The sequence below is a fragment of the Gastrolobium bilobum genome, unplaced genomic scaffold, assembly GCF_033153095.1.
Source record: "Gastrolobium bilobum isolate Gb01-03AN ecotype WA unplaced genomic scaffold, APGP_CSIRO_Gbil_v1 utg3533, whole genome shotgun sequence".
Lineage (NCBI taxonomy): Eukaryota > Viridiplantae > Streptophyta > Magnoliopsida > Fabales > Fabaceae > Gastrolobium > Gastrolobium bilobum.
The window spans coordinates 16,086-88,174 of record NW_026898215.1 but is presented as its reverse complement, the minus strand read 5'-3'; the positions used below and the strand labels follow the sequence as shown (position 1 = coordinate 88,174).

Sequence of the window (72,089 nt, the reverse complement as noted above, 5' to 3'; positions counted from 1 at the left end):
AGTTTTCAAGCACTAGTTCGCTAACAACGATTTAGTTGGACAACAAATATTGAGATGAAGAGAAGTGAAATTAAAAATAATTAATAACATGAAAATTAAAATTCAAAATTAGAAAGCAATTGAAAAGATGATTGATTAAAGATTTAAAACAAGCGTAGTTAGAGTTTCGACTTCCCCCAATCTCCTCTATATTCTATGAATTAAACTGTCAAGAATCCTTTCTTAATATACCCTAAATCTATGTGATCTTAAAAGAACTCTAGTTCCCCGATCATTTCCCAAGAAAACCTGCATTAAGATTAAGAATTTAAAGATTGCCCAATTGCCCTATGCCTATCCCTAGATTACAAGGATTATGATAAATTTACCAAGTTAGGGTTCAGGCACCAACATCCCTATTGTCATACAATTCCCCAAAATCAATCTATAAGGAGCAAACTCAAAGAAAGCATTAAAGACAGATAAATTTATTCAAAAATAAAAAGAAAAGAGTTCGGAGACAATTTAATTCAAAACATACGATTCTATTGGGTTCAATCTACCCCTAATTACATAAAAATCTAGCATAGCATACTGAATTCAAAAGCAATAATAAAGAAAAGAGAACCCCAAGCCTCCATTGGTGTGTGTTGACTTGGTTCCTCAGTGCTCCAACGCTCCGCAACAGGATTCCTCCTCCAGGTCTCTGTGTAATTCTCTGGATTGGTGAATTCGTTTATTCCATTGACCCTAAGCTTCCTATTTATAACCTTTGAAGCCATATCTTTTAATTCTTCGTCAAGTCTCCCCATGAATCTCTATCAATTTCCAATCAAATCTTGATTTGTTTCTTTTTTTATTTAAGATCTTGCAGATTGGGCTTCAAATCTTTGTTATGGTTCCTTTATCACTTCTTAGCACCAAATCTTGTTACTGGACACTAATGATATTGGGCTCAATAAAGCCAAGCCCATTGTAACTTAACTGTTTTATTTAGTTGCCTAGTTAGTTACGTTCAGTTTCAGTTAGTTAGATGGTAGTTTTAGAATCAGTAGTATAAAACACTTTATCTTGCATGTATTCATTAATTTTCAGTTTATGAAATATTCAGATTCTTCATTTCTTCATCTTCTCTCTTCTTTGGTTCTTGCATGGTGATTCTAGTATCATAAGATGGTATCAGATTTCACTTCTTCCTCTTCTTTCTGTTCGCTTCTCTGATCTTCTGCTTCCTTTCTTGATTTTCTTTCCTTCTTTTTGGATTCATACTCATGGCAATTCCAACCAATGTTCTTCCGGATTTCTATACAAATCCTGGAAATCCATTTTTCTTGCATCCAAGTGAAAATACAGGTTTGGTGCTTGTTTCACCTCCTCTTGATGAGAGGAATTATCATTCTTGGTCCAGATCTATGACCATGGCTCTTCTGAGCAAAAACAAATTAGGTTTTGTGGATGGCACTATTATTCCACCTCCAGAGCATGATCCCTCTTTCTCTGCATGGCAGCGCTGCAACATGATTGTTTTATCATGGATTCACCGTTCAATTAACAGTTCTATTGCAAAATCCATTCTTTGGATTGATCGAGCCAATGATGCTTGGTCTGATCTACGCTGAAGGTTTTCTCATTCAGATATCTTTCGCATTTCTGATTTACAAGAAGAAATGTACCGCATGCACCAAGGTGATAGGTCAGTAACTGATTACTTCACTCAAATGAAAATCATGTGGGATGAGCTTGACAATCTCAAACCACTGCCTATGTGTCGATGTGTTAATCCTTGTGTGTGTGAAGGTTATGCCTTGATGAGAACCTACAGAGACCGTGATCAAATTGTTAGGTTTCTCAAAGGCCTTAATGAGCAGTATGCTCATGTTCGTTCCCAGGTTATGATGATGGATCCCTTTCCTAGCTTGATTCGTGTGTTTTCTCTGGTAGTTCAACGAGAACGACAAATGCATTGTGGATTGTTAATTGATGACAATGGTGAAACTAAAGCTTTTAACAGCTTCTCTGATAGCCAACATCGACCTTATTTTGGTAGAGGCAGGGGTCATAACACAACTCCTGCATATCTCAGTAAGGGTCGTGGTCCACCTAAGGTTTGCACTTACTGTGGCAAACCCCATCACACCATTGATACTTGTTACTAGAAGCATGGCTTTCCTCCAGGATTTAAGTCCAGGGGTCCAAATCCAATGGCTCATTTTGCCTCTCAAGAAAATATTGACACTACTGAAGGAATTGACAATCAAGAAGGAATGATGACTATCTCCAATGAGGAATATCAGAATTTGATTCAAGGCTTGCATCTAGGCACTTCTACTGAAGCTACTCCACTTAGCTCCACCAATTTGGTCCATACCACTGCTTTAAATGCCAACACTGCTCCTATGTCAGGTACACTTTCTTCTAGGTGGCTCCTTGACACAGGAGCCACTGACCATATCAGTTGTTCACCTTCTCATTTTTCCAATCTTTTCAAAATCAACCCTGTTTCAATAACTCTGCCTGATGGTTCACACACCACAGCTAATTTTGCTGGTACAGTTATTCTGTCTCCCACTTTGACTTTACTTGATGTCTTATTTGTTCCTTCTTTTCATGTCAATTTAGTATCTGTTACTAAATTACTTTATATTATTCCTTGTTATCTAATTTTTCGTGCCTCTTATTGTCTCATTAAACAGATGCATACCAATGTGATGATTGGTTCAGCTGATCAAACTGATGGGTTATATGTGATGAAGTCTTCAAGTCCTTCTACTGTTAAAAACAATAATACTGACAGCAAGCCACATACTTCTGTTTTTCATGTATCTGATCATTCTGTTAATAATACTGATGCCTCCATGTTATGGCATCTTAGGCTAGGACATGTATCCACTCATACTTTGAAACATATGGCAATAAAGTTCCCTTTCATTTCTGTTAAAGACATTTCTCCTTGTGATGCTTGTCACTTTGCAAAACAGCACAAACTACCTTACCTTATTAGCACTACCAAAACTTCTTCTGTTTTTCAACTAATTCATGTTGATATTTTGGGACCTTATTCCATCCCCTCTATTCATGGTCATAGATATTTCCTCACCATTGTTGAGGATTTTTCCCGTTTTACATGGGCTATGTTACTTAAATCCAAAGCTGATGCAAGACAGTCACTGCAACATTTCATTTTAATGGTCCAAACTCAGTTTAACTTAACTGTAAAATGCATTCGATCCGATAATGGTGCTGAATTTGCTATGACTCCTTTTTACCATGAGAAGGGTATACTTCTCCAAAAGACTTGTGTGGAGAATCCCCAACAAAATGGTGTTGTTGAGAGGAAACACCAACACATATTGAATGTAGCTCGAGCTATTATTTTTCAGTCCAAATTACCTCTTCCTTTCTGGTCTTATGCAATCACACACGCCATTCACATTATCAACAGAACCACTACTCCTTTACTGAACAACCTCACTCTATATGACATTCTTTTCAATTAGTCTCCTACCTTACTTCATCTTAAGGTTTTTGGTTGTTTAGCCTATGCATCTACTCTTTTGTCTCATAGAACAAAATTTTCTCCAAGGGCTCATAAAACAGTATTCTTAGGTTATCAAGATGGGGTTAAAGGGTACATCTTTTTGGATTTAAACACCAGAAAAATATTCTTTTCCCGAAATGTCACATTTTTTGAAAATCAATTTCCTTTTGTTGTTCACCAACCACCTATACATCCACCCCCTGTATCTCCCTTTCCTCATAACCCTGATTCTGCTTTCTTACCATTTCCACCCATTCCATCATCTGCCATACCTGACAACCTTGTTCCACCTAACACCACCTCTTTGCCATCATCCCTTCTTCCAGATCATCCACCCCAACCCTTGCCTGCTCCCACACGCAGGTCCAATCGATTGAGTAGACAGCCTTCTTACTTGCATGACTATCACTGTAACTTATCAGCTACATCACCAGATCCATCTCACTCAGGTATTCTCTCCTCTTTAATTCCTCATCCCCTTTCTTCTGTTTTATCCTATGCCAATTTCTCTACTACATACAAAAATTTCTGTTGTAATATCACCACACACATAAAACCAAAGACTTATCTCCAGGCTTCCAAGCATGACTGTTGGCGTAGAGCAATGCAAGCAGAAATCTCAGCTCTTGAGCATAATAACACATGGAGCCTTGTGTCCCTTCCTCCTGGCAAACACACCATTGGGTGTAAGTGGGTGTTTAAGATCAAATTCCATGCTGATGGTTCCATTGAGAGACATAAGGCTCGCCTTGTAGCAAAAGGTTACACACAAACTGAGGGATTGGACTACCTTGACACATTCAGTCCAGTGGCTAAGCTCACCACTGTCCGAATGCTCATCTCCCTAGCTTCTTCCAAACACTGGTTTTTGGAACAGCTTGATGTCAACAATGCTTTCCTCCATGGGGATTTGCATGAGGAAGTCTACATGGCTTTGCCACAAGGTATTCCTTCTTCAGATTCTTCATTGGTTTGCAAGCTTCACAAGTCCTTATATGGCCTCAAACAAGCAAGTAGGCAATGGTACTCAAAACTTTCCACTGCATTACTGTCTCTCGGTTATCTTCAGTCCCAAGCTGACTTTTCTCTTTTCACCAAGAAAAATGACACTTCCTTCACAGCATTACTTATCTACGTTGATGACATCATACTTGCTGGTGATGACATGGCAGAAATCACGAAAGTTAAGTCCTTTCTTGATATGAAGTTTAAGATAAAGGATTTGGGACAACTCATATTTTTCTTGGGTTTAGAAGTATCTCGATCCTCTTCAGGTATTATTCTAAATCAAAGAAAATATGCTTTGGAATTGCTCTCTGACTCTGGCTTATTAGCTTGCAAAGCTGTTAACACTCCCACGGATTCCTCACTACGTCTTCGTCGTGACTTGGGACAACTCTTGCCTGATGCATCTGGGTATCGTAGGCTTATTGGGCGTTTGTTGTATCTTACAACAACACGTCCTGACATTAGTTTCAGTGTTCATCAACTCAGTCAATACCTATCTGCTCCAACTGATATTCACCTGGAAGCTGCTCATCGTGTTCTTAAATACCTCAAGGCCTCACCAGCTCAAGGTCTCTTCTTCCCTGCAGATTCCTCACTTCAGCTCAGTGGGTTTTCTGATGCAGATTGGGCTTGTTGCCTTGACACTCGTCGTTCGGTCACAGGCTTTTGTGTTTTTCTGGGTTCTTCTCTCATATCTTGGAGATCGAAGAAACAGACAACTGTTTCTCGCTCATCTACCGAAGCCGAGTATCGGGCTCTGGCTGCAATCACGTGTGAAATTCAGTGGCTGTCCTTTCTTCTTCAAGATTTTTGCATTCCACGAGAGAAGCCAATACCAGTGTTCTGTGACAACAACTCAGCTATTTATCTTTCTCACAATCCTGTTTTTCATTAACGTTCAAAACACATTGAACTTGATTGTCATATCACCCGTGAGAAGATTCAATCTGGGCTCCTGCATCTTCTTCCAATTTCAACTACTGATCAGATCGCTGACATCTTCACCAAGGCTTTACTGCCATCTCCATTTAACATGCTTCATGCCAAGCTTGGTCTTCGGGACATTCATCAACCCGTCCAAGCTTGTGGGGGGGGGGGGGTGTTACTGGACACTAATGATATTGGGCTCAATAAAGCCAAGCCCATTGTAACTTAACTGTTTTATTTAGTTGCCTAGTTAGTTACGTTCAGTTTCAGTTAGTTAGATGGTAGTTTTAGAATCAGTAGTATAAAACACTTTATCTTGCTTGTATTCATTAATTTTCAGTTTATGAAATATTCAGATTCTTCATTTCTTCATCTTCTTTCTTCTTTGGTTCTTGCATGATGATTCTAGTATCATAAGAAATCTTGTGGATTTACCTTCAAAATGTGCAAGATATCAAAACATTAGCTCAATTTTCAAATCTTTATGATTTTATCATATAACACCTTGATTCCATGCAATCTACCATATAATTCTTGTAGAATTTAGCATAAAAATATTGTAAACCAAAGGTTTATCAGTTCCATGCAAAAAGCTCATGTCTTCAAGAATAGAGGAAGGTGGCAGCCATGGGGATCAACCTTGGGGGTCAGAAAACTGACATAGGGCTTTGTGCAAATGGCTATTTATATAAGTGTGCCCACTAATCAACAGTATTTGTTCTAATAGCTCCACTAATTATTTTTCTACCAAACTTTATATTCTGAATCTAGATATTTTTCTAGGAATTATCATATTTTTATTATAATTTTTCGAAACACTTCACCATTATGCGTTTTATACATAGCCGGTATTAGTCCTGACATCACTTTTTATTATTTTTGTCCCAAACTTGATATCCTTGACCTAGATATTTTTCTAGGAATATTTGTATTTTTATTATACTTTTTCAGAATACTTCACTGGTACGTATTTATACGGTGAAGCAGAACCTATAACACATCGCAATTCTAAATCAAGTATTAAAATATTAAATGAGAATTAAAGGGAATGATTAGTGAAAATCTTGAAAATAAGGCCAAAATACAAAGAAAGGGCAAAACGATAATTAGCCAACACGCAACCCTAGGAAGATAAAAATTGAGTAGAATGTCTCAGATGATAAAATTAACCCTGGAAATGGATTCAGAACGAAAAATTGAGTAGTTAGGCAAGTTTCAGAAAATTCAGTGAATAATGTTTTTACCGGTAAAAATATTGCGATACAGTTGCACCGTAAAGCGTGCCAATTGAGTTTTTATATAAATAGCTGAAAGCTTTTTGACCTTTTTCCCCTTCATTAATTAATTAATAACCATTTTGTCCCTTATCCAAAACTATCTACCAATCTGCCCCTCTTTAATCGATTAACTTGAAGATTTAATCGATTAAATGGTCAAAACTAGCAAAAATGGTTGACTTGAAGAATTTCTCCACACGGTAATCGATTACCATGTACTGGGTAATCGATTACTCCATATGGTAATCGATTACCATTCAGAGGGTAATCGATTACCACACGGACAGAACACGAAGATTGCATATTTTTTTGCATAATTCGCGACTTCCATGGCTTCCAAGGGTCCAAGGTCCAATTTTTTATCAAACAGAAGTTCAAACCACATGATTAAACATAGATATACCATATTTTACATGAATCGTTAACATTTCCTCATTTCACTTCACAAAACAAGTCATTTTCAAGAAAATACAAGGGGAATGGGTTATAGTTACCTCTGCTCCCTAGAGTGTAATAATAGTTCACACACTCAAATCAAGTGGACAGTCCCTCCTTTTATGCAAACATAAGATCAAACTCTCAAGACATTATTTTTCTCCCACAAAACTCAAGCTTTACAAGGAATGATGATGGTTCAATGGCATAGGAATAGAGAAATATGGAGAAAGGTAGCTTCTTGGCTAGGTTTAATGCAAAATGCTCAAGTCTTCATGAAGAATGGGAGGTGGCAGCGATGAAGATCAGCCTTGGGGTCGGAAAACTAACCTAGGGCTTTGTGTCATTAGGTATATATAGGTGCACTCTCTTAAACTAACAATATTAATTTAATTAGTTTTGCTCATCGTTTAACTCTAAAATTTTATATTCTTAACCTAGACATTTTTCTAGGAATTATCATAGTTTTACATTAATTTTTTGATACACTTCATCGATACGCATTTATACATACCCGGTATTAGTTCTGACATCATTGCTTATTATTTTTACCCCAAGCTTCACTGATATGCATTTATATTGCGAAGCAGAACCGGTATCTGCACTTTTCATCATAAAAGCGACTTAAGCATTATTCAACTTTCTGTATAATTATCCTAATCTTTCTATATTTATCCAAAGTCAATTATGAAACTATTTCGTAACTTACAATTAAATTATATAAATTCTTAATTTAGCGGTTTGAGTTCTTACAGAAATCTGAATAAAATAATAAAAAAAGTGAAGGAAAGGAGAGAAGGGAGAAAGCCAAAAGGGAAATATGTTGAAGATGAAGATGAAAATAATCTTCTATTGAAGGAAGTACCTGAAATTTCAAGTTTATTGAGCCTTTTTGTTAAATTTATCATATTACCCCTATTTTTTATTACATATGGTGTTTCACGATCAGTTCAACTAACATAAAGAAATTGGGTTCCCAAATTGCTTACAAAAATTTAAAAAAAGTGATAGTTAACTAGACAAAATGTGTGAACCCGTCATATTTCGTAGAGTTCAATGAATCATTAATTAGAAGAAAAAAAAATGAAGAAATATTTTAAAATATTGTTTTGCTAAATTTATAGTTTTGTTCCGACTTTTTAACAAGATTTTCTCTCCTTTTGATTAATCCAATAGGGGAAAATTATGAGCTTGTAATTCATAGAGTTTGGATTCTATTTATAAATATAAGTGTCATATCCTTATCATTTACCTATTCACTGTCGGACGGGTATATGATTAGATTTTTCACATCTCTTCACTAACTATTTATATGTAAATTTGTAAAACGACTTAAAAACCTGAAAACTTTAAATCCATCTATTCCGGTAGAATGACCGATCTGAATAGAAAAGACAGCTGCGTGAATGAATATAATGTGGAAAGCAAAGAAACAATTTGTCTGATTAATTTTATAAAAGTAAGACGTTGTAGTATAAATGAAATGTTGTGAATTCTTCTATGAGATGGTACAATTTCAACTTTTGTTGCACCTTATTCATAAAATCGAAGTAAACATCAAGTTAAGAGGAAGGAAAGTGGACTAAAGTACAGTCATTCCAAATCTTCTCACTCCTTTGCAAAATTTGAGTTTGGTTTTGCTTGAACGATGCCGTATTTACCATAAATTTTGTAACGTCTCTGTGGCAGGATTTTCCCTCATCCTTAACAAGGCTGAGGCAACAATTATTGTCTACTGTTTGATTACCAATAAATATTGAAAAGAAAATTTGTTGACCGCAGTTTGGCTTTAACTTGTTTACACAATTACTCAAATATTTTTGATACGGGGACAGTGGCCCTGACACTTTATTATGGTCATTGGAGGAACCCAGAGATGATTGCACAATTTGAGAAGAAAGTGATATACTGATCAATAAAGTATAACACACCATAAAGGTTATGGATACATAAAAGCTGCTGAAAGATGCCATGGCCCTTTAGACAATAGTATTTTACTCTTGCTTTCTTTGAGGCTTTGCTTGTGGTAGTAAGTGATCAACATAGCCATATTTATACTTTAAATTTCAACGTAAATATTTGCAAAAATCAATAGGTACCACTAACTCCACCGAAATAAATAAAGTTACTTGTTATTTATTAGTTAAAAAACGTCACTGTTTAATTGCCTTACAAATAACGTTTAATTAGTTCATCCAATTCGTAGTTTTTTTTTCTTTTTTTGCAAAGTTAATAATTATATTTTTTTATTATTGTTTTTGAAAAATAATCACCGCTCGAAATCCTACAAATTCAAACGGATATATTATACTATAAAATAGGTATGTGTGACGAGAGGTTACGTGTATTATTAGCTGTCGTAACTTATTTTTTTGCCTATCTCAGCTTAATAATGCCTATTTTAGCTTAAAAAATGTAAAACAAAGTTTTGTTTTGGCTTTCGAAAAACATTATTTATTGGGGTTTTCGTTTGTCCTTTAACATGACATGGTAAAATTTCCTACACACAACATTTTGTGAGACCAGCATTTTTTTAAGCAAAAAAAAAAAAAACTAAAGCATAGGAAACAAATCTTAGTAACATAACAAAATCAATTTTCCTACAATATAACTCTTATAGAACTCTTATTTAATATAATGAAGTAAGAATTAGCCCATTAAATGTTATGAAATTAAGGATAAATGTGACTTTATGGTAATTCAAGGGTAACACTTTGAAAATAACTTTTGATAAAAATAATTATGCTTTGACTTGTGGTGTAATATAAACATTTTTTTCTTTCTATATTTTTCTACTAAAAATTGTGGTTATGTACCCTTAGTAGATGCTATCCTTAATTAGTATATATGAAGCAAATGCAACATCAAGAGCAAGAAGGGTATATTATAAATTCTAGGATATATATTCGCAGGTGGAGTTAACCAGATTTGGTTTACTTAAATAGAGATTAATAGTTATTTGGCAGTTTTTTATTTTGACTGGTGTAGAATCTGTTGCCTTGCTAACGTGTATGCAAGTAGCGCGCAAGTATACGCGACAACAAGTAATATAGGGCGTATTTGAGACCCTAATATCGTTCCCACAAGGATCAATTGGCGTTTTCGACTTGTTTAAAATTTGCAATTGCTAAAACTGAATCTAATCTAGAAAGAGAGTAAAAATAAAAATAAAATAAAAGCAAAACTAATCTAAAATAGCACTAATTAACCACATTACTCTATTCTTTTATAATTTTCTGAATTAATTTCTCGAGCTAAAGGATGAAAAATAGAACGGAAAACAGATTGGGTATCTGATGTAAAAAGATTTTTCATATAAAGAAATTATAAACAGAACTATGATTGAAATATTAAAAATCAAAGGACAAGAAATCTGCGTTGGTGAAAAATAGGTTGTAAAAACAGGTTGAGCTTCAGTTCCTTTCCCCACAGCAATGGAATGGAAATTAATTACAGATTACTAAAAATTAATTCCCAGTTAACGGATCACTTCGTGTTGATTTTAATCTCTTAAAAACATTTTATCCTAAACACTCATTTACACATCTCTGTGTTAAATGAAGCAAGGACTCATACAATGCAAGTCCAAAATTACATGGTGGCTGTCCTCATCTCTGAGTGACAGCCCTTGAATGCTCTCACAATCAAGTCCATGTGCTTAACACTTTTCCAGAATTAGTCACCTCTCAATGACTACTTCCTAACATAATATCTACCATCAGACCTCAATGACAAAATATTTAATTATAAAGCAAAGTATTAAACAACCGAGAATCAAAGTTCAATAAAAGTATTTACCAAACATCCATTACTGAGGTTCGGGTAACCTACACCCAACCTTAAAAGGTTTAGCTCATACCCATAAGGGCTGAGCTACAAAAACAGCAAAATGAAACGAAAATTACAAAGAAATAAAGTGCAGAAACCGTAAAATACAGTATGAGTCCTATTCACCAGAATAGCCTCAGTACTGTATTGACATGCTCTAATCCGAACAAAGTAGCATCTATTTACAGTACCAAAATAACACAAAAATAAAAATAAAGAAAAATGGAGAAGAAGAACAAGACTAAGGATCAAGAAGAACCCTACAGTGACGCTCTTCCTTCTTTTATATCGGCTTCTTTAGCATGCGAAAACCTCATGACCCTTGCTTCAACAGCCACGTGTCCTCACTCTCACGCTTTGATCATTCAACGCATGTGCACCTTTTTTTCTTTCCACGCCCACTCCTTGCCAACGAAGCTTAACTGCCTAAGGTTCACAAAACAATTGGGGTTTTCTTTTGTAAATTGTATTTTGTGAAAATGGTTTGGTTTAGACTTGGGTTAGATGAACCATTTTGTGTGAACACAGCTCAAGAAGTGGTTTTTGTGGTTCAATGATCAGAGAGGACTGAGGCTGGGTGAAAATGGGTTGGTTCACAAGATGAGGGTTAGGGTTTGTTAGGTTCAGAATGTGTTTCCAATTTGTTTTCAACGGTGTTGTATCTTTCTTTCTTCCAATCGCTTTTCATTTTTTTTGCTTTTCTTCACTTGGGCTTCTGATCAAAAGTCCAGCCCATTTATCCATTTCTTTCTTTTTTTTTATTTGCTTTTCTTTTCTTCTTGGCTTCTCTGATTTGAAGGTGGAAATGGGCCTGAAAAATAAAATTGGCAGCCCATTAACACTTAATCAATAAATCTCAATTTAACATAAATTTGGGGTTTTTAATAACACAAAAAGTATTCTTTTCTTTCCATTTGCACATTAAACCATATGTTTCAAGTCTCATTTTATAGACTTATCACACCGCCAAACTTAACTTGTTGCTTGTCCTCAAGTAACAGAGAAAATCATTACATGGATTTATCAGATTAACAACTCTTCACAACCCAAAGAAAAATTTCATTACATCACTCATTGCTACTCAAAATCAACAACAATCTAAAACATTTCTCAACAGCAGTTCAATGTTCAACTTTTCAAAACTTTCAATGAGTCACATTAACACAAAGATCAGAGAACGGAGGTGTGTACTTAGTTTAGCAGTTAATCCATCACAAACCAGGCAGCTTGATGATTATTTTATTCCATGAAAACACTCAACAAACAGTGTGCAAATTTCAAATGCATGAGTATCTCAAATGCTGTAAGATAATGACAGCAGAGCTCTTTGAATTTTTATTTCTTAACACAAAGTGTAGAATTTTTGCAATAGTCAATAGAGATGGCAACTTTTCACATCCTCACTTAATCAAAGAAGTATTCTCTCAATGCTCAAGGATCCTGTTTCTCTCAATCCAACACTGGTAAAAGATGTAACATAGGCTTGATAAGATGCTCTTGTCTCCTAAGTAACACACCGACTTAAGCTAAATGAAAGGGACTTGCATAGGTTGTAACTTGGATGAGGTGAAGGTGGGAAATTTGTGGGGAATTGGCTAATTTAGCTACAATGGAAAAGAAACACAATCACGAAACATAATCAAAAAAACAGTGGCTGCTACTTTAACTGCTATTTTTCACTCTTTGAAAATGCTTTTTTATTTTTTTGACAACTTTTTCAAAGGCAATATTCTTTTCTTTTCTTTTTTAAACAGTAAATCTTTCTCAAGCCATCAAAGTATTTTGCCATTTTTTTTTTGAAATCAAACTTTTCATTTTATTAGCAGTCTCTTACTTTCAATTCCCTTTTTCAACCAAAAACATCTTGTTTCTTTTTCTGTTTCCATCATAACTAAGAGGTGTGGTAGATTGTGGGATAAGATAAAATGTGGGTATGTAAAAAGAAAAGGTTAAAGGCTCAAATTGGACTTTCAATGGATGATGATTTAAGGATGGATTTTTGGTTTAAAAGTGGTTAAACAAAACAACAACAACAAAAATTGCCCTCGTCATTTTAAACTTAAGCAAGTGCTACACTTCATCAACTGAGCATCAAAGCAAGTTCCGCTTCACTAATCCAGTGAAGACCTCTCATCAAAAAATAATTGACTGTGTAGGCTCAATGACTCACTATGTTAGGTTTAGTCACCATCTCAAATGCCCATTGTTACCACTTAACACTCTGCATCAATCAATTTATTTTCTCAATCTCTCACTGTTATTACCATACAACCATTAATCCACTCATCTCACTCTACATTCACACAGCTGCTCTGAGTTCCTTTCTTTCTACAAAACTTCAAGCCACTTAGTTGTGACACAGATCACTTACTGCTGAACACAATACAACCCTCAAATCACTCTAGAATCTCAACTTCAACTCAACAAACAACAAACCACAAGGACTGAAGCGAAAACTAACAAAACAATAGCTAATAATATCAACAAAACAGCAAAATCACAAATACTCACAATGTATCTAAACAGCAAATAAAAAAAATAGTAAATTTAAAACAAGCAAAATTCATGAATTCACTCCACCCCCAAACTCAGAGGAAACAGTGTCCTCACTGTTGCAAAAACAAGCTACCAAGAAAATAAAAAAATTAAAAATTAAAAAATTAGGAACAAAGTAACCTGGGCCAGAAGAGGTTCTGGCCCTATTTAGCATTCTTAGAGTATTTGTCATCCTTCTCTTCTGTTTTTTTTTTAAGCAATTTTCTGCTGCACCATCTTCTTTCCACTCATTTTTCTTGGTCTTCCTTTCTAGCTTAAGGTGGTGCATCTAGGGGGGAGCACTTGAAAATTGAAGCTTTTGATTTGAAAAGTGTTGTCCAGCTTTCCCCCAGACTCAGAATTGACTCATTGCAGTAGGTATCAGCTGACTCTCTCACTTGACACCTGTAAAACCATATCAATGTATTAAATTTTCAATTAAACTCAATTCTGTTTTTTATAAAGCTATTTTGCAGACTATTTAAACTAATTTTTTTTTAGATAACATGATACAAACATGCAAATAAAGAAGTCACAGAAAACACAAAAAAAAATAAAAAAAAATCTAACATGCTTCGTTTATAGTCTTTAGCTAGACTTTTTGTTTCCTTTTCATGATCAGTTTCAATCTGGCTCTCTTGGGAAGAAAGACACCTTGTCCCTATCATCTCCCCAGTAATGTTTGACCCTTTTTTCATCAACCTTGATTTTTCTACCATCTTGCTCAACCAGAATTTTCACAGCTTCATGCAAAAATACTTTTACAACTTGATAGGGTCCTAACCACCTAAACTTTGGCTCCACATGAAATTGCCTTAGTTGTGACTTAAAAGGTAGAGCTAGTTGCCCTGTATCCCACCACTTCATGACCTCTTTCTGCAAGAATGAACTAAGTCTTCTTTGTTTCTCATTGAAGTTGTTTTTTGGGTCAGGCAACAGAATCTCATGCATGCCTAAGGTTGGGCTAATACTCTTAACATCTACTGTGATCCAATTTTTGGTTTTTTTAAAATATTTATGCATATTCAGCAGACGTTTTTCCTCACAAACATTAAGGAACTTAGACACACTAACATGCAATGTTTTATTTTTTTTAAGTAGGCATACCTAAGATTGGTGGGCAGAATCTTAAGTTCAATGATTAGTGGGACCTCTATGGATGGCCAAGAAGAATTTAGTTCTTTTTTAAGCAGACTTGAGGACACACACTGCTTTTCATTCCAATAAGTTGCAGGTTTAGATTCCACACAGCCTATACAGTCCTCTAAATCCTTTTTATCCAGCTCCCACTCATCTAAAATAGCCACTTCTATTGGGTCTTTGTCATTCTCCTTTTTAAACCTATCTTTACCCAAATGGTCAACTATACCCACAAGAGAACAATCCTCCATGGTCTTCAACTCATTAAAGCTGACTTTCTCCTCATTCTCATTCATAAGGTTGAGAAGAATACAAATTGAGAATGATCTTATCCGTCGTATTAGACGAGCTCAGAGAAATGAGGAATTAGTTCACAAATTTGCTAGTCACCAAGATGTCTCCTGGGATGAGAATAATGTGTTGAGGTATCAAGGACGGTTGGTAGTGCCAAATGAAGAGCTAAAGCAAGAAGTGTTACATGAAGCCCATAAGGGAAATTACTCGGTGCATCCAGGTTCCACTAAAATGTATCATGACTTGAAGACTTCTTTCTGGTGGCCTGGTATGAAGCATGGTATTGCGGAGTATGTGGCTCGGTGCTTGACGTGTCAGAAGGTAAAATTTGAACATCAGAAACCCTCAGGACTTCTACAGCCTCTGGAAATTTCTTAGTGGAAATGGGACAACATAGCGATGGATTTCGTTGTTGGACTTCCTAGGACGCGGGAAGGTTATGACGCCATTTGGGTAATTGTTGATCGGTTTACCAAGTCAGCACATTTCTTGAGCGTTTGTAGAACTTCCACCACCGAGAAGCTTGCACAAGTCTATTTACGGGAGATCGTGAAGTTACACGGAGTTCCAACAAGTATCGTCAGCGATCGTGATCCGAAGTTTACTTCGAGGTTCTGGGAGTCTTTTCAGAGGGCTCTTGGGACTCAATTAAGATTGAGCACTGCTTATCATCCGCAGACGGATGGTCAGACGGAAAGAACTATCCAAACACTGGAGGACATGTTGCGTGCGTGCATATTGGAGCAAGGTGGTAGTTGAGACAAATACCTTCCATTGGTGGAGTTTGCATATAATCATAGTTACCATTCTAGTATTGGAATGGCCCCCTACGAAGCATTGTATGGGAGGAAGTGTAGATCTCCTTTGTGTTGGACTGAAGTTGGAGAAAGACGTTTTCTGGGCCCCGAAATGATTCAAGAAGTGTCTGATCAAGTACAGATGATTAAGGAGAAGATGCAGAGGGCTCAGGCAAGACAAAAGAGTTACTATGACAATCGTCACAAACCTTTATCGTTTGATGTAGGAGACCATGTGTTCTTGAGGATCGCACCGACTTCTGGGCTAGGCAGGAGACTGGGGATGAGGATGTTGAGTCCTCGTTACTTGGGACCCTTCCTGATTCTTGATAGAATTGGTGAATCAGCTTATCGCCGAGCCTTACCACCCAATTTAGCCGGACTTCACGACGTCTTCCATGTTTCTCAGTTGAGGAGATACATCTATGACTCATCACATGTGTTGCAGCCTGAGGACGTGGAACTCAGAGAGAACCTGACTTACACCGTACGTCCATTCCAAATTCTTGAGAGATCAATCAATAATTTACGCTCGAAGGAGGTGCCGTTGGTTAAAGTTCAATGGAACGACATGACTGCTTACGAAACAACGTGGGAACGTCAGGATGAATTGCGAAAATTATACCCGGAATTCTTCGAGTAGGTACGTCATTCGAATTTTGCGGACAAAATTCAATTAAGGTGGGGAGAGTGTAACAACCCGTAAACGTTCACCAATTACTTGAACATGATTAGGGATATATGTGTATGACTTTGTGAGGTACTTAGTTAGGTCTTGCGAGCACTTTGCGAGTTCTGTTACGAGGGGCAAACGATTTCTGATTAATTATTATTTTATATGCACGCGAAGCCCCACGTGTCTAGTTTCTGATTACAAAAACGTTACAATAGAATTTTTAAAACTTGATTTTATACGAATTTTTAGAGACAGCAAGGTCGGCCAGAAAAATAATAATTTCAGCAATTTTAGAAATTTTGAAAACGTACAATAAAACATAGTTATTATCATTTAGCCAAAATTCTCTAGAGCTAGAACCTTTTATTACTTAATAAACTACATAAAATGATAATTGTAGTAACACTAGGAAAGGGCTTCGGCATGGAGGGATAATTGGGCAAGAATTAGGAGTCATTGTGAATAAAACTCTTAGGCTTAAGCTTGTGTAGGTCCATTAAACTCAGCCCATGGTTCCATTGGGAAATTGTCATGAAATCAAGCATTAAAAATTTGACCCAAACTATGTGCACTCAGCCCTAAGCCCAGCGCATATCCAGCCCAAAAAGGTTAGTAACAACCAGCCCTTGAACCACCTAAATGAATTGTTAAAAAACCCTACTTAGTCACACAAATTTTCTGATTGGATGCATGTCTCTTTGTGGCTTAAAAATTGCCTCCAATCTGCGCCTATAGCCTTGCATGCATGGCTGCCAAAGCTGTTTTATCTGCACCAAAAATCTGATTTCTTGTAAGCCTTGTGAGTAGAATTGTTACCAATTAGATTGGATGCAAATGAAAAAGCAACTTCCCTAATCCTTCCCTCTTGTACTCATACGCTGACTCCTTCTTTGTGACCAGAAAATTTATGCTCCACCTACACCTCCTTACAATTTAAAAACACCAAAGCCCCTACCTTGTCTCACCATGCGCTGCACATCAATGAACCCCTAGGAAAACTTAGACAACCACACTACTTCATCCTCTCTTGTGCGCTAGCAAGAGAGGTAAGATACCTTACCAATTCAAGTTCCATCTTTCATCAATCTTGTGCCTCTTACTGCCTTAAAAATCGTAGAAGATCATCAAGCATTGAAGGTTGAAACCTCTCTTTCTTCTTCGGCCATTCCATCACCAAGAAGCTACAACTCAGTCATCTTGCTCAAGGAAACTTACCTCTCTAAGCTCTCCCATTTCCTCCCATAGTATACTAGTCTATCTTGCCAAGAACAAGTAAGTATTCTTTTCTTTTCTCCTTCCAAGCTTCGGTTTCATGAGGGGTTATGGGTAGGGTTAATTCTTTCTACCTTATCCTGGCTATCTTTAATTGCATGTGGGTAGAAGATGGAGAATAGATGTTTAATAACCCTCTGCCCTTTATTGTTAAAGAAGAACCGAAAACTTAGAGCTATGTAAGTCAGTTTTTTTTTTATCCGGATTAGCAAGCCTTAATAGTAGTTAAAATGGAATTGAAACCCTTGAATGCATGTGGGCTAAAAGTCAAAAATTAGTGGCTGTTATTGCTAGACTTAATTCTGTTTTTTTTTTAGTTCTTAAAAATCGAAGATTACATGGCTGTATGGAACCATTATTAAAATTCTGTTTTTCCTCTTATAAAATCGAAGTTTGGTGGATTGAAAGTCTTGGTAAACCTTCTTGTAACGTTGCCCTTATAAACCGAATATAAATAAGCTTTCTTGGTGTTTTTATACGTATGGGACAACATGTATAAGAGAATGAAATAACCATCTTAAGTTATGGAATATGTAATCAAGAAATTGAAAAAAAAAAAAAGTGTCTTGATCGGGGGCTTAAAACCGTAGCACTTAAGTGGAAAGAGGATGATTAGCTTTCTGTTTTGTTGTATGATAAATAGGTACCCAAGCTCCTAGGAACTCACATTGATTTGAAGACATTATTGGTTAAGTATCTCAAGGATTATGTAAGTGCTTGGTGATTTAACCTAATGTGACTATGGAATTTAAGTATTGAATTGCTTGTGTGTGACATATGTGCCTTTTGTGATATTGAGCATTGTGGATAATTGATCCTACTTGTTGGTACCATTCTGTTTTGGTTATTATAGTTATGTGACTATAATTGTGAATATGAGATTTGACATGCATGTGCATTACATACATTGACCACTTGAATTATTTGTGTGCAAAGCATTTTATCTTGTTGCATGCATCATGGTCTTCACGATTTTGAGAAGCAATAATGGAAAATCTTTTGAAAACCATCATATGCTTGAGCATGCATCATTTAGGCATGCCGAAGGTACCCGGCAAGAGCATCCTGGCTCCGTGCGCATAGGTTCCAAGGATATTCGGTTTTGTGAGCCAAAAGAGAATATTACTTGGGGTTTTGTTAGCATGTGCACTCTTGTGCTATGATCATGCGTTTTGGCGTTATACACGCGTTTTGATTAACATCTAACCTTATGTTACACTTTGACAAGTCTTTAGTTAAATTCATAATGTTGCATTATCGGATGAATTACCGCATTACTGGGGTTATTCTCACTCCCTTTGGGGCTCATTTTCTATGAAAATGCAGGCGGAAGAAAAAGAGTTTAAAGGGAGATGCATGTTGGCTGTTTGTGCTCTTTGTTTGGAAATTATTGGACTTGATAAGATAAGTTGCTGGAATTTTTATGTATTATTTGCAAGACACTTTGGTTGCTGTTTCCTTTATGTTTCCTTTAAATTGCTCCATGAGAAGCTGAACTTATGAACCATATTTAACTCAAGTATTCGGTTGTTTATGGTTTTGGCTAAGTGTTACGTCTGTGTTATAACAACATTATCACGGTCCATATGTCTTCAACATTTCGTGAAACTTCAGATTCTTTTAGATATAGATGTTAGCTAATGAACAAAAGAAGAAAATCCAGATTTGGGCTTTAATCCGATTTTACATGAATTTTTGAGTAACGGTCGTTTCTGAAAAACGTTTCTGAAAATCCTGCACTTTGATCAGTGTTGAAAATTAATTTCCCGTAGCTACATGTGTTCATTTCAAACAAAATTTATATGTACTTGAATTTTGAGATGTCTACTTTAGTTTAGAAAAAAATCACAATTTTTAGAGCTCTGTAGAATTTTATAAAAATCGTACGATACAGACTGTTTTTAGAAGAAAATTTCCTGACGTTTGCAAACGTTTTTCAAGCTTTGGCCACTGTTTTCAGTTCCGTTAAGTTTAAGTTCGATTCTTTTCAATCCGGATTGACTCTACATCAATCTAATATCACAAACCACTCTAATAGCATTGAAGTACCATTCCTGTTGGACGCGTACAAGAGTGGGTGTTACGGTAATGGTATCAGAGCAGTTTGATTCATCGTGCTTGTGTGTGCTTGATTGAATGGACTGTTTAGTTGTTTCCTATTATTTTAAGATATTAATTTGATTGATATTATGTGAATTGTTTATGTTGTTAAGATATTGTTCTGTATGTCGTTGGCTGTTTATAATTCCATATTTGTGAATTAATTGTATGAATCAATTGATATATGTGTCTGCTATGTAGCTTCGAAATTTAGGAGAAACTTTAGATTTGGATTGGACAAATAATTAGGATGATATCGTGGTAAGGACTGATGTACTGTTAGCCTCTTTGTTGAGAACTCGCATACCTACATGAGGCTGCTATTAATTATATCCTGCAGTGAGATTGATCATCTCATTTCTTGGTATGGTGAGTGCAGAAACATGGTACGTCCACGGGGACCTCAGCAAGAAGGATCTAGCAATGCACCAGAGGACCTTATCACGACAATTGGCGATCTAGCCACCTTCGTTCAAAACACGAGCCGGGAATGGCGAGAACACCGAGAGCAAAATCCCCATCAGCCGCATATGCAGATCAATGACGAGGAAATTGCTCGTCGTCGATTGAAAGATTTCCGCAACTTCCAGCCACCTACTTTTGAAGGTGGAGATAACCCCGAGATGGTTGCGCGTTGGCTACAGATGATAGAGCATATTTTTTAGCGTATGGATTGTACCGAGGCGCAGAAAGTGAATTACGCTTCTTATCAGCTTGTGGGCGAGGCACTAACTTGGTGGAGAGGAGCGATAGCATTGCTTGTAGCTCAGAATGTGGACCTTACCTGGGCTGTTTTCCGAGGCGTTTTCCTCGACAAGTACTTCCTGAAAGCTTTGCGAAAAAATGAAACATAAAGAACTCCTGTCTCTGCAGCAAAACACTATGACCGTCAATGAATACATTGCCAAGTTCGAGCAACTGATGGAATATGCAAACTTCGATCGAGCTATTTATGATGAGGAATGGCAGATAGAGAGGTTCGAGAGTGGATTGCACCCGGAGATCCGCAAGCTCATCTTGTCTTCAGCAAACCGTACTCTTCCAGAGTTGATCAATGAAAGTCGGCAAGCAGAGGGAATTATTAATGAAGCAAAGGCTATGACCAGACAGTCAGCACCACAACAAGGAGGAAGCAGGATCGGGCGATTCTTCAAGAAATTCACCGGTCAGAACAAGGGCAAAGGCACACAGATGCAGGCTCACAGTGGAAATTTCAAGAACACTGCCACCAGACCATCTTCAGCAGGACGTCAGAGTTATCCTGCTTGTACTGCTTGTGGAAAGAACCACTCGAGTGTGTGCAGGCGCAAGAACAATTTATGCTACAAATGCGGAGATCCCGGACACTATGCTTTTGATTGTCCCCCGAATGCTAATCAAGCTTGTCCTAGTCAGCCTCCGACCCAAGGCCGCGTGTTTACGCTGGATGCGAATGAAGCCAGGCAACATCCAAATTTGATCCAAGGTAATGTAATCTTGAATGGCTATCCTATTTCTGTTATATTTGACTCTGGGGCTACTGGTTCTTTCATTGCGGGACATACTGCCTTAAGACTGGGTATCACCCCAGCCCCTTTACCTTATGATATGCATATTTACACTCCTACTGGAGGATACTGTACTGCTGCGGGAATTTGTAAAGGTGTTATTCTTCAGTTCGAAGGAAGGACATACACTATCAATTTGGTGGTCCTCCCTGTGTTTAGTATTGAGATGATTATTGGCATGGATTGGTTGTCGGAGAATAACGTGACGCTGGACTGTCAAGCTGGGAAGGTTATCGTTCCACCTCTGGACGATAATTCTCTATTCTTTTCTACTATTTCCTTATTGCATGTCCGTAAAGAACTACTTCGGGGAGCCGAAGGATATTTGTTGCTTTCTCTATCTGAAGATTCTGTTGATGTCCCACTCCATAATATTCCCATTGTTAATGAGTTTGTTGAAGTGTTCCCTAATGAAATTCCTTAATTACCTCCCCATCGGGAGATTGAATTTCCAATTGAACTTCTTCTGGGAGTTGGACCTATCTCTATTGCTCCTTATCGTATGTCTCCGTTGGAACTGCGAGAACTCAAGAAGCAGCTTGAAGAGTTATTATCTAGGGAGTTTATCAAGCCCAGTACTTCTCCGTGGGGTGCTCCAGCTATTTTAATCAAAAAGAAGGATGGTAGTCTTCGTCTCTGTGTGGACTATCGTCAACTGAACAAGGGTACAGTGAAGAACAAGTATCCACTTCCAAGGATTGATGATCTGATGGACCAACTACGTGGTGCTAGAGTATTTTCAAAGATCGACTTGAGGTCGGGATACCACCAGATCCGGGTAAAACCGGAAGATATTCTGAAGACAGCTTTCAGAACCCGCTATGGACACTATGAATACCAGGTGATCCCTTTCAGACTCACTAATGCTCCTGCGGTATTCATGGATTACATGAACTGTATCTTCCGTCCATTCTTGGATCAATTTGTCATCGTCTTCATTGACGATATTTTGATTTACTCTACGTCGGAGGAGTTACATGCTCAACACATGAGAATCGTTCTACAAATTTTGAAGGAGAAAAAGTTGTATGCCAAGTTGTCAAAATGCGAATTCTGGTTGACTGAAGTGCAGTTCTTGGGTCATGTGATTTCTGTAGATGGTATTGCTGTAGATCCCAGCAAGGTGGAAGCGGTGATGAATTGGGAAAGGCCTAAGACAATTACTGAAGTAAGAAGTTTCTTGGGGTTAGCTGGCTATTATCGTAGATTCGTCCAAAACTTCTCCCAATTGGTGAAGCCTCTTACCCGTCTCAGTCGGAAGGACACACCTTTTGAGTGGACTGATGCGTGTGAAGAATGTTTCTTGGAGCTTAAGGCAAGATTGACTAGTGCACCAGTTCTTACTATTCCAGACCCTACTCGGAAGTTTGAAGTTTACTGTGATGCCTCGTTGAGGGGTCTTGGTTGTGTGTTGATGCAAGACCGTATGGTTGTGGCCTATGCGTCACGTCAGTTAAAAACTCATGAGGAAAATTATCCTACCCACGATTTGGAGTTAGCAGCAGTGGTATTCGCATTGAAAATCTGAAGACACTATCTGTATGGTGCACAGTTTGATGTTTTTCAGTGATCACAAAAGTTTGAAGTATCTGTTCGACCAAAAGGAATTGAATATGAGACAGCGTCGGTGGATGGAATTTTTGAAAGACTATGACTTTGAGTTGAAGTACCACCCCGGCAAGGCGAATGTAGTGGCTGATGCCTTGAGTCGCAAGACTCTTCATACTTCTGCAATGATGATGGAAGAATTGAAAATGATTGAAGCTTTCCGAGATATGAATCTGTCTGTCACCCGAAGGAAACACAACATAAGGTTGGGAAGAATACAAATTGAGAATGATCTTATCCGTCGTATTAGACGAGCTCAGAGAAATGAGGAATTAGTTCACAAATTTTCTGGTCACCAAGATGTCTCCTGGGATGAGAATAATGTGTTGAGGTATCAAGGACGGTTGGTAGTTCCAAATGAAGAGCTAAAGCAAGAAGTGTTACATGAAGCCCATAAGGGAAATTACTCGGTGCATCCAGGTTCCACTAAAATGTATCATGACTTGAAGACTTCTTTTGGTGGCCTGGTATGAAGAGTGATATTGTGGAGTATGTGGCTCGGTGCTTGACGTGTCAGAAGGTAAAATTTGAACATCAGAAACCCTCAGGACTTCTACAGCCTCTGGAAATTCCTGAGTGGAAATGGGACAACATAGCGATGGATTTCGTTGTTGGACTTCCTAGGACGCGGGAAGGTTATGACGCAATTTGGGTAATTGTTGATCGGCTTACCAAGTCAGCACATTTCTTGAGCGTTCGTACAACTTACACCACCGAGAAGCTTGCACAAGTCTATTTACGGTAGATTGTGAAGTTACACGGAGTTCCAACAAGTATCGTCAGCAAACATGATCTGAAGTTTACTTCGAGGTTCTGGGAGTCTTTTCAGAGGGCTCTTGGGACTCAATTAAGATTGAGCACTGCTTATCATCCGTAGACGGGTGGTCAGACGGAAAGAACTATCCAAACACTGGAGGACATGTTGCGCGCGTGCATATTGGAGCAAGGTGTTAGTTGAGACAAATACCTTCCATTGGTGGAGTTTGCATATAATAATAGTTACCATTCTAGTATTGGAATGGCCCCCTACGAAGCATTGTATGGGAGGAAGTGTAGATCTCCTTTGTGTTGGACTGAAGTTGGAGAAAGACGTTTTTTGGGCCCCGAAATGATTCAAGAAGTGTCTGATCAAGTACAGATGATTAAGGAGAAGATGCAGAGGGCTCAGGCAAGACAGAAGAGTTACTATGACAATCGTCACAAACCTTTATCGTTTGATGTAGGAGACCATGTGTTCTTGAGGATCACACCGACTTCTGGGCTAGGCTGGAGACTGGGGATGAGGAAGTTTAGTCCTCGTTACTTGGGACCCTTCCTTATTCTTGAAAGAATTGGTGAATCAGCTTATCGCCTAGCCTTACCACCCAATTTAGCCGGACTTCACGACGTCTTCCATGTTTCTCAGTTGAGGAGATACATCTATGACTCATCACATGTGTTGCAGCCTGAGGACGTGGAACTCAGAGAGAACCTGACTTACTCCGTACGTCCATTCCAAATTCTTGAGAGATCAATCAAACATTTACGCTCGAAGGAGGTGTCGTTGGTTAAAGTTCAATGGAACGACAGGACTGCTTACGAAACAACGTGGGAACGTGTGGATGAAATGCGAAAATTATATCCAGAATTCTTCGAGTAGGTACGTCATTCGAATTTTGCGGACAAAATTCAATTAAGGTGGGGAGAGTGTAACAACCCGTAAACGTTCACCAATGACTTGAACATGATTAGGGATACATGTGTATGGCTTTGTGAGGTACTTAGGTCTTGCGAGCGCTTTGCGAGTTCTGTTACGAGGGGCAAACGATTTCCGATTAATTATTACTTTATATGCACGTGAAGCCCCACGTGTCTAGTTTTTGATTACAAAAACGTTAGAATAGAATTTTTAAACCCTGATTTTATACGAATTTTTAGAGATTTATTGGAAATTAAAAATAATTAATGAGTGAGACCTAATAAATCTTAACCGTTAGATGCAAGAAATCAATATTTAAGATTTAGTGTAAGACTTATTATTCTTACATCGGTGTAAGATGATCCTGACCATGATAGTTAAAATCTCGATTTAAATCTGCGATTTTACGATTTTTTTTAATCAAAACGATTTCATCAAAAATTCAAACGCTTTTACATTTTTACAATTTTTTATGATTTTTTTACGTTAGGATTTTACGTTTTACGATTTTTTATCCTCCTTCCGATTTTAAGTAGAATCCCGATTTTAACTACCATGATCCTGACCCATATATATATATATATATTGGTGGATGTAATTTTACTACTTATAATACAATCAACTTGAGGTATGATATGCTACCCACCTACTACCACTCTAATATAACTAGTATTCTCACAAGTTCTCTTTCTTTTTTCTCCCTCTTTAGAAATTTTTCAGAAATTATCAAGTGAAAAAATGGGATTCAACAATAATTAGAATGATAGCAAATAGATAATAAAAACATTTGATAATAAAAATATCCGAATATCCTACCTCCTTAAACTAAGCATGTTGATTCATTTTGGAGATTATCCTAACAGCATTCTCTTTCATTTTCAAATTCGAATTTGTGACTTAACTAAAGGAACGAACTCCTTGACACTTAACCAATAATTATTGGTATCATTTTGTTTTTTAAAACTTTTGATAAGTATAATAAGAATAACATTAGTGAGGATTGAAGAGGTTCATCAATAATCATCATATCAGCATTACTACATAAGAATAATATAATTTAGAATTAAATAAAACAATTCATACCAAGACACCAGAAAATGTTATCCCATTCATAAACCACAAAAAAAACTTGTAGGGTGTGTGTGTGAAGTGTTGCCTTTGTTCATTAACTAATGACTGTGAGACAAGTCAACTTCATGGAACAAATCATAGCCTTCTTCAATATCATGTTCAACAATATCCCTCTCCTTCAACTCTTCAATCCTAGCCACAGCCTCCCTCCAATCCCACCTACTCCCCAAACTCCATTCACAGCAACCTATTCCAATCCTCAACAGCTTCATCATCTCACCCTCACTATTCCTTCTCCACAAAATGTCCTTATCAAACACTTCCCCACTCGACCCTTCCCTCACAACTGAGTTCACCCATGTTGCCAAATCTTCACTTGCTCCCTTCCCATGTCTTAGATAATTTGCTGGGATTTTCCCCGTCAAAAACTCCAGTATTAGGATCCCCAAACACCAAACATCACTCTTCTCACTGGGCCTGTCAAACTGGTTCACCTCTGGGGACTTATAAGCTGCCATGAACTGCTGAGCATGGCTCTTCTCCATCACTGCCACAAGTCCATACTCTGTCAAACGAGGCTCAAATAAATGGTCCAACAAAACATTGGATGATTTAAGATGCCCATGTGGTAGGTCTTGGTCAGGGAACTCTCTGTACAGATAAGCTAACCCTCTAGCCACTCCTTTTATGATCTTCAAACGTGTTGACCAGTCCAACTCAGAACCACTTCTACCTAAAAATCAATGTCAACATGAGCCAAAATAGACTTCAATTCCGATTAATATGTATCATTATAATATATTGAAGCAAATCTTAGGAGAATGAACCCTCTCATGTTTCTTCTAACAAGACTAGGTCATACGAGACATTTGAGTTATCTAATATAAGTTCATACTATAACCATTGACAAATCAAGACGGAGTGAGTAACATTTTGGATAAAAAATGGCGAAAGGATAACCATTGATTTGTTTATATATGACTAAAATCGTCTCACATGACTACATTAAATGAGACAAGAGAGGATCCAATATAAGTTCATACTATAACCATACATTACATTACATTAAATTAAATTGCTAGCTTTTTATATTTGTTCTTATAAAGTGTAAAATAAATAAATTAATGTGGTTATGTCATACCATGGAGATGACTAGCCAAGCTGCCATTTTCAACAAAGTCATGAACCATAAGCTTCTCTTCTTTGCTGTAAAAGAAAGCAACAGGAGGGAGTAGATTGGGATGTGTCAACCTTCCAAGCCTTTTCATGTGCTCAAAGAATTCTTTTTTCCCAAGATTGTTCATATGTTGAAACCTCTTCACGACCATAACTGGTCCATTCAAAACCATGACCTTGCACGTGGAACCAAAACTGCCAGTACCAAGAACCTCAACTGAGGCCCTAAGCAAGTCTTGCAAATCAAACACCTCCCTCTCGTTCCTCACAAACATCAACTCTCCATCTACATTCTTCTTGGATTCAGCTGTCACCTCAGAGGATCTGACTTCACTAGAAACTGCACTATTGTTCTGGGGTTGTACTGTTTGCCTAATTCGACGCCAACGGATAAATGGAACTTCTAGTATTAAAGTCAAAACAACCACAACCGCAACTACAATGGCAGCAATACGAACATGGTGTTTCTTATGTTCTTTTTCTTCCTGTGGAGGATGTTGTTGATCAGAGGTGGAGGAAGGGGGATGCTACTGCAGGCCTGGTTTAGAGGTGTATATGATGACCTTAGGAAGAAGAAAAAAAAAATAGTATACAAAAAAACCATAGCGAATTTCAGAGCATAAATTGATTGTCATTGATTGTTTGGTTTTTGCTGTCAAATGCTGAAGGAGGGATTATTTGACAGTTTATATTTGATGGTGTAAAGTTTCTTAAATCGTGTAATGGTATATCATATAAAGAGTTGGACTTGTTAATTTGTCACTGTCATAGTTAAACTTTGGTTTAGACTCCAACATTTACAATGTTATCAAAATATGTCAATGGATTCACCAAATAACTCGAAAATCAATAATAAAATGAGGGTCTAACAAACAACATTGCCAAAAGAATGTTCAAAATACAATCAACGTAGAGGAGAAAAGGTTTGGTTTTGATATATTTTTTCAAATTTCATATGATGATGGGTAAAAACAAATAAAAAGTAAGCTTATCGAATTGGTCAAAAAATTGAGATGATTGTCAACTTACCAGCAAATGAGATTGGACCCTCGTTGCTTAAGCTTTCAGGTATTGAACCCTCCAATTGATTGTTCGATAAATTAAACACTCTGTTCAAATTCTGGTATGTTTCCTTCAAATCCATTTCCATGCAAGTCCACGTCCAAAAGCCTAGGCAAATTAGCAAGGGATGTAGGAATATGACCCGTGAATCCGTTTTCTGCCATGAATACTCTCTCCAGGCGTTCCACCCCATCAAAAGCATCATCAGCAATATCACCAGAGAATTTGTTATTGCTCAAAAACAATGCCCTTAAACTCACAAGCTTCTTGAATGCAGGCATTGGACCCGCAAAGCTATTGTTAATGACACTAAAACTGTTGAAATTGGACAATTCCAGCAGGGTGTCTACATTAATCCTGCCACTTAGCCACATAGACTTATAGACTCATTCCAGTTCTTTAAAGCATCAGCATTGGACAAGGAGCTTTTGAAGTTGAGCAGAATTTGAGCGTTTGTGTCACCCAATGATGGAAAAAAACAAGTGGCCAACATGAACAACACGAAAAGACAGCAGTGTTCTCTTTTGTGAGACATAATTGGATAGATGAAAACTGAGATAATGTGTTTAGGCTAATGAGGTACGTAGAAAATAGAGAGAATGAGAGAAGAAAGAAGATCAGGAATATTGAGAAACTATAGAGAGTATGCATACGAAAGTAAGATTGAATATGGGGTAACATTGACAAGGTCATTCCTGCAAAGCATAATCTGGTTGGGCGGGCCATATATATGAGTGTTTTGGACCTCATTTTCGACAGACGGATTTCAGAGTGTTTAAGTCATCAATTTCAATAGATTGGTCGTCCCTACAATAAGTTTTTTTTTTTTTTTTTTTTTTTTTGATAACACCCTACAATAAGTTAACAACAAATGAGTCTATGATTTAATTACCAACATTGATTAGATATTAGCTAGCACTCACCACTCTGCAGCTTGATACTATTCAATATTCATGCAGAAGATTTTCCTTACTAAAAAAGAGTTAACATACTTGCCTAAACTATATTATCACAAATTTTTCCAAATTTCAAAATACGCACTCATTTGTTCCATTTTTAATATATATATATATATATATATATTTATATATATATATATGGGATAGGATCAACTTACACACCGGTGTAAGAATAATAAATGTTACACCAAATCTTAATCATTGGATTCCATGCATATACCGGTTGAGATTTATTGAGAATTAAAAATTAATTAATGAGTGAGACCTAGTAAAACTTAACCGTTAGATATAATGGGATATGGTTGAACATGATATTGAAGAAGGCTATGATTTGTTCTATGAAGTTTATTTGTCTCACAGTCATTAGTTAATGAACAAAGGCAACACTTCACACACACACCCTGCAAGTTTTTTTTGTGGTTTATGAATGGGATAACATTTTCTGGTGTCTTGGTTTGTTCGACATCATGCTATGAATAAGATAACAAACTAAAATCGTTGATTTTTGTATTATTACATTTTTTTAATATATATATATATATATATATTATATCTAATAATAACCGTTCGCCCAAAAATATTTTTTTTATAAAATTTAAAGTGTAGTGAATATACAAACCCACTTGTTAAAATTTAACTTAATTCACTAAAAAATCAACGGTAAAGATTGAATTGTAGATCACTTTCAAAATGATTCAGTCACCATACAAATAATATATAAGGAGAATTTCATCTAATTACATTATACAATCACTCATATATTTATCCCTATAATCACACTCAATCATTTCGAATTTCCGATAATTAAACTTGATATCCCTTAATTATGTTTAACTTCACAGCTAAACCAATCAAATCAACAATGGAAAGAAAATATACAATCACCTATAATCAATTTCATAATTAAATTTGATTTCCTTATTATTAAGTTTGACCTTAAATAAAAGGCAATTAGATTTTTTTTATAAAAAAAATAAAAAAATCACCTAAAATCTCCACTAATTCATCTGCCGTTCCTCAATCCTAGTCAATTTTACATATGAAATTTTTAAAGCTTTGTTTAGTATGATTTTAAAGGTAAAAAGGAAAGAAGAAGATTCAGATATGAAATCCATTATTGATCTTTCTTTTCCTTTTTTTTAATTTTTATGTAAAAGATTTGAGGAGAAGCAATTTTTCTAACTCTACGTAGTACGTATAGTTACATGTATTTTGATTCATTTATAACTATTTTTATTATTTTTTATGAAATCCTAAAAGAGAAAAAAAATGTGTATTTTTTACATGCATTATTTTTATTATACCTCTAATATATTTATATTATATCTAACATATGTCGTCTTCGGATAATAAACGAATAATATGCAAAACCACTTATTTTACATTGAAATTTAATTGTTCATAGTAAAAAGGAGCGGTAAAATCCGCAAAATAATTTTTTTACAATTATGAAAGAGTAAGAACGTATGTAAGGATTGTCTTTATTATACTCTTATTAGTCGGTGTTTAACAAGGAGTTGTTTAACATTTTTTAATGTTTAAAAGAAAGGAGCAGTGAGGATTGAACACTAAACTACCAATAGGGGTTTTGATATCAATTTTAAAATAATGATGGATTTTTTCCCCTTAAAGTCTAGGTCACTTGATGATTAAGGAGGATTTTGTCCTATTACACTATACAATGACCCACATTTACAGTCAGGCTCAATCATTCCTATAATTAAGTTTGACATCACAATTAATTATGGCAATCAAAACAAGAGAAGAAAGAAATTATATAATCACACATAATCATTTTCATAATTAATTTGATCTCCAATAATTAAGTTTGATTTCGCAGATAAGGCAATAAAACTAGAAAGAAAAATAACCTAAATGTCAACAAATTCATCCGCTGCTCCTCGATCTTAGTCCATTTTATATACTACATCAGTCTTTGCTAATACTTTCCCAATGCTAAGGAAATAATTTGATCCCAATGCTATGGAAATAATTTGAGAGGATGTATATCTATATGTCTCTCTGTCTGTGAGACAAAATGATTTGTAATGTGACTGCAAATAAGCATTGATGCATTCACCTAGAAACTACATTGTTTTGGGTGGGATAAAGAAAGTTCGTGTTCAAAATTAATTGTAGAAAATGGAAATATTAAATTTATTTTCCCTTTTTTATGGTTATGATTCTCCATATTTAATGCTTTATATTTATTTCCACCATTGTATGATTATAATTCTCCATATTTAATGTTTTCACACTATAAAACCACATAGTTTTATATGACTGTACGAATCCTTAGGTGCAGTTATTGTACATCCACTAAACATTATATATATATATATGTGTATATATATATATATATATATATATATATATATATATATATATATATATATATTTATATGGGTCAGGATCATGGTAGTTAAAATTAGGATTCTACCTAAAATTAGAAGGAGGATAAAAAATCGTAAAACGTAAAATTCTAATGTATAAAAAATCGTAAAAAATAGTTAAAATATAAAAGAGTTTGAAATTTTGATGAAATCGTTTTGAATAAAAAAAATCATAAAATCATATATTTAAATCGAGATTTTAACTATCATGGTCAGGATCATCTTACACCGATGTAAGAATAATAAGTATTACACCAAATCTTAACTATTGATTTTTTGCATCTAACGGTTAAGATTTATTAGGTCTCACTCATTAATTAATATATATATATATATGGGTCAGGATCATGGTAGTTAAAATCGGGATTCTATCTAAAATCGGAAGGAGGATTAAAAAATCGTAAAACGTAAAATCCTAACGTAAAAAAAATCGTAAAAAATCGTAAAAAATCGTAAAAATGTAAAAGCGTTTGAAATTTTGATGAAATCGTTTTGATTAAAAAAAATCATAAAATTGCAGACTTAAATTGAAATTTTAACTATCATGGTCAGGATCATCTTACACCGGTGTAAGAATAATAATTCTTACACCAAATCTTAAATATTGAGTTTTTGCATCTAACGGTTAAGATTTATTAGGTCTCACTCATTAATTAATTTTTAATTCCCAATAAATCTCAACCGGTAGATGCATGGAAATCAATGATTAAAATTTGGTGTAAGATTTATTATTCTTACACCGGTGTATATTTGTGATAATATAGTTTAGGAAAGTATGTTAAATCTTTTTTAGTAAGGAAAATCTTCTTCATGAATATTGAATAGTATCAGGCAGCAGAGTGGTGAATGCTAGCTAATATCTAATCAATGTTGGTAATCAAATCACAGACTCATTTGTTATTAACTTATTGTAGGGACGACCAATCTATTGAAATTGATGACTTAAACACTCTGAAATCCGTCTGTCGAAAATGAGGTCCAAAACACTCATATATATGGCCCGCCCAACCAGCTTATGCTTTGCAGGAATGACCTTGTCAATGTTACCCCATAAATCATTCAATCTTACTTTCGTATGCATACTCTCTATCGTTTCTCAATATTCCTGATCTTCTTTTTTCTCTCATTCTCTCTATTTTCTACGTACCTCATTAGCCTAAACACATCATCTCAGTTTTCATCTATCCAATTATGTCTCACAAAAGAGAACTCTGCTGTCTTTTCATGTTGTTCATGTTGGCCACTTGTTTTTTGCCATCATTGGATGACACAAACGCTCAAATTCTGCTCAACTTCAAAAGCTCCTTGTCCAATGCTGATGCTTTAAAGAACTGGAATGAGTCTATAAGTCTGTGTGGCTGGAATGATATATTATGCTTCAATCAGACATTTCATGGATTGAGACTAGAGAATATGGGACTAAGTGGCTTGATTAATGTAGTCACCCTGCTGGAATTGTCCAATTTCAACAGTTTTAGTGTCATTAACAATAGCTTTGAGGGTCCAATGCCTGCATTCAAGAAGCTTTTGAGTTTAAGGACATTGTTTCTGAGCAATAACAAATTCTCTGGTGATATTCCTGACGATGCTTTTGATGGGATGGGACGCCTGAAGAGAGTATTCTTGGCAGAAAACGGATTCACGGGTCATATTCCTACATCCCTTGCTAATTTGCCTAGGCTTTTGGATGTGAACTTGCATGGAAATAGATTTGAAGGCAACATACCAGAATTTCAACAGAGAGATTTCAGAGTGTTTAATTTATCGAACAATCAATTGGAGGGTTCAATACCCGAAAGCTTAAGCAACGAGGATCCAATCTCATTTGCTGGTAAGTTGACAATCATCTCAATTTTTTGACCAATTCGATAAGCTTACTTTTTATTTGATTTTACCCATCATCATATGAAATTTGAAAAATCTTTTTGTAACCAAACCAAACCAAATCATAACCATATCCCTCTCCTTCAACTCTTCAATCCTAGCCACAGCCTCCCTCCAATCCCACCTACTCCCCAAACTCCATTCACAACAATCCATTCCAATCCTCAACAGCTTCATCATCTCACCCTCACTATTCCTTCTCCACAAAATGTCCTTATCAAACACTTCCCCACTCGACCCTTCCCTCACAACGGAGTTCACCCATGTTGCCAAACACCAAACACCACTCTTCTCACTGGGCCTGTCAAACTGGTTCTACTCTGGGGACTTATAAGCTTCCATGAACTGCTGAGCATGGCTCTTCTCCATCACCGCCATAAGTCCATACTCTGTCAAACGAGGCTCAAATAAATGGTCCAACAAAACATTGGATGATTTAAGATGCCCATGTGGTAGGTCTTGGTCAGGGAACTCTCTGTACAGATAAGCTAACCCTCTAGCCACTCCTTTTATGATCTTCAAACGTGTTGACCAGTACAACTCAGAACCACTTCTACCTGAAAATCAATGTCAACATGAGCCAAAACAGACTTCAATTCCGATTAATATGTATCATTATAATATATTGAAGCAAATCTTAGGAGAATGAACCCTCTCATGTTTCTCCTAACTGTTGGGATAATTTTTAAATGTCTGTTTTAGTTTCTTGTGTCAGTTAGAATATTAATGAGTCAGTTATGTAAATTAGAATATTAATGAGTCAGTTATGTCAGTTATAAAGTAATGAGGGTGTTATGTGTGGAGTTATGTTGGTCAGTTTTATACCTTATAAATAGCCTTTGATAGTTTGTATTAAATGAAGATCAAGAGATCAAGTAGATCAAGAGATCAGTAGATCAAGAGATCAAGATAAAAAGAAAAAGAGCAAGAAAGCAAGAATAGAAAAGAAAAGTTTTTTTGTAGATACACAAGTCTGGTTGTCTCTTGCATTAGATTGGCTTCTCTGTTTGAAGGAACATTTTCGGAAAGAAAAAATCTGGACGGAGGCCAAATGGCAGGTAGCCATGAGAAGACTCAGAGGAAGCGCAATCAAATGGTTCTGTACATGGAACTGTCGCGACTTTAATAATATGTGGAAGGATTTTCTAATGGCCTTCATAACAAAATACTTGCCTGGACGTTTCGATCTGATTAATGAAGAAGATGAAATCTTCAATGATGATGATGAAGATGATGAAGATGATGAGAATGATGCGGATGAAGAAGAGACCGAGATGGCAGAATCCGAGGTTGCCAACGGCAAAGTATCCGTGGAGAAGATCGACGCGTTGGAGCGTGAGAGAGATGAATCAGAGAAAAAGACGATGACTGCGGCTATGGGAGCCGAGATCAAAGATGCTGAGAGCGGCGAGTCAATTCAGAAGCCGGATAGAGAGGATAAGGAAGAAGACGAGATGTCGAAGGAGCTTGAGAAGCCAGCAAAGGAACAAGAAGCGTGGAATCCGAGATGCTTGATGTAGACCGACTTGGAGGAGACTGCGAATCCGAGTCTCATGTTGATAACCAGGATGGGGGAGATCCCGGCTAAATCACCGAGTTCATGTTTTGGAGAAGAGCTCGACCCCGGCGTGATGAGGTTGATGTCGGAGACCGACATAGACGCGGTTCGGGTTGGAAGTCAGAAGTCGGAGACTGCATTGAATTCATGGTGGAAGTGGAAGATGTCGACTCCACCGAAAAGAGACCATTTCCCTGAAGGACGGTGGTCTGAGATTCCATTGATGAGGCGCGTGGAAGCTCTTCTCGATGAAGAAGAACCCGGCGATGAAGAAACTGAGAGCGGAAAAATGGAAGGTGTGATTGTGGATAGGGAACCCGGCGATTAGGAGCCTAGAGTTACTTTTATGGCGGAATCATTTTGGCTCAAGCGTAAACCAGAAGAAGATCGTGGGGCGGAATCAGAAAATGATGAGTTGAGTTATTTGCTTGATGATGGGAATCAACGGTCCTCAATAAGTGATGGGGTTACTGTGGTTGAAGAGGCCCAACGTGCTATTAATGTAGCACATGTTGAATCTGAAATTATTAAAATTGGCATAGGTGTTGTAAAACTAATGGGACGTTATAGTGATACAGATACTGATCAGTATGATGACTTGTGTGATAATCATACGTGTAAGAATGGGATGTGGAAGTATATCGGAGGATGAGGTCGACGGAGAAAAATTCAAGACTGTCTATCTTCCACCAATGAAGGAACCGCCGGACAAAAATAAAATATGTTCAGAAAAATAATTGCAGGGGAGATATTTTCTTTGAGTTAATTAAGTTGGAAGGTGTTAGATGTTTTTTGTCAGTGATCAAGATTGAAGAAAACAGGCGAGATCAGAAAGTTGAAGAAAAGCAGAAGCAACGCGAAGAAAGAAAGAAGAATTTAAAATTTATGGGGGAGTTTTGTTGGGATAAATTTTAAATGTCCGTTTTAGTTTCTTGTGTCAGTTAGAATATTAATGAGTTAGTTATGTCAGTTAGAATATTAATGAGTCAGTTATGTAAATTAGAATATTAATGAGTCAGTTATGTCAGTTATAAAGTAATGAGGGTGTTATGTGTGGAGTTATGTTGGTCAGTTTTATAGCTTATAAATAGCCTTTGATAGTTTGTATTAAATGAAGATCAAGAGATCAAGTAGATCAAGAGATCAGTAGATCAAGAGAAAAAGAAAAAGAGCAAGAAAGCAAGAATAGAAAAGAAAAGTTTTTTTGTAGATACACAAGTCTGGTTGTCTCTTGCATTTGTGTGTAGATACCAAATTCTAACACTAACAAGACTAGGTCATACGAGACATTTGAGTAATCTAATATAAGTTCATACTATAACCATTGACAAATCAAGACGGAGTGAGTAACATTTTGGATAAAAAATGGCAAAAGGATAACCATTGATTTGTTTATACATGACTAAAATCGTCTCACATGACTACATTAAATGAGACAAGAGAGGATCCAATATAAGTTCATACTATAACCATACATTACATTACATTAAATTAAATTGCTAGCTTTTTATATTTGTTCTTATAAAGTGTAAAATAAATTAATTAATGTGGTTATGTCATACCATGGAGATGACTAGCCAAGCTGCCATTTTCAACAAAGTCATGAACCAAAAGCTTATCTTCTTCGTTGTAAAAGAAAGCAACAGGAGGGAGTAGATTGGGATGTGTCAACCTTCCAAGCCTTTTCATGTGCTCAAAGAATTCTTTTTTCCCAAGATTGTTCATATGTTGAAACCTCTTCACGACCATAACTGGTCCATTCAAAACCATGACCTTGGATTCAGCTGTCACCTCAGAGGATCTGACTTCATGTTGGAATTCCAACACTTCACTAGAAACTGCACTATAATTAGATAAAACAGGTGTATATGATGACCTTAGGAAGAAGAAAAAAAATAGTATAAAAAAAAACCATGGCGAATTTCTGAGCATAAATTGATTTGTCATTGATTATTTATTTGGTTTTTGCTGTCAAATGCTGAAGGAGGGATTATTTGACAGTTTATATTTGATGGTGTAAAGTTTCTTAAATCGTGTAATGGTATATCATATAAAGAGTTGGACTTGTTAATTTGTCACTGTCATAGTTAAACTTTGGTTTAGACTCCAACATTTACAATGATATCAAAACATGTCATTGGATTCACCAAATAACTCAAAAATCAATAATAAAATGAGGGTCTAAAAAACAACATTTCCAAAAGAATGTTGAAAATACAATCAACTTGAGAGGAGAAAAGGTTTGCTTTGGTTACAAAAAGAATTTTCAAATTTCATATGATGATGGGTAAAATCAAATAAAAAGTAAGCTTATCGAATTGGTCAAAAAAATGAGATGATTGTCAACTTACCAGCAAATGAGATTGGATCCTCGTTATAACACCTTACATTTCTAAGTTAAATATTTAAAATATTAAGTGAGTATTTAAGTGAAGGATTAGTGAAGATCCTAAAGATTAGGCCAAAATACAAAGAAAGGGCAAAACGGTAATTAGCCAACACGCAACCCTAGGAAGATAAAAATTGAATAGAAGGTCTCAGATGATAAAAATAACCCTGGAAATGGATTCAGAACGAAAAATTGAGTGGACATGCAAGTTTCAGAAAAATCAGTGAATAGTGTTTTTCGCGGGTAAAAATACCGCGGTACGATTGCACCGTAAAACGTGCCAGTTGAATTTTGAGCTCTAGGTTTCAAATATGATTTATAAATGGTCTATAGAACTGGGAAATAGGATTCCTGATAAAATTTGATGGAATTTGGTGAAATTTGATGGAATTAAGTCAGTTTGGGAAAGCGTGCCAATGGCGCGCGCAACAGCTTAAAACAGTGTTTTCTCCGAACGATCGGAAAACTCCGGATTCATCTGACCTAGTATAATTAAAGGAGAATGGTTAATGTTAAAAATTAGTGTTTTTAAATAGGTTGTGAATCCTTGGACGTTTAGTGAAATCGGAAGGAAATTCGGATGAGTTTAGATCACGTGAGGTGGCGTGGGACCCACCCCACTTAAAATCCACTTAAACCACATCATCATTCCATTATTCATATCACCTTCTCTCCCCTTCTTATGCCAAAACCGTGCTCCTCCCCCCAAATAACCCCATTTTTCATTCAAATTTCAATTCCTTCTAAATCCATCATTTCTTAACCAAATCAAGCGATTTTTGTGTTGAAATTTGTTGGAAACAACCTTCCAAACACATTGGTGGTATACATTAACCTTGAAACTCTCTCTTTGGTGAGATATGGGCCATTTACAGCCACGAAATTTTGGAGAAAATTGATGTTCATGGAGTTGTTTTGAGCTCCAATGGTTTAGGATAGCTTGCAGGAGTCTTGTGCCAAACTTTTGAGTAAGTTTCTTCACCATTTTAACGGTTTAATCCTTGGATTGAATTCATGAACCCTAAGGGGGAATTTGATGATTTTTGTTGTTAGAGAGCTCAATTAAAAAATGTGTATTAGATGATAATGTGTTAGAATGATGTGTTAGAGCTAGAAATGCGATGAAATTTATTGGTGAAAAATATGACTTTATAACTTAGAAATTTTGAGGATTTTCATGACTTGGATTTTTGGAAATGTATCAGGATTGATTAATGAGTAGTTGTATGATTATATGATGATATAATGTGGTTGTGTGAGATGTGGAGTGAGTAAAAGTGAATGGAAATCCTAGAATTGCCATAGGTTGCAACTTGGCCTTTAAAGGAAAATTATGGAATTTATGTTGTTGGAAATTGTTTGAGTGATGAATTATGTGTTAAAAAGGTAATTAGATGGGTTGTGTGGTGATTGGCAAGTGGAAGAATCAATGCACAAATAATAAGTGGCTTAGTTGGCATAAAGAACCTAGAGTGAAATATTTCGCAAAACGATGCGTAAATGTCGTAAAACGGAAAAACGACGATTGAACTAGCCTCTAAGCAACCTAAGGAAGCGTTATAAAATGAGAAAGAAAATTTAGAAAAATAAATCCCCAAATAACACATAGATGGCCGAACCTTCAAGGAGAAAATGGGGGATTTTGCGGTTTTCGCGTTCTGATGTAATTCGACGCGAAAATGACGAAACGACACTTGAATTGGCCTCTTGACAACCTAATGAGGCGTAATAAAATGAGAAAGAAAATTTAGAAAAATAAATCTCAAATTAACACTAGCTTGGCCGAACCTTCAAGGAGGAAGGGGAGGATTTTGTGATTTTTGTGTTTTGATGCTTTTTGACGCGTACTGATGGATGTACGTAATTGTATAGGTTGCCGTACGTTGACTTGAACCCCGAAACTTGAATCTGGGAGTTGCCCTTGGTACTGGACCAAGTGGATTGAGGTATGTAATTGGTTCAATGCATGTATAATTGTAAATTAGCATGTATTGTTTGAATTATAAGAGATTGGGAATGTCCTCTGTGTAGGCATCCTGTTGTGTACCAAGTTGAGGGATAAGCTACTGCGGAGCTAGTGAGGAAATTACTTAAGGTAACCTCTTGGTACTGAGGCTTGTTTCGCTTTTCTGTTCCACCTTGCCAGTTGATGGCAACGGTAGCAAGTGTGTATGAGTAGTATAGAACACATGAGCATGCATGCATTATTACTATGGGTACTTATGTACCGAGTCTCTGGCCAGTAGACAGTTTTATTAGCCTGCGGGCAGTTTCGGACTTCCGCTGGATAGGTCTCCGAGAGGGAGTTCCAGTTGACCGTGGGTCATAGTGTGTGATCCGGATAAGAGCACACTAGGAATGTCTCAGGTGTTATGGATGGAATGGGTACCTTGGTGGTAGTGATCTGATCACACCTTGGATTATACCCGATGGAATGGGTACCTTGGTGGTAGTGATCTGATCACACCTTGGATTATACCCGATGGTATGGGTACCGGGGTGGTAGTGATTTGATCACACCTTGGGTGGACCCGATGGAATGGGTACCAGGGTGGTAGTGATTTAATCACACCTCGGGTGGACCCATAGGCTTATATATGCCAGGGCGTGCGTGGTATGGGTAGCTACTGTAAGAACCCGCACTGTTAATTAAGGAATTTAATTAATAAATTACGAGAAAATAGGAAATGATTCCATAATTGACCATAATAATTATTTATGAGGCTTAATAATCGTAATAAGTGATTAAGAATACTGAAAGTCACTTTTCGGAAGAAAAGTGCAGATACCGGTTCTGCTAGTCAGTATAAATGCGTGCCGAAAAAGTATCCCGGAAAATTAATGTAAGTGCATGATAATTACTAGAATAATATGTAGGACTTGTAAAACGAGTTTCAAGTCCAGATAATGAGAACTGGTGCTGGAAACCGGTACTGGCTTGGAAAAGCGCGTACCAGAAAAGTGCTCAGAAAATTATAAGAAAAATATGATAAATCTTAGAAAATTATGCAGTTTCATAATCCAAAGTTTGGGATTAAAATGCTAAGCGTAGCAATTAAAGTTAATACTGTGTGTTTAAGTGCGTTTGGGCTATAAATACCCTTGTTAAGGGCACAAAGCCCTAGGTTTTCTGTTGCTACGTGAATGCTGGAGTGGCTGGTCAGTTGCTACTATTCCATTGAGCTTTCTTCACCATTTTGGAGATCAAGTGTCAATTTTGCTTGGTTTCTTCACCTCCAAACACTTGAGCCTTGTGTGAGTGACCTTTGTGAGTGTGTAGGGAGTTGTGGTCCTGAGTTGAAGGAATGTTTGAAGTCAGTTTGTGGGCTGAGTGGTCTTGTGTGAGGGTGAGAGCTTCCTACTTGGCTTGTGAAGCTTCAAGAAGCTTCTTTGTGAAGAAAGGACCAACCTTTGTGTTGCATTTTCGTACACCTTATTTCCAGAACCTGTAGAGGCAGTGTGGTGAGCTCCTTGAGCCATTGATCCTCTGTTTTGATCTTTGGTGAGTTGTACCTACCTTGAGCTTGTGTTTTAATGGATTAAATGTGTGATCTTTGCATGTTTAAAGGATTAATCAAGTAACTAACTGAGGTGTGGACCTTAATCAGTATAAAGATGCATGCTTTAACGTAAGTAAGTGTTAAAAATGGAACCTTGGAAGGATATCTTCACGAAATGCATTTTCTGCATTCTGTCGTGAAATATCTGGATATGTGCAAGATGAATATCCGGATATATGATATCCGGATATGGGTTTTGTGTATCCGGATAATAGATATCCGGATATGGGATTCTGGATATCCGGATATTGCATATCCGGATATGTCCAGTGAGATATCCGGATATTGAATATCCGGATATGGTCCCGAGGAATATCCGGATATTCTGGGATTTCGTAGAACAGTAGCTGTGCTGTGTGTACAGTAGGCTATTGGGGGTTTGTGGACCCTAGATTGATGAAGTTGAACTTCTGTAATTAATGAACTAAGTCAAACTTAAGTGATTAAGGACTTATGGCTTGGTATGGAGCCTTAAGACGTAAAACGTAAGGAGAGGCGTTGTCTTTAAGTTATATGCTTGTGTTGCATTATTATTGATATAATATTGGTCCATAACAGATTGTGAATCTGCTGTGTTTGGACTTTGAGCTGTGGACTCTTGGCTTTTGGGGTTAGCTTGCAAGGTAAGCTTTCGTGTCCTCGGTTTAGCCATGTTGTGGTTCCACCATGTCCCATGGGGGTATGGTTTATGCATGTTGTGTACATGCTTTTGGATATTTGATATGTTGATTGAACTTTACATGTAATGGCTTTTAATATGCATGTGTTGTTTCATCTTGACGGGAAGCCTGAGTATGTAGCGCCATACAAGATGGTGTACCGGGGTGAATGCAAGTGGTACTTGTACGGTGTGTAGGTGATAGACGTATACCTGCATTGTCTCTGGCCAGTAGATTAGTATTGACACACATGACATGATTATCTGCTGCATTGCATTGTTTTAGAAATGATAAATGATAAACTGCTTTTGAACTTATATTGCACATGTAAGTGAGCTTGGGGTGGAAGATCCTTGAGGACTCACTGACTTACTGAGATTTCTAGATTAGAGATCTTACCCCACGTTTGGGGAATGCTTATTTCAGGATCAGGTAGTATGGGTACTGATGCCTCAGGCGGTGGGAGGCCGGAGCTTAGCTGATTATGTTGTTTCTGCTTGTTTGTTAGCATGACTGGATTTGGATGCTGTTTATGTTTTCCGCTATTTATGATATGTTGTTGTTGAGACTGATGTTGGGCATGTTGCCTTATTTGAGTGAGCATGGGGATTGTCCATGACACTTTCTGTTAGTACTTGTAGTTTGGAGTTGTATAAACTGTTAGATGGTCCGGTCTACGTTGTTGTAGTTCCGTGACTAGAGCCACACTTATATTATCTATGTTATGAGGTATTTCGGTTAGCTGTCTGATTGCGATTTACATACCGGCGATGTTTTATTAACTGATTATTAAGCAAGTTGGTAATGTTAATGGCATCATAATTGAAAAGAAAAAGTAATTCCGCATTTTAATTAAGCGCAGCTTAATACGATATTATGATAACATTACCGGATATATACGGGGTATTACATTTATGGTATCAGAGCAATGGTTCGAGGGAAAAGCCTGTATGTATTGCAATTGCTAGGTTGTTTGGTTGCGTCTGTCTTTGTGTTTACTCCTTCGAATTTTATTATGATGCTGTATATGTGATCACATTGCGTGGGCCTGATCAACTCATAATTTGTGTAACTTGTGCAGAGTCATGGTAAGGTCCAGGAGAACACGAGAGACTTCTGAGGATCAATCCAATCCTATCCTGACTGCATTGGCTGAGATGCAGGCGACTAGGTTAGCCGATCAGGAGGCCGCTAGAGTGGCCAACGCGGCAATGATGGAAGCTGTTCGCGAGGCGAACCGGATAGCCGCAGCTGAGGTTCGTGAAGCGAACCGGAGGACCACTGAGGAAGTCCTCGAGGCGAACAGGATGGCGAACATGACGATGATGAGAGTCATGTTGGAGGAGATGAGAGCTGGTCCTGCTACTGGCCAGGCTCCACCACCACCGCCACCGCCTCCACCTAGTGTTCAGGAAGAGAGCCATAGTCACATCGGCAGTGCTACTCATGCCGCTGAGACGGGGGAGCCCCTTGTGGGGATTGCGGAGGATCGTGATGTGATCGATCGTCGGCTGAATGCTTTCAGGAAGCATAAGCCACCTGTGTTTGAGGGGTCTTTGGATCCTATTGCTGCTGCAAGATGGCTTGAGTCGCTGGACAAGATCTTTCGGGTTATGCAGTGTACAGACCCACAGAAGCTGATGTTCTCGACCTACATGCTGGAGGGCGATGCCCATGAGTGGTGGACGCACACCTCTCGTGCTTTTGAGAGGCAGGGTCATGTCATGACGTGGCCATTCTTTGAGGAGTGCTTTCTGGGCCGATACTTTCCCTATGATGCGCAGGAGAGGAAGCAGGGAGAGTTTGATCGTTTGGTACAGGGCTCGATGTCTGTTGATGAGTACCTGGCTAAGTTTAATGAGCTAGTGAAGTTTGCACACTTCCGGATGGTTCCTCCTACTCCGTTGCTTCTGGCAGCTAAGTTCCGCAGGGGACTTAGTGAGGTGATTGCTGAGCATCTTGCTGGTGCTGCTTCGAGGGACTTTGGTACACTGGTACAGCAGTGTAAGGACATCGAGGATGTTTGCGTGGCAGGCAAGGCCAAGAGGGCCAAGGTTGAGGAGAGCAAGGGAACAGGTGGTTCCACTCCTGCTCCTACTTCTTGGAAGGACAGGAGGTTTGCTGATAAGGGCAAGGGAAAGCAGTTAGCGACTAGGCAGGCGCCTGGTCAGTTCAAGAGAGCTGTTTCACATCAGGGGAGTTCTGCTAGGCCTCCTACAACTCCGAGATGTTCGGGATGTGGGAAGGAGCATGTGGGACGCTGTGCTACGGGGCAGTTGTTGTGCTTCAAGTGTGGCAAGGAGGGCCACTTCTCTAGAGATTGTCCATCGTCGACGGCGAGAGCTGCAGCTGTTCAGGCAGTTCCTTTGCAGATGGTTCCAATGGCATCTTCTTCAGCACCTGCAGTGCCACCTCCTGTTGGGAGAGTGTATACACTAGATAGGCAGCAGTCGGACCGCGCTCCGAACCTTGTCAGAGGTACTGTGTCTATTGGTGATTCTTTTGTCGATGCTATCTTTGTCGATACTATCGGAGGTTCATCAAGGGTTTTTCCACGATGGTTCTCCCTTTGACTCGCCTTACCCGAAAGGAGACTCCATTTGTGTGGACTCACGAGTGTGAGGCGTGCTTCCAGGAGTTGAAGGAGAGATTGACTTCTTCACCTGTGTTGATCCTTCCTGATCCTGAGGAGCAGTTTGAGCTTTACTGTGATGCTTCTGGAAAAGGGCTGGGCTGTGTGCTGATGCAGTCTGGTAGAGCTGTTGCTTTTGCTTCGAGGCAGTTAAAGCCTCATGAGGAGAACTACCCAACTCATGATTTGGAGTTGACTGCGATTGTGTTTGCTTTCAAGATTTGGAGGCATTATCTTTTTGGTTTGAGGTTTGTGGTGTTCAGTGACCACAAGAGTTTGAAGTACCTGTTCGACCAGAAGGAGTTGAACATGAGGCAGAGGAGATGGATGGAGTTCATAAAGGACTACGACTTTGAGCTAAGGTATCATCCTGGCAAGGCCAATGTGGTAGCTGAGGCTTTAAGTCGGAAATCCAGTAGTTCATCCAGTTTGCTACTTGGTAACTTCGATGTGGTTGAGAAGTTCCGCCACTTGGCAGTGACCGCTCCGTGTGTGAGCGTACTTCTCGGGTTGGAAGCATCAGATGTTGTGAACAAGCTGCTAGAAAAGATTAAAGAGGCACAAGTTCAGAGAGAGTGTCTGGATTATGTGAAGAACCAAGACGGTGTGTCTTGGAATGATGATGGATTGCTTTTGTTCCAGCGGAGGATTGTGGTTCCTCGAGGTCCGTTGATAGAAGAGGTTATGGCAGAAGGCCATAAGGGTCAGTTTTCTATCCACCCTGGTGCTACTGAGATGTATCAAGACTTGAAGAAGAACTTCTGGTGGCCGGGCATGAAGAAAGATGTTGCTATCTTTGTGTCCAAGTGTTTGGTTTGCCAGAAGGTGAAGATTGAACACCAGAAGCCGTCTGGTAAACTTCAACCTCTTGAGATTCCGGAGTGGAAATAGGAGAGCATTTCCATGGACTTCGTTGTGGGTTTGCCGAAGACTCAGGTTGGTTGTGACTCGATATGGGTCATTGTGGACAGACTGACGAAGTCTGCCTATTTCTTTCCAGTGAAGGTGAGCTTCACTACATAGCAGTTAGCCAGACTGTATGTTCGCGAGATTGTGAGGCTTCACGGGGTGCCCGTGAGTATCATCAGTGATAGGGAGCCGAAGTTCACATCTCGGTTCTGGGAGGCGCTGAGGGAGCTTTTGGTACACAGTTGAGATTGAGTACCACCTATCACCCTCAGACTGATGGACAGACTGAGCGGACTATCCAGACCTTAGAGGACATGTTGCGGGCTTGCACGTTGGAGCAGGGCTCGACATGGGATAGGTACCTTCCATTGGTAGAGTTTTCGTATAACAACAGTTTTCATGCTAGCCTGGGCATGGCACCTTACGAGGCGCTCTACGGTAGGAGGTGTCGTACACCTACCTGCTGGTCGGAGGTTAGGGATCGTGAGTTGTTTGGCTTGGACTTTGTCCAAGATATCACCTTGCAGATCCAGATGATCAGGGAAAAGCTGAAGCAGGCGCAGAATCGTCAGAAGAGCTACTACGATGTCAAGCATCGACCACTGGAGTTCAGTGAGGGTGAGCATGTGTTTGTGAGACTTTCACCTGTCACCGGTGTTGGACGGGCACTCGGAGTGAGGAAGCTGAGCCCGCGGTTTATTGGGCCATACCAGATTCTTGGTAGAGTAGGACCTGTTGCCTACCGGCTTGCCTTGCCTCTGAACCTGGCAAACATCCACGACGTGTTTCACGTGTCTCAGCTTCAGAGGTACATAGCAGATCTGTCGCACGTGGTGCAACCGGATGATGTGGAAGTTCAGGAGAACTTAAAGACTCCCGTAGGACCACTAAAGATTCTCGATCGTGGCGAGAAGCAGCTGAGGAGCAAGATCATTCCGATGGTCAAGGTGAGTGGACCGGAAGGACTCCTGAGGAGTGTACTTGGGAGCGTGAGGACGAGCTTCTCCGGCAGTACCCCGAGTTTCGACCAGGTATGTTTCTGATTTTGAGGTCAAAATCCTAAAAAGGTGGGGTGAATGTAAGAACCCGCACCGTTAATTAAGGAATTTAATTAATAAATTATGAGAAAATAGGAAATGATTCCATAATTGACCCTAATAATTATTTATGAGGCTTAATAATCGTAATAAGTGATTAAGAATACTGAAAGTCGCTTTTCGGAAGAAAAATGCAAATACCGGTTCTGCTAGTCGGTATAAATGCGTGCCGAAAAAGTATCCCGGAAAATTAATGTAAGTGCATGATAATTACTAGAATAATATGTAGGACTTGTAAAACGAGTTTCAAGTCCAGATAATGAGAACTGGTGCTGGAAACCGGTACTGGCTTGGAAAAGCGCGTACCGAAAAAGTGCTCAGAAAATTATAAGAAAAATATGATAAATCTTAGAAAATTATGTAGTTTCATAATCCAAAGTTTGGGATTAAAATGCTAAGCGTAGCAATTAAAGTTAATACTGTGTGTTTAAGTGTGTTTGGGCTATAAATACCCTTGTTAAGGGCACAAAGCCCTAGGTTTTCTGTTGCTACGTGAATACTGGAGTGGCTGGTCAGTTGCTACTGTTCCATTGAGCTTTCTTCACCATTTTGGAGATAAAGTGTCAATTTTGCTTGGTTTCTTCACCTCCAAACACTTGAGCCTTGTGTGAGTGACCTTTGTGAGTGTGTAGGGAGTTGTGGTTCTGAGTTGAAGGACTGCTTGAAGTCAGTTTGTGGGCTGAGTGGTCTTGTGTGAGGGTGAGAGCTTCCTACTTGGCTTGTGAAGCTTCAAGAAGCTTCTTTGTGAAGAAAGGACCAACCTTTGTGTTGCATTTTCGTACACCTTATTTCCAGAACCTGTAGAGGCAGTGTGGTGAGCTCCTTGAGCCATTGATCCTCTGTTTTGAGCTTTGGTGAGTTGTACCTACCTTGAGCTTGTGTTTTAATGGATTAAAGGTGTGATCTTTGCATGTTTAAAGGATTAATCAAGTAACCAACTGGGGTGTGGACCTTAATCAGTATAAAGATGCATGCTTTAACGTAAGTAAGTGTTAAAAATGGAACCTTGGAAGGATATCTTCACGAAATGCATTTCTGCATTCTGTCGTGAAATATCCAGATATGTTACCGATGAATATCCGGATATGTGATATCCGGATATGGGTTTTGTGTATCCGGATAATAGATATCCGGATATGGGATTCTGGATATCCGGATATTACATATCCGGATATGTCCAGTGAGATATCCGGATATTGAATATCCGGATATGGTCCCGAGGAATATCCGGATATTCTGGGATTTCGTAGAACAGTAGCTGTGCTGTGTGTACAGTAGGCTACTGGGGTTTGTGGACCCTAGATTGATGAAGTTGAACTTCTGTAATTAATGAACTAAGTCAGAATTAAGTGATTAAGGACTTATGGCTTGGTACTAAGATATATTCGTATATCTCACCCCGTCTCGGGGCATTTATTTCAGGAGGTAGCATTGGAGCCGGAGCAGCGGGCAATAGGCCCGCAGAGTGAGCCGTGGAGTGCTTCACATTTTGCATTTTGTTGGCCGTGTGGCCTAGGCTAGACTTAGGGCATGGACATCTCATATGTATGTAGTATGAGCTTCATTAGCATATTTGTTCATGCCATTTTGCCTAAGTCTAGTAGTTATGTATTTGGTTATGTTGTCATTTGAATTTAAGTTGTAATATTGGAAGAATGTAAGTTGAAGTTAAGTTTCAAGTTGTAAGTTGTAAAGCAATATTGTAATCGTATTGATGCATGACTATTTATGATGGAAGGGCATTAGGCCTATTTTAGGGTATAATTACATGTATGATGAAAATATGCATGAAAAAGGTATTAGTGATTGCAACTACTTAAGGATGATTAATATGAACTATATGCCTAATAACTATAAACTGGATTGGGTTGTAAGTGCCCCAAGGCGTTGTTGGTTCTTGTGTATGCCACCCATTGGATTATTAATGTATTATCATGTGATTATTAGGTACATTTGAGGTTTAAATGATTCTTACAAATTTCGGATTATTGGAAAAACAAAGGAAACTCTGGCGAAATTTCTGTAGAATTGGCAGATTTTAGGCGAACTTCGGGAGAGCATATCTCCCTCCATAGAAATCCAATAGGGACGTGCCATACGCCATTTTAAAGGTTGAGATGTCCTCTACCCTGTGTCAAAATATGAGGAAAATCTGCATTGATTTTCGGTTTGAAAAAAATGGAGAAACACGGACTGCTCATGTGCCACTGCACCTGAGGCAGATTCTGGACCGGATTTGGGAAATTAATTCCTGCTTTGTTTCTCAGTCAAATAAAGTGTGTGATATATCAAAATGAAGTTTGAGATGTCTAGTTTGTTGGATAAAAATTTGAGAGAAAATGGTTGAATGGATTGAGTGCAGTAATTCGAGGAATGTGAGTGGTTTGGAGCTGTTTTTGGGGTTGGTTGGCTATTTGCTTATCCAACTTCAAACGGCGATAATCAGAGCTAATGAGCTCCGAATTGAGCATGTGATAGCTTGTTAAAAAGGGAATTAAGTAAGAAAAAAATGTAATCTGAGAAGAAGGTTTGGTTGCGAGCGGTGAGATCGCAGAAAAATTAAGAGTGAAACATGTCCGAATTAGTAAAAACGTAAAGTTTGGAAATAGGCTAAGTGAGTTTATGTGAATTCCTTAGTAACTTCTAATAAGTAATGTAAGTTATAAAAATAGTTTAAGTAAGTCTTCCACAAGAGTTACGGTTACGGTCACAACTTTTAATTTTTACGCCTTTTTATGTTTTAAATACTCGCGTAATAATCGGAAAAAGTTTATTCGCATTTTTATAAATGAACTGCTGTGATTGTAACTGCGCTTAATATCATAATTAATGTTAACAATACCGGTGTACAACGGGCTGTTACACTCGTTGCTTAAGCTTTCGGGTATTTAACCCTCCAATTGATTGTTCGATAAATGAAACACTCTGAAATCTCTCTGTTGAAATTCTGGTATGTTGCCTTCAAATCTATTTCCATGCAAGTTCACTTCCAAAAGCCCAGGCAAATTAGCAAGGGATGTAGGAATATGACCCGTGAATCCGTTTTCTACCAAGAATACTCTCTTCAGGGGTCCCATCCCATCAAAAGCATCGTCAAGAATATCACCAGAGAATTTGTTATTGCTCAGAAACAATGCCCTTAAACTCTCAAGCTTCTTGAATGCATGCATTGGACCCTCAAAGCTATTGTTAATGACACTAAAACTGTTGAAATTGGACAATTCCAGCAGGGTGTCTACATTAATCAAGCCACTTAGTCCCATATTCTCTAGTCTCAATCCATGAAATGTCTGATTGAAGCATAATATACCATTCCAGCCACACAGACTTATAGACTCATTCCAGTTCTTTAAAGCATCAGAATTTGAGCGTTTGTGTCACCCAAAGATGGCAAAAAACAAGTGGCCAACATGAACAACATGAAAAGACTGCAGAGTTCTCTTTTATGAGACATAATTGGATAGATGAAAACTGAGATGATGTGTTTAGGCTAATGAGGTACGTAGAAAATAGAGAGAATAAGAGAAAAAAGAAGATCAGGAATATTGAGAAACGATAGAGAGTATGCATACGAAAGTAAGATTGAATGATTTATGGGGTAACATTGACAAGGTCATTCCTGCAAAGCATAAGCTGGTTGGGCGGGCCATATATATGAGTGTTTTGGACCTCATTTTCGACAGACGGATTTTGTAACACCTCGTATATATATCCGGTAATGTTATCATAATATCGTATTAAGCTGCGCTTAATTAAAATGCGGAATTACTTTTTCTTTTCAATTATGATGTCATTAACATTACCAACTTGCTTAATAATCAATTAATAAAACATCGCCTGTATGTAATTGCAATAAAACAGCTAACTGAAATACCTCATTACATAGATAACATAAGTGTGGCTCTAGTCACGGAACTACAACAACGTAGACCGGACCAAACTACAAGTACTAACAGAAAGTGTCATGGACAATCCCAATGCTCACTCAAATAAGGCAACATGCCCAACATCAGTCTCAACAACAACATATCATAAATAGCGGAAAACATAAACAACATCCAAATCCAGTCATGCTAACATATAAGCAGAAACAACAAAATCAGCTAAGCTCCGGCCTCCCGCCGCCTGAGGCATCAGTACCCATACTACCTGATCCTGAAATAAGCATTCCCCAAATGTGGGGTAAGATCTCTAATCTAGAAATCTCAGTAAGTCAGTGAGTCCTCAAGGATCTTCCACCCCAAGCTCACTTACATGTGCAATAAAAGTTCAAAAGCAGTTTATCATTTATCATTTCAAAAACAATGCAATGCAGCAGATAATCATGTCATGTGTGTCAATACTAATCTACTGGCCAGAGACAGTGCAGGTATACGTCTATCACCTACACACCGTGCAAGTACCACTTGCATTCACCCTGGTACACCATCTTGTATGGCGCTACATACTCAGGCTTCCCGTCAAGATGAAACAACACATGCATATTAAAAGCCATTACATGTAAAGTTCAATCAACATATCAAATATCCAAAAGCATGTACACAGCATGCATAAACCATACCCCCATGGGACATGGTGGAACCACAACATGGCTAAACCGAGGACACGAAAGCTTACCTTGCAAGCTAACTCCAAAAGCCAAGAGTCCACAGCTCAAAGTCCAAACACAGCAGATTCACAATTTGTTATGGACCAATATTATATCAATAATAATGCAACACAAGCATATAACTTAAAGACAACGCCTTTCCTTACGTTTTACGTCTTAAGACTCCATACCAAGCCATAAGTCCTTAATCACTTAATTCTGACTTAGTTCATTAATTACAGAAGTTCAACTTCATCAATCTAGGGTCCACAAACCCCTAATAGCCTACTAAACACACAGCACAGCTACTGCTCTACGAAATCCCAGAATATTCGGATATTCCTCGGGACCATATCCGGATATGCAATATCCGGATATCCATAATCCCATATCCGGATACCTAGTATCCGGATACACAAAACCCATATCCGGATATCACATATCCGGATATTCATCGGGCACATATCCGGATATTTCACGACAGAATGCAGAAAATGCTTTTCGTGAAGATATCCTTCCAAGGTTGGGTTTTTAACGATTTAAAGCACCTAAACATGCATTTCTAGGTGTGTTCAACATTACCCACAACAAGTTATCATCTTTACGCCTTAACATGCATCAAGCTTTCATTTTTAAGCATTAAACGCATGATCAAAGGTTGGCATACATACCAAAGGCTTAAAACAGAGAAATGAGATGCTCTTGGAGCTCAACACAGCCCCTCAAGTCTGACTCAAGGAAGATGCACGAAAATGCTACCAAAGCTTGGCCCTTTCCACACAAAGGAAGCTCCTTGGAGCTTCACAAGCCAAGAGCAAGACTCTCACCACATCAACTCAAGAGGACAGCCCCTCCAACACTCACAAACAGCAACCCCAACACAGAACAGGGTCAACAACACAGCCCCAAAGCTACTCTCACCCCACACCAAGTGTTTAGGAGAAGGATTTGAGAAGGAAGTTGCCTCGAAGCTCAAGAAATGGAAGAGGAACACAATGGAACAGTACTCAGAAGTTGGCCAGCCCCAAGACTCACGTAGCAACAGAAAACCTAGGGCTTTGTGCCCTTAACAATGGTATTTATAGCCACTTACCCAATTAACACATAGTATTAACTTTAGTTGCTACGCTTAGCATTTTAATCCCAAACTTTGGATTATGAAACTTCATAATTTTATAAGATTTATCATATTTTTCTTATAATTTTCTGAGCACTTTTCCGGTACGCGCTTTTCCAAGCCAGTACCGATTTCCAGCACCAGTTCTCATTATCTGGACTAGAAACTTGATTTACAAGTCCTACATATTATTCTAGTAATTATCATGCACTTACATTAATTTTCCGGGATACTTTTTCGGCACGCATTTATACCGACTAGCAGAACCGGTATCTGCACTTTTCTTCCGAAAAGCGACTTTCCGCATTCTTAATCACTTATTACGATTATTAAGCCTCATAAATAATTATTAGGGTCAATTATGGAATCATTTCCTATTTTCTCGTAATTTATTAATTAAATACCTTAATTAACGGTGCGGGTTCTTACATTCACCCCACCTTTTTAGGATTTTGACCTCAAAATCAGAAACATACCTGGTCGAAACTCGGGGTACTGCCGGAGAAGCTCGTCCTCTCTCTCCCAAGTACACTCCTCAGGAGTCCTTCCGGTCCACTGCACCTTGACCATCGGAATGATCTTGCTCCTCAGCTGCTTCTCGCCACGATCGAGAATCTTTAGTGGTCCTACGGGAGTCTTTAAGTTCTCCCGAACTTCCACATCATCCGGTTGCACCACGTGCGAAGGATCTGCTATGTACCTCCGAAGCTGAGACACGTGAAACACGTCGTGGATGTTGGCCATGTTCGGAGGCAAGGCAAGCCGGTAGGCAACAGGTCCTACTCTACCAAGAATCTGGTATGGCCCAATAAACCGCGGGCTCAGCTTCCTCACTCCGAGTGCTCGTCCAACACAGGTGACAGGTGAAAGTCTCACAAACACGTGCTCACCCTCACTGAACTCCAGTGGACGATGCTTGACATCGTAGTAGCTCTTCTGACGATTCTGCGCCTGCTTCAGCTTTTCCCTGATCATCTGGATCTGCAGGGTGGTATCTTGGACAAAATCCAAGCCAAACAACTCACGATCTCCAACCTCCGACCAGCAGGTAGGTGTACGACACCTCCTACCGTAGAGCGCCTCGTAGGGTGCCATGCCCAGGCTAGCATGGAAACTGTTGTTATACGAAAACTCCACCAATGGAAGGTACCTATCCCATGCCGAGCCCTGCTCCAACGTGCAAGCCCGCAACATGTCCTCCAAGGTCTGGATAGTCCGCTCAGTCTGTCCATCAGTCTGAGGGTGATGGGCGGTACTCAATCTCAACTGCGTACCAAAAGCTCCCTGCAGCGCCTCCCAGAACCGAGATGTGAACTTCGGGTCCCTATCACTGATGATACTCACGGGCACCCCGTGAAGCCTCACAATCTTGCGAACATACAATCTGGCCAACTGCTCTGTAGTGAAGCTCACCTTCACTGGAAGAAAATGGGCAGACTTCGTCAGTCTGTCCACAATGACCCATATCGAGTCACAGCCAACCTGAGTCTTCGGCAAACCCACAACGAAGTCCATGGAAATGCTCTCCCATTTCCACTCCGGAATCTCAAGAGGTTGAAGTTTACCAGACGGCTTCTGGTGTTCAATCTTCACTTTCTGGCAAACCAAACACTTGGACACAAAGATAGCAACATCTTTCTTCATGCCCGGCCACTAGAAGTTCTTCTTCAAGTCTTGATACATCTTAGTAGCACCAGGGTGGATAGAAAACTGACCCTTATGGCCTTCTGCCATAATCTCTTCTATCAACGGACCTCGAGGAACCACAATCCTCTGCTGGAATAAAAGCAATCCATCATCATTCCAAGAAACACTGTCTTGGTTCTTCACATAATCCAGACACTCTCTCTGAACTTGTGCCTCTTTAATCTTTTCTAACAGCTCGTTGATGACATCTGATGCTTCCAACCCGAGAAGTACGCTCGCACACGGAGCGGTCACTGCCAAGTGGCGGAACTTCTCAACCACGTCGAAGTTACCAAGTAGCAAACTGGATGAACTACTGGATTTTCGACTCAAAGCATCGGATACCACATTGGCCTTGCCAGGATGATACCTAAGCTCAAAGTCGTAGTCCTTTATGAACTCCATCCATCTCCTCTGCCTCATGTTCAACTCCTTCTGGTCGAACAGGTACTTCAAACTCTTGTGGTCACTGAACACCACAAACCTCAAACCAAAAAGATAATGCCTCCAAATCTTGAAAGCAAACACAATCGCAGCCAACTCTAAATCATGAGTCGGGTAGTTCTCCTCATGAGGCTTCAACTGCCTCGAAGCAAAAGCAACACCTCTACCAGACTGCATCAGCACACAGCCCAGCCCCTTTCTAGAAGCATCACAGTAAAGCTCAAACTGCTCCTCAGGATCAGGAAGGATCAACACTGGTGAAGAAGTCAATCTCTCCTTCAACTCCTGGAAGCACGCCTCACACTCGTGAGTCCACACAAATGGCGTCTCCTTTCGGGTAAGGCGAGTCAAAGGGAGAACCATCTTGGAAAAACCCTTGATGAACCTCCGATAGTAACCTGCCAAACCTAAGAAGCTCCTCAGCTCCGTAGCTGTCTTGGGTCTCTCCCAATCCAACACGGCCTCAATCTTGTTGGGATTCACTGCAACTCCATCTGCTGAAATCACATGCCCCAGAAACTTGACTGATTTGAGCCAAAACTCATCCTTGGAAGGTTTAGCATAAAGCTTTTTCTCCTTCAGCACTTGCAGAACTATCCTCAGATGCTCCACATACTCCTCCTCAGTCTTGGAGTAGATCAGAATATCATCAATGAAGACAATCACAAACTGATCCAGATACGGCTGGAAAATCCTGTTCATGTAATCCATGAACACTGCCGGCGCATTTGTGAGTCCAAACGGAATCACCAAATACTCAAAATGACCGTATCTCGAACGAAACGCGATCTTCGGGACATCCTCCGGCTTCACCCGAATCTGATGGTATCCGAACCGGAGATCAATCTTGGAATACACACAAGCACCCCTGAGCTGATCCAACAGATCATCAATCCGAGGAAGAGGATACTTTTTCTTGATTGTCACCTTGTTCAACTGCCTGTAGTCGGTGCACAATCGCATTGTCCCGTCTTTCTTCTTCACGAAGATGACCGGTGCTCCCCAAGGAGACACACTCGGTCTAATGAAATCTTTCGCCGAAAGATCCTCAATATGCTTCTTCAGCTCAGCCAACTCCGGTGGCGACATCCGATAAGGAGTTAAAGAAATCGGCCCCACACCGGGCAACAAGTCAATGGAAAACTCTATCTCCCGCTGTGGCGGAAACTCAGGAATCTCCTCAGGAAACACCTCAAGGAACTCCCCCACCACATGAATGCCAGTGATATCCTCTTGTGTCCCACTCACCAAACCACCCAACATGACATAACCCAATGCCCCTGCTCGCAGCGCTCTCTTGGCCTGCAGCAGTGAAATGTATGGCGAGGAACTAGCTGTGGAATCACACGGAGACATCACCATGCGCTTTGCACAGCAATCAATCAAAACACAGTTTCTAGACAACCAATCCATGCCCAGAATAATCTCAAGGTTGGCCATCGGCAACCCTATCAGATCTACCGAGAACTCACGGCCATCCCACTGAAACGCTACATCGCGATGTACAGTGGTAGAATCACAAATCTCTCCGGTGGTGGTAGTCACCCGCAACGGTGGAGAAAGCACAGCACTGGGCAACTCAAGCCCCAAAGCAATCGGGGTAGCAACAAACGAATGAGTAGCCCCGGAATCAAAGATAGCATCCACAAAAGAATCACCAATAGACACAGTACCTCTGCCAAGGTTCGGAGCGCGGTCTGACTGCTGCCTATCTAGTGTATACACTCTCCCAACAGAAGGTGGCACTGCAGGTGCCGAAGAAGATGCCATCGGAACCATCTGTAAAGGAACTGCCTGAACAGCTGCAGCTCTCGCCGTCGACGACGAACAATCTCTAGAGAAGTGGCCCTCCTTGCCACAGTTGAAGCACAGCAACTGCCCCGTAGCACAGCGTCCCACATGCTCCTTCCCACATCCCGAACATCTCGGAGTGGTAGGAGGCCTAGCAGAACTCCCCTGATGTGAAACAGCTCTCTTGAACTGACCAGGCGCCTGCCTAGTCGCTAACTGCTTTCCCTTGCCCTTATCAGCAAACCTCCTGTCCTTCCAAGAAGTAGGAGCAGGAGTGGAACCACCTGTTCCCTTGCTCTCCTCAACCTTGGCCCTCTTGGCCTTGCTTGCCACGCAAACATCCTCGATGTCCTTACACTGCTGAACCAGTGTACCAAAGTCCCTCGAAGCAGCACCAGCAAGATGCTCAGCAATCACCTCACTAAGTCCCCTGCGGAACTTAGCTGCCAGAAATAACGGAGTAGGAGGAACCATCCGGAAGTGTGCAAACTTCACTAGCTCATTAAACTTAGCCAGGTACTCATCAACAGACATCAAGCCCTGTACCAAACGATCAAACTCTCCCTGCTTCCTCTCCTGCGCATCATAGGGAAAGTATCGGCCCAGAAAGCACTCCTCAAAGAATGGCCACGTCATGACACGACCCTGCCTCTCAAAAGCATGAGAGGTGTGCGTCCACCACTCATGGGCATCGCCCTCCAGCATGTAAGTCGAGAACATCAGCTTCTGTGGGTCTGTACACTGCATAACCCGAAAGATCTTGTCCAGCGACTCTAGCCATCTCGCAGCAGCAATAGGATCCAAAGACCTCTCAAACACAGGTGGCTTATGCTTCCTGAAAGCATTCAGCCGGCGATCGATCACATCACGATCCTCAGCAATCCCCACAAGGGGCTCCCCCGTCTCAGCGGCATGAGTAGCACTGCCGATGTGACTATGGCTCTCTTCCTGAACACTAGGTGGAGGCGGTGGCGGTGGTGGCGGTGGTGGTGGAGCATGGCCTACAGCAGGACCAGCCCTCATCTCCTCCAACATGACTCGCATCATCGTCATGTTCGCCATCCTGTTCGCCTCGAGGACTTCCTCAGTGGTCCTCCGGTTCACTTCACGAACCTCAGCTGCGGCTATCCGGTTCGCATCGCGAACAGCTTCCATCATTGCCGCGTTGGCCACTCTAGCGGCCTCCTGATCGGCTAACCTAGCCGCCTGTAACACAGCCAATGCAGTCAGGATAGGATCAGATTGATCCTCAGAAGTCTCTCGTGTTCTCCCGGACCTTACCATGACCCTGCACAAGTTACACAAATTATGAGTTGATCAGGCCCACGCAATGTGATCACATATACATCATCATAATAAAATTCGACGGAGTAAACACAAAAACGGACACAACCAAACAACCTAGCAATTACAATACATACAGGCTTTTCCCTCGAACCATTGCTCTGATACCATAAATGTAACACCCTGTATATATATCCGGTAATGTTATCGTAATATCGTATTAAGCTGCGCTTAATTAAAATGCGGAATTACTTTTTCTTTTCAATTATGATGTCATTAACATTACCAACTTGCTTAATAATCAATTAATAAAACATCGCCTGTATGTAATTGCAATAAAACAGCTAACTGAAATACCTCATTACATAGATAACATAAGTGTGGCTCTAGTCACGGAACTACAACAACGTAGACCGGACCATCTAGCAGTTTATACAACTCCAAACTACAAGTACTAACAGAAAGTGTCATGGACAATCCCCATGCTCACTCAAATAAGGCAACATGCCCAACATCAATCTCAACAACAACATATCATAAATAGCGGAAAACATAAACAACATCCAAATCCAGTCATGCTAACATATAAGCAGAAACAACAAAATCAGCTAAGCTCCGGCCTCCCGCCGCCTGAGGCATCAGTACCCATACTACCTGATCCTGAAATAAGCATTCCCCAAACGTGGGGTAAGATCTCTAATCTAGAAATCTCAGTAAGTCAGTGAGTCCTCAAGGATCTTCCACCCCAAGCTCACTTACATGTGCAATATAAGTTCAAAAGCAGTTTATCATTTATCATTTCAAAAACAATGCAATGCAGCAGATAATCATGTCATGTGTGTCAATACTAATCTACTGGCTAGAGACAGTGCAGGTATACGTCTATAACCTACACACCGTGCAAGTACCACTTGCATTCACCCCGGTACACCATCTTGTATGGCGCTACATACTCAGGCTTCCCGTCAAGATGAAACAACACATGCATATTAAAAGCCATTACATGTAAAGTTCAATCAACATATCAAATATCCAAAAGCATGTACACAGCATGCATAAACCATACCCCCATGGGACATGGTGGAACCACAACATGGCTAAACCGAGGACACGAAAGCTTACCTTGCAAGCTAACTCCAAAAGCCAAGAGTCCACAGCTCAAAGTCCAAACACAGCAGATTCACAATCTGTTATGGACCAATATTATATCAATAATAATGCAACACAAGCATATAACTTAAAGACAACGCCTTTCCTTACGTTGTACGTCTTAAGACTCCATACCAAGCCATAAGTCCTTAATCACTTAATTCTGACTTAGTTCATTAATTACAGATGTTCAACTTCATCAATCTAGGGTCCACAAACCCCCAATAGCCTACTAAACACACAGCACAACTACTGCTCTACGAAATCCCAGAATATTCGGATATTCCTCGGGACCATATCCAGATATGCAATATCCGAATATCTCACTGGACGTATCCGGATATGCAATTTCCGGATATCCATAATCCCATATCCGGATACCTAGTATCCGGATACACAAAACCCATATCCGGATATCACATATCCGGATATTCATCGGGCACATATCCGGATATTTCACGATAGAATGCAGAAAATGCATTTCGTGAAGATATCCTTCCAAGGTTGGGTTTTTAACGATTTAAAGCACCTAAACATGCATTTCTAGGTGTGTTCAACATTACCCCACAACAAGTTATCATCTTTACGCCTTAACATGCATCAAGCTTTCATTTTTAAGCATTAAACGCATGATCAAAGGTTGGTATACATACCAAAGGCTTAAAACAGAGAAATGAGATGCTCTTGGAGCTCAACACAGCCCCTCAAGTCTGACTCAAGGAAGATGCACGAAAATGCTACCAAAGCTTGGCCCTTTCCACACAAAGGAAGTTCCTTGGAGCTTCACAAGCCAAGAGCAAGACTCTCACCACCTCAACTCAAGAGGACAGCCCCTCCAACACTCACAAACAGCAACCCCAACACAGAACAGGGTCAACAACACAGCCCCAAAGCTACTCTCACCCCACACCAAGTGTTTAGGAGAAGGATTTGAGAAGGAAATTGCCTCAAAGCTCAAGAAATGGAAGAGGAACACAATGGAACAGTACTCAGCAGTTGGCCAGCCCCAAGACTCACGTAGCAACAGAAAACCTAGGGCTTTGTGCCCTTAACAAGGGTATTTATAGCCATTTACCCAATTAACACACAATATTAACTTTAGTTTCTACCCTTAGCATTTTAATCCCAAACTTTGGATTATGAAACTACACAATTTTCTAAGATTTATCATATTTTTCTTATAATTTTCTGAGCACTTTTCCGGTACGCGCTTTTCCAAGCCAGTACCGGTTTCCAGCACCAGTTCTCATTATCTGGACTAGAAACTTGTTTTACAAGTCCTACATATTATTCTAATAATTATCATGCACTTACATTAATTTTCCGGGATACTTTTTCGGCACGCATTTATACCGACTAGCAGAACCGGTATCTGCACTTTTCTTCCGTAAAGCGACTTTCAGCATTCTTAATCACTTATTACGATTATTAAGCCTCATAAATAATTATTAGGGTCAATTATGGAATTATTTCCTATTTTCTCGTAATTTATTAATTAAATACCTTAATTAACGGTGCAGGTTCTTACAGATTTCAGAGTGTTTAAGCCATCAATTTCAATAGATTGGTAGTCCCTACAATAAGTTAATAACAAATGAGTCTGTGATTTGATTACCAACATTGATTAGATATTAGCTAGCACTCACCACTCTGTAGCTTGATACTATTCAATATTCATGCAGAAGATTTTCCTTACTAAAAAAGAGTTAACATACTTGCCTAAACTATATTATCACAAATATTTCCAAATTTCAAAATACGCACTCATTTGTTCCATTTTTAATATATATATATATATATATATATATATATATATATATATATATATATATATGGGATAGGATCAACTCACACACCGGTGGAAGAATAATAAATCTTATACTGATACAAACGTGAGTTTGTATGCTGTAACTACCAACAACTTTTATTCACTGAATGCCCTTCAACAATACCACAGTATTCCTTTTATAGACCTTTACAAATGCCACGTTGGCATAAACTCATTCTCACTAAATTCTCCTATCAATTAACTAACCGTAACCATACCAACAGCATTGGGCTCTATTGGTCTTAGACTTTACAAGACATAGTCCTTGACCCAACTTGGCCCACCTCTCATCCTAACTCCTTTCCCTGCTACCGTATCAACTGCCCTCTCTTCTACTGTGACCTTGTCCTCAAGGTGCAACTGTGGATAAGCTTGACTCAACAACTCAGCATCCTCCCATGAAGCATCTTCAGGGACTGTGGCTGACCATTGAACCAAATGTTGCTGCTTCTTCCTACCATTAAGAGGCACTTCACGCAAATCTAAAATGTCAATGGGATGTTGAACCGGTTTGTTCTGCAAAATCTCAGCTGGTAGAGGTTCACATCGTGCATCATTGCCATAAAACTGTTTCAACACTGAAATGTGAAACACTGGATGAATCAAACTCTCAGCTGGAAGAGTCAATTTATAAGCGACTGGACTGATGACTTGCTCAACAACATAAGGACCAAAGTAACGCTTAGCAAGTTTGTGATTTGCTCTTCGGGCCACTGACAACTGTCGATAAGGTTGTAATTTAATCAACACCTTATCACCTACCTTGAAGGTGCGTTCCTGCCTATGCTTGTCAGCTTGATTCTTCATTCTCTCTTGAGCTCTTCTCAAGTTTAACTTCAAATAATCCCACACTTCTTGCCTCTGTTGAAGCATAGTGTCTACTGCCTCCAAGTGAACTGCACCCTTTTGATAAGGAGGAATCAACACCGGAACTTTCCCAAACACAGCCTGGTAAGGAGACATGTTAAGAGCAGAATGCACAGATGTGTTATAATGCAATTCCGCCCAACACAACATGTGAACCCAGCGAGAATTTTGTTCAGAGCAAAAAGCTCTTAGGTATTGTTCCAAGTAGCGATTTGTGACCTCCGATTGGCCATCGGTTTGTGGATGATAAGCTGAAGTTGCAAGTAATTTAGTGCCACTCAACTGAAACAAATGACGCCAAAACTTGCTCATAAAAATAGTATCTCGATCAGACAGCAGGGTACGAGGGAAACCATGATGTTTCACAACTAATTCACAAAATAATTGTGCTACTGTTGCAGCTGTATAAGAAGAAGGCAGAGGGCCAAAATGAGCATATTTAGACAATCTATCAACAACCACTAGGATTGTAGTGAATCCATTTGACCGAGGAAGAGCTGTAATGAAATCCAATGTGAGATCATCAAAAATGGCATTAGGAATAGGCAAAGGTTGTAGCAATCCCAAGGGCATTTGAGTGGATGATTTAACATGTTGACAAACTGTACAATCACGAATGAATTTCTGAACATCTGTGCGCATGTTTTTCCAAGTAAAGGAAGTTGACAAACGCAAATAGGTACGGTGGATTCCAGCATGGCCACCAATGGGTGTGCAGTGAGCCTCTTGTAACAACAATTCCTTAAGAGAAGAGTTGGAACCCAACCAACATCTATTATTGTAAAAAATCATGCCATATCGAGTGGAAAATTTAGGATCAGTATGTGTACCATCCTCCAATGCTCTATGAATGTCCAGAAGCTCTGGGTCACGCTTGTTTTCTTCTCTAATCTGCTCCCAAATCTCCAAAGTTGGTTCTGATCTCAAAGTAAGTACATGAGACTTAACCTCATCAGGAAATTGCCTAGATAAAGCATCTGCAACAATGTTAGAAGCTCCTGTCTTATATTCAATGGTAAACTGATACCCCATTAACTTGTAGAGATATTTTTGTTGCTCCTCTGTATGGACCTGTTGATGAAGCAATTCTCTAAGGCTCTGATGATCAGTTTTAATAACAAAATGAGAACCAAGGAGATAATGGCGCCACTTCTTGATGGCTTCAGTTAAAGCATACAGTTCGCGAACATAAGCTGAGGATGCTGCCATACGTGGACCAAACTTTCTACTAAAATAAGATATTGGCTTCCCATGTTGCAATAAGACAGCACCAGCTGCAAGATTAGAAGCATCCGATTCTACTACAAAAGGGCATGTAAAATCAGGTAGCTGTAAAATGGGAGTAGAGGACATGGCCAACTTCAATGTAGTAAAAGCCAAATTTGTCTCCTTGGTCCAAGTGATCTTATCCTGCTTTAACAATTCGGTCAAAGCATGAGCTAGGGAAGCATAGCTCCTTACAAACCTCCTATAGTAACCGGTTAAGCCAAGGAAGGCTCGCAATTGCTTAATGGATTTAGGGACTGGCCAATCAACCATGGCAGCAATTTTTGTAACATCAACCTTGACCCCAGTAGATGTATCTACATGTCCCAAGTAGGCTATCTCTCCCACTCCAAACTCACATTTACTAAATTTGACAAAAAATGAATTTTGCAGCAAACAGTGTAAAGCCTTTTGCAAATGATCAGCATGTTGCTCCAAAGAGACACTATAGATCAACACATCATCAAAAAAAACTACAATAAACTTTCTTAAAAATGGTCGAAAAATACCATTCATGGCAGCCTGGAAAGTGGCAGGTGCATTAGTAAGGCCAAAAGGCATGACTTTGAACTCATAGTGGCCTTCATGAGTTCTAAAAGCTGTCTTGTGTATGTCCTCAGGTTTCATGCGTATTTGATGGTAGCCTGATCGCAAATCCAGCTTAGTAAACACCTTAGCCTCAAAAAGTTCATCCAAAAGTTCATCTATTGTGGGAATAGGAAAAGCATTTTTAATGGTTATGGCATTCAAAGCCCTATAGTCCACACACATACGCCAAGATTGATCCTGCTTCCTGACCAATAACACAGGAGAGGAAAATGCACTATGGCTATGTTGGATCCAACCATTAGACATTAAATCAGCAACCTGTTTCTCAATTTCTTCCTTATGATGATGGGGGTATCGATAAGGCTTAACCCTCACAGCAGTAGCATTATCAAACAATAGGATAACATGTGAACTGTCACGAAATGGAGGCAGCACCGTAGGAGTATCAAAAACATGCTGACAAGTAACCAAAATGTGCCATAAAGGTGAAGGAATTTTATTTTTGACAGCTAACAATTCAGCTGATACCTCACCAGTAAGAGTATTGTCCTGACCTTCCAAAAAATCACATTGAGTTTCTGTTACCAGATCCAATTGCTGCAACTGATGTGTCCCTCCTTGTAAAATTATGTGCTTGCCTTGCCAAGTGAATTCCATCATAAGGTCTCTGTAATTATGAGTGACCCTACCCAAAGTCACCAACCATTGCATTCCCAAAACAACACTGAGATCACAAAGCTCGACCACAAACAAATCAGTGACAAAACAGTGGCCTTGAATACACAATTGGACTTTAGGACATTTATGGTCACACTTTAAAAACTCTCCATTACCCATAAAAACTCTCATTTTGGGAAATTTTACCATTGGTAACTGAAGTTGTACAGCCAATTCCTGCCGTATAAAACTATGAGAACTACCAGAATCAATCAAAACTGATACCTCCTGCGTGTTGACAGTGGCTAACAAAACCAAAGATCTCACATCTGCATTACCCGATAATGAGTGTAAAGCAGCATCCAACTTAGACCCAGAATTATCATTCTTGCACCAAAGGATCTCCTCTTCAGATTCCCCTTCTGGTTCATCCTCATCCACAATCATGAACAACAACTTAGACTGACAACGATGCTTATTGGTCCATTTTTCATCACATGTGTAACATAAACCCAATTCCCTTCGTTTCCTCAAATGCTCAGTAGATAACTTTTTAATTGGTAAAGATTCAATAGCAGCTGCAGAAGGAACATGAGTATTGGACACCAAAGGTGTTGTCGAAGACCCTACCTTATCAGAATGGTTAGGCTTTGGAAAGAATTTCTTTGGTGGAGTTGTGAGAGATGATCTCAACTCTCCATGGTGGCTGTCATAGGCTATAGCCAGTTGCATCGCCTGGTGAAAGGTAGTAGGTCTTCGTAATTGAAGAGCTCCTTGAAGATCTGGTTGTAATCCAGCAATGAAAAATGTCATGAGCAAATCATCATTGACATTATGAACCTGATTCATCAATCGCTGGAACTCAGCCATATACTCTGCTAACGAACCGTGTTGCATCAATTTGGCGAGAACTCCGCGAGTATCTTTGTAAGTTGAAGGACCAAAACGTTCCCGAATCGCTTGCACAAACGTCACCCAAGAAGTGATTGTTCCACTTGTAGACATCCACTGAAACCAATCGGCAGCAATACCTTTCATGCGTAACCCAGCCAAATCCACCTTGAAAGATTCAGGAACTTGTTGAATTTTGAAAAACAATTCAGTCTTGAAAATCCAGATGTTTGGTTCCTTGCCATCAAATTTCGGCATCTCAGGTTTTACGAACTTCAAAACTGCTCTAGGATCATCATGAGACGCACCTGAATTCTCACCGAAACGAGAATGAGGAGCGCTATGCCCTGGTGTAGCTTCAGAAGATTTCGACCCATGCAACAACTCTCGAAAAGTCGATTGAACTTCTTGAAAACGAGATTCCATAGTGATCAACAACTGCTCGAAACGTTGATTATTCTGCTCGCGATACTGCAGAAATTCATCTGCAAGCTCCTGCATCTTCATTTCGGGAAGATGAACGGAGTCCACAACAATGAGAAAGCACCAAATGATACAAACGTGAGTTTGTATGCTGTAACTACCAACAACTTTTATTCACTGAATGCCCTTCAACAATACCACAGTATTCCTTTTATAGACCTTTACAAATGCCACGTTGGCATAAACCTCATTCTCACTAAATTCTCCTATCAATTAACTAACCGTAACCATACCAACAGCATTGGGCTCTATTGGTCTTAGACTTTACAAGACATAGTCCTTGACCCAACTTGGCCCACCTCTCATCCTAACTCCTTTCCCTGCTACTGTATCATATACCAAATCTTAATCATGATTTCCATGCATCTACCGGTTGAGATTTATTGGGAATTAAAAATTAATTAATGAGTGAGACCTAATAAATCTTAACCGTTAGATGCAAAAACTCAATATTTAAGATTTGGTGTAAGAATTATTATTCTTACACCGGTGTAAGATGATCCTGACCATGATAGTTAAAATTTCGATTTAAATCTGCGATTCTACGATTTTTTTTAATCAAAACGATTTCATCAAAATTTCAAACGCTTTTACATTTTTACGATTTTTTTTACGTTAGGATTTTACGTTTTACGATTTTTTATGCTCCTTCCGATTTTAGATAGAATCCCGATTTTAACTACCATGATCCTGACCCATATATATATATATAATAATTAATGAGTAAGACCTAATAAATCTTAACCGTTAGATGCAAAAAATCAATATTTAAGATTTGGTGTAATTCTTATTATTCTTACACCGGTGTAAGATGATCCTGACCATGATAGTTAAAATCTCGATTTAAATATGCGATTTTACGATTTTTTTTATTCAAAACGATTTCATCAAAATTTCAAACGCTTTTATATTTTTACTATTTTTTACGATTTTTTATACATTACGATTTTACGTTTTACGATTTTTTATCCTCCTTCCAATTTTAGGTAGAATCCTGATTTTAACCATGATCCTGCCCCATATATATATATATATATATGTATATATATATAATGTTTAGTGGATGTACAATAACTGCACCTAAGGATTCGTGCAGTCATATAAAACTATGTGGTTTTATAGTGTGAAACCATTAAATATGGAGAATTATAATCATACAATGGTGGAAATAAATATAAAGCATTAAATATGGAGAATTATAACCATAAAAAAGGGAAAATAAATATAATATTTCCATTTTCTACAATTAATTTTGAACACGAACTTTCTTTATCCCACCCAAAACAATGTAGTTTCTAGGTGAATGCCTCAATGCTTATTTGCACTCACATTACAAATCATTTTGTCTCACAGACAGAGAGACATATAGATATATATCCTCTCAAATTATTTCCGTAGCATTAGGATCAAATTATTTCCTTAGCATTGGGAAAGTATTAGCAAAGACTGATGTAGTATATAAAATGGACTAAGATCGAGGAGCAGCGGATGAATTTGTTGACATTTAGGTTATTTTTTCTTTCTAGTTTTATTGCCTTATCTGCGAAATCAAACTTAATTATTGGAGATCAAATTAATTATGCAAATGATTAAGTGTGATTATATAATTTCTTTCTTCTCTTGTTTTGATTGCCATAATTAATTGTGATGTCAAACTTAATTATGGGAATGATTGAGCCTGACTGTAAATGTGGGTCATTGTATAGTGTAATAGGACAAATTCCTCCTCAATCATCAAGTGACCTAGACTTTAAGGGGAAAAAAATCCTTCATTATTTTAAAATTTATATCAAAACCCCTATTGGTAATTTAGTGTTCAATCCTCACTGCTTCTTTCATTTAAACATTAAAAAATGTTAAACAACTCCTTGTTAAACACCGACTAATAAGAGTATGATAAAGACAATCCTTACATACGTTCTTACTCTTGCATAATTGTAAAAAAATTATTTTGCGGATTTTACCGCTCCTTTTTACTATGAACAATTAAATTTCAAAGTAAAATAAGTGGCTTTGCATATTATTCATTTATTATCTGAAGACGACATATGTTAGATATAATATAAATATATTAGAGGTATAATAAAAATAATGCATGTAAAAAATACACATTTTTTTCTCTTTCTGGATTTCATAAAAAATAATAAAAATAGTTATAAATGAATCAAAATACATGTAACTATACGTACTGCGTAAGTTAGAAAAGATGCTTCTCCTCAAATCTTTTACGTAAAAATTAAAAAAAAAAGGAAAAGTAAGATCAATAATGGATTTCATATCTGAATCTTCTTCTTTCCTTATTACCTTTAAAATCATACTAATCAAAGCTTTAAAAATTTCTTATGTAAAATTGAGTAGGATTGAGGAACGGCAGATGAATTAGTGGAGATTTTAGGTGATTTTTTTTTTTTATTAAAAAAATCTAATTGCCTTTTATTTAAGGTCAAACTTAATAATAAGGAAATCAAATTTAATTATGAAATTGATTATAGGTGATTGTATATTTTCCTTCCATTGTTGATTTGATTGGTTTAGCTGTGAAGTTAAACATAATTAAGGTAGATCAAGTTTAATTATCGGAAATTCGAATTGATTGAGTGTGATTATAGGGATAAATATATGAGTGATTGTATAATGTAATTAGACGAAATAAGTGATTGTAAAATAAGTGATTTGTAATGTGACTGCAAATAAGCATTGATGCATTAGACTAGAAACTACATTGTTTTGGGTGGGATAAAGAAAGTTTGTGTTCAAAATTAATTGTAGAAAATGGAAATATTATATTTATTTTCCCTTTTTATGGTTATGATTCTCCATATTTAATGCTTTATATTTATTTTCACCATTGTATGATTATAATTCTCCATATTTAATGTTTTCACACTATAAAACCACATAGTTTTATATGACTGCACGAATCCTTAGGTGCAGTTATGGTACATCCACTAAACATTATATATATATATATATACATATATGGGTTAGGATCATTTTACACCAGTGTAAGTTACACTCTTAATATTGTCCGCTGATTCCACTTATATCTAATGGTTCAAATTTTTTAGTAATGTGAGTCATTCGATACAAGTGGATCAATGGTCAAGATTGAGTGTAAGACTTCTAACTCTTACACTGGTGTAAGAATATCCTGCCTCTACATATATATATATATATATATATATATATATATATATATATATATATATATATATATAAATGTATGGGTCAGGATCATGATAGTTAAAATCAGGATTCTACCTAAAATCGGAAGGAGGATAAAAAATCGTAAAACGTAAAATCCTAACGTAAAAAATATCGTAAAAAATCGTAAAAATGTAAAAGCGTTTGAAATTTTGATGAAATCGTTTTGATTAAAAAATAATCATAAAATCGCAGATTTAAATCGAAATTTTAACTATCATGGTCAGGATCATCTTACACCGGTGTAAGAATAATAATTCTTACACCAAATCTTAAATATTGAGTTTTTGCATCTAATGGGGTTAAGATTTATTAGGTCTCACTCATTAATTAATTTTTAATTCCCAATAAATCTCAACTGGTAGATGCATGGAAATCAATGATTAAGATTTGGTGTAAGATTTATTATTCTTACACCGGTGTGTAAGTTGATACTATCCCATATATATATATATATGTATGTATATATATATATATATATATATATATATATATATATATATATTAAAAATGGAACAAATGAGTGCGTATTTTGAAATTTGGAAATATTTGTGATAATATAGTTTAGGCAAGTATGTTAACTCTTTTTTAGTAAGGAAAATCTTCTGCATGAATATTGAATAGTATCAAGCTGCAGAGTGGTGAGTGCTAGCTAATATCTAATCAATGTTGGTAATGAAATCACAGACTCATTTGTTATTAACTTATTGTAGGGACGACCAATCTATTGAAATTGATGACTTAAACACTCTGAAATCCGTCTGTCGAAAATGAGGTCCAAAACACTCATATATATGGCCCGCCCAACCAGCTTTTGCTTTGCAGGAATGACCTTGTCAATGTTACCCCATAAATCATTCAGTCTTACTTTCGTATGCATACTCTCTATCGTTTCTCAATATTCCTGATCTTCTTTTTTCTCTCATTCTCTCTATTTTCTACGTACCTCATTAGCCTAAACACATCATCACAGTTTTCATCTATCCAATTATGTCTCACAAAAGAGAACTCTGCTGTCTTTTCATGTTGTTCTTGTTGGCCACTTGTTTTTTTCCATCATTGGGTGAGACAAACGCTCAAATTTTGCTCAACTTCAAAAGCTCCTTGTCCAATGCTGATGCTTTAAAGAATTCAAGTGGTTTTCCTTTAAAGGCCAAGTTGTAACCTAGGGCAATTCTAGGATTTCCATTCACTTTTAATCACTCCACACCTCACACAACCACATTATATCATCATATAATCATACCACAATTCATCAAACAATGCCTCAACACAAAATTCCAAAGTCCCGAAATCATGACCTCAAATCCACTGAGTTAAAAATCATCACATTTCACCTAAAATTTTCATTGCATTTCTAGCATTAATACATCATTCTAAGACATTATTATCTAATAGACATTTTCCATTTGAGCTCTTTAACACAACACATCATAAAATCCCTCTTTAGGGTTCATAAATACAATTCAAAAATCAACCATTGAAATGTTGAAATAACTCACCCAAATGCAAGGTAAATGACTCTTCCTAAGTATACTCCACCATTGGAGCATTTGAAAACTCCATGAACACAAAAACTCCAATGTGAGCCGCGGCCTTTGAGGGGGAAGATCTCAAAATCCTCTCACTCTCACGGCTCAACAAGGCCACCAATGGCTTTGGAAGACAATTTCCAACAAATTTCAAGTTAAACTTTGTTGGATTTGGTTAGGATTTGAGTGATTAATAGAGGGAGAAAGTTTTGAAGAAATTTTTGGGGAAAGAGAGGGGGAGGTGAGGGTATCAGCTGAAGAGGGAGGAAATAGGGTGATGATGAATAGTGGTGATGAGGTGGATAAGTGGATTTCAAGTGGGGTGGGTCCCACGCCACCTCACGCGATTCAAAACGCGTCCGAACTCTCACTAAACGTCCGTAAATTCAAAACCTATTTAGAAACTCTAATTTTTAACATTAACTATTCTCCTTTAATTATGGTTGATCAGATGAATCCAGAGTCCTCCATTCGTTCGGAGAAAACACTGTTTAAAGTTATTGCGCGCGCTGTTGGCACGCTTCCCCAAAATGACTTACTTTCATCAGATTTTATCAACAATCGTATTTCCTAACTCAATAGACCATTTATGACTCATATTTGAAACCTAGAGCTCAAAATTCAACCGGCACGTTTTACGGTGCAATCGTAACGCGATATTTTTATCCGCGAAAAACTCTATTCACTGATTTTTCTGAAACTTGTCTATCCACTCAATTTTTCGTTCTGAACCCATTTCCAGGGTTATTTTTACCATCTGAGACCTTCTACTCAATTTTTATCTTCCTAGGGTTGCGTGTTGGCTAATTACCGTTCTGCCTTTTCTTTGTATTTTGGCCTAATCTTTAGGATTTTCACTGAATCTTCAGTTAATTACACACTTAATGGCTTAAATACTTAATTTAAAATTGTGAGGTGTTATACTTACCCCAACTTTAAGAATTTTGTCCGTAAAATTAATTCATACCTATCCGCTAACTCAGGATATAGCCGGAGAATCTCATCCTGCCGCTCCCAAGTAGCCTCCTCAGGCGTACGTCCTTCCCATTGAACTTTTAGCAATGGAATCACTTTGCTTCTAAGCTTCTTTTCACTGCGGTCAAGGACCTCAGTAGGACCTATAGGAACCTTCAGATTCTCTCTAATTTCAATATCGTCCGGTATCATGACATGTGATTCATCCGGAATATAACGTCGCAGCTGCGATACATGGAAAACATCGTGCAAATTTGACAACTGTGGGGGCAAGGCAAGCTGATAGGCCACTGGTCCTACTCTTTTCATTACCTGATACGGCCCAATAAAACGAGGACTCATCTTCCTCACGCCCAATGCACGTCCAACACCGGTAACTGGAGATAACCGCACAAACACATGATCACCTTCTTTAAATTCCAACGGTCTGTGTCTATTATCATAGTAACTTTTCTGCCGATTCTGTGCCTGTTTAAGTTTTTCTCTGATCATTTCAATATGTGCTGTAGTTTCTTGCACAAAATCCGGCCCAAACCTCTCTTTATCGCCTACCTCTGTCCAACAAGTAGGAGTACGACATCTACGCCCATACAATGCCTCATACGGTGCCATGCCCAGACTGGAGTGAAAACTGTTATTACAAGAGAATTCCACCAGTGATAAATATATGTCCTAAGCAGTGCCCTGCTCCAGTGTGCAAGCTCTCAACATATCCTCGAGTGTCTGTATGGTCCTCTCAGTCTGACCATCAATATGCGGGTGATACGCAGTGCTCAGCCGAAGCTGAGTGCCAAGAGCCTGCTGCAAGGCTCCCCAAAAACGAGAAGTAAACTTCGGATCCCGATCACTCACAATGCTAACCGGTATTCCGTGGAGCCTCACAATCTCTTTCACATATAACTTTGCTAATTTCTCAGTAGAAAAGTCCACTCGCACTGGAAGAAAATGTGCAGACTTCGTAAGTCTGTCCCCTATAACCCAAATCGAATCATGACCAGCCTGAGTCCGAGGCAACCCAACAACAAAATCCATAGAGATGCTTTCCCATTTCCACTCTGGTATATCTAACGGCTGAAGTAACCCTGCCGGTTTCTGATGTTCTATTTTAACCTTCTGACAAATCAAGCACTTTGACACATATTCAGCCACATCCTTCTTCATCCCAGGCCACCAGAACTTAGTTTTCAGATCTTGATACATTTTTGTGGCACCTGGGTGTACAGCAAACTGACCCATATGGGCCTCAACCATTACCTCTCCTGCTAACTCCTTGGGCACTACAATTCTGCCCTCATACAATAACAATCCCTGGTCATTCACAGATATTCCACTCTGCCCTTTCAAATACTTGACACTGTCGTTCCGTACCTGTGTTTCTTTAATCTTCTCATATAATTTATTTTCCACCCGACAGCTCTCATGCAACCCATCTTCAACCCGTGTATTCCAAAATTCATCCACACTCCCAATAAAGACATCTGTCAGCTTCAAGTCGCGGAATTTCTCAATTAATTCATTATCCCACAATATCAACTGGGACACGCTGACAGATTTCCTACTTAATGCATCCGCTACTACATTAGCCTTACCCGGATGGTATTTCAACTCAAAATCATAATCTTTTAGAAATTCAACCCACCTCCGCTGTCTCATGTTCAGCTCTTTCTGATCAAACAAATACTTTAGACTCTTGTGATCACTGAACACAGCAAATTTCATCCCATACAGAAAATGCCTCCAAATTTTTAAGGCAAATACTATGGCAGCAAGCTCCAAATCGTGTGTCGGAT

The 72,089-nt window shown here is 38.6% G+C and overlaps 5 protein-coding genes and 1 pseudogene across 5 annotated transcripts in view; 3 read left to right on the top strand and 3 right to left on the bottom strand.

Annotated features, from left to right (window-relative positions):
- Positions 1 to 791, bottom strand: part of LOC133313906 (uncharacterized) — a 3,344-nt gene extending 2,553 nt beyond the window's left edge. Inside the window, exons 1-2 of the mRNA XM_061515318.1 lie at positions 750 to 791; positions 232 to 288 (exon numbers count right to left, since the gene is read on the bottom strand). Coding sequence (XP_061371302.1) covers positions 232 to 288; positions 750 to 791 — 99 coding nt within the window. The remainder of the gene's footprint in view (positions 1 to 231; positions 289 to 749) is intronic.
- Positions 792 to 15,780: 14,989 nt separating this feature from the next.
- On the top strand, positions 15,781 to 16,401 carry LOC133313905 (uncharacterized). Its single transcript, XM_061515317.1, has one exon. It carries the CDS (start codon positions 15,781 to 15,783, stop codon positions 16,399 to 16,401), a length of 621 nt encoding a protein of 206 aa, XP_061371301.1.
- Positions 16,402 to 20,649: 4,248 nt separating this feature from the next.
- On the top strand, positions 20,650 to 21,777 carry LOC133313904 (uncharacterized). Its single transcript, XM_061515316.1, has one exon. It carries the CDS (start codon positions 20,650 to 20,652, stop codon positions 21,775 to 21,777), a length of 1,128 nt encoding a protein of 375 aa, XP_061371300.1.
- Positions 21,778 to 25,808: 4,031 nt separating this feature from the next.
- Positions 25,809 to 28,483, bottom strand: LOC133313903 (pollen receptor-like kinase 5; annotated as a pseudogene).
- Positions 28,484 to 32,491: 4,008 nt separating this feature from the next.
- Positions 32,492 to 34,310, top strand: LOC133313902 (pollen receptor-like kinase 4). Its single transcript, XM_061515315.1, has 2 exons — positions 32,492 to 33,131; positions 34,198 to 34,310. Exons 1-2 carry the CDS (start codon positions 32,492 to 32,494, stop codon positions 34,308 to 34,310), a joined length of 753 nt encoding a protein of 250 aa, XP_061371299.1.
- A 1,983-nt stretch (positions 34,311 to 36,293) lies between these two features.
- On the bottom strand, positions 36,294 to 49,251 carry LOC133313901 (pollen receptor-like kinase 2). Its single transcript, XM_061515314.1, has 2 exons — positions 48,948 to 49,251; positions 36,294 to 36,580 (listed from the first exon to the last, which is right to left on the bottom strand). Exons 1-2 carry the CDS (start codon positions 49,249 to 49,251, stop codon positions 36,294 to 36,296), a joined length of 591 nt encoding a protein of 196 aa, XP_061371298.1.
- Between the last annotated feature and the right edge of the window lie 22,838 nt (positions 49,252 to 72,089).

Coding starts and splice junctions, on each gene's coding strand:
- LOC133313904 (XM_061515316.1), top strand. CDS start 20,650: ATGAAACATAAAGAACTCCTGTCTCTGCAGCAAAACACTATGACCGTC.
- LOC133313905 (XM_061515317.1), top strand. CDS start 15,781: ATGGCCCCCTACGAAGCATTGTATGGGAGGAAGTGTAGATCTCCTTTG.
- LOC133313902 (XM_061515315.1), top strand. CDS start 32,492: ATGTCTCACAAAAGAGAACTCTGCTGTCTTTTCATGTTGTTCATGTTG. Junction 33,132..34,197: donor GGATCCAATCTCATTTGCTG/GTAAGTTGACAA, acceptor CTCTGTTTGAAG/GAACATTTTCGGAAAGAAAA.
- LOC133313901 (XM_061515314.1), bottom strand. CDS start 49,251: ATGGGACTAAGTGGCTTGATTAATGTAGACACCCTGCTGGAATTGTCC. Junction 36,581..48,947: donor GCATGGAAATAGATTTGAAG/GCAACATACCAG, acceptor ATTATAGTGCAG/TTTCTAGTGAAGTGTTGGAA.